This window comes from Pinus tabuliformis, chromosome 8 (genome assembly GCF_031772625.1).
Source record: "Pinus tabuliformis cultivar Carrire ecotype Pingquan chromosome 8, CPIR1, whole genome shotgun sequence".
Lineage (NCBI taxonomy): Eukaryota > Viridiplantae > Streptophyta > Pinopsida > Pinales > Pinaceae > Pinus > Pinus tabuliformis.
Genome location: NC_142294.1, coordinates 2,006,656,468 through 2,006,728,556, shown reverse-complemented (window position 1 = coordinate 2,006,728,556; position 72,089 = coordinate 2,006,656,468). Strand labels below are relative to the sequence as shown.

General features: G+C 40.5%; 1 pseudogene; it reads left to right on the top strand.

The window, feature by feature from the left end:
• The first annotated feature begins 13,918 nt into the window (after positions 1-13,918).
• Positions 13,919-55,603, top strand: LOC149244477 (potassium channel AKT1-like; annotated as a pseudogene).
• The last annotated feature ends 16,486 nt before the right edge of the window (positions 55,604-72,089 follow it).

Here is a 72,089-nt window from a genome sequence, read left to right as displayed (position 1 = left end):
GCATATTTTGTAATTTTGGAGAGATAAGTTAGTTTTTGGAATGAGAAGTTAAAAGTAATTTTTTACATTTTGGAGAGATAAGGACTATTGGTTTGAGTGAGAATCATTATTGTAATCCAAAGTAATTTTTTACTTTGAGAGAGATTGAATCAGTGCAGGCATTTTTTTGAATGCATTTTCTTCCAAAATTTGCAAGCATCAGATTCTCATTGTTTGAGAAAGCTTCAGTGGCAATGTTGTAAAAGATGAAATATTGATGACCTTAATACTCAATAAAAACATATTATTTGTGGTGATTGTGTCCTAGATCCGCCCGAAATTGAATAAGGGGATCTTAGGTACACCATGTGTATTTGTGATGGCGAGTGTTTTTATGGCTTCATGTTGTTGCTTATGATTTGTGTCTAGTTTTGACACATAAATGATCTCATTTAACACACATAAAGTTCAATGCAAGCAAGCACAACACTTGTAACAAAATAGCTTCAAGGAAGGATAATTAAGCTCAACACATGCATTTGCGTCACTACAACAAATAATCAAAGTTTTCAATATCGGCGTTCTACCTCAACAAACAAATTCACTCAATACAATCAAGTTCATGAATCGGCAAACTCCAGTATTTCAAAGCATAGTCTACAATCAAGTTAATGAATCTGTAAACTTCAACGTTTCAGAGCACAATCTACATCAACATTATTGAACTTGTAATCAAACTCAAATTACATTGAATTGTAAGGGTGCATTCTCGGTTGAAACCGACACCCAAGTCGTGAATTGCGTCAAATTGAATTCATTGTAGTAAGTCATTAAAATCATTGTAAGCTTTTTTGGGTGCATTTTCGACAGTGTTCGACACCCTTCCTTTAAGCAGAATCAAGTGAATGCATGATTTTTAACTTTAAAGCAAACAAGCAACAAGTTCACATCTCCTACAAGCGAGCGTGAGTATTCATTCAAGAAATTTGCGTCAAAATAGTACAAAGTTCAAACCTTCAAGCGAGCCAGAGTGAAGTTCATTACAGCAATGATCAAAGCAACCAAGCAAGTTCCACTCTAACACCAATCAAGCAAGTTGAGCTCGACATCAAGTGAGCATGGCTATTCATTCAAGTGAGCGTGAAGTCATCAAGTAAGGCAAGTGATCATTCACACAAATGCGATCGTCATCAAGCAAGAGTGAATTCCAGAGTTAAAGTAAGAAAGTTCTATAAGCAACAAATCAAGCGAGCGTGTCGTTCAAGTCCCATAGCAAGAGAGCCTGTCATTCAAGTAACAAAATCAAGTGAAACAGTTCAAAGCACGACATCTATGACAAGAGAGCCTGACTTCAAGTGAGCAAGTTCAGATGGCGCCACATATTCAGTGGTTAAACATTCTTCACAGTTTGATCATCTCCAGTGATGAAGACATGGTGCACATCAGCAAAGAAACTCTTGTTGATCTTTCACGACATCTACAACAAACACATGAAACCATTGAGTTTCTTCAACTCGAGTCACAACTACAAAGAGATTAGCTGCAAAAAAAGAGTGCTTCTTCCAAGTCATTCAACCATACAGATGAAGATAAAGATGTTGATTCCAAATCACTCATCCAAACAACTTCAAGTGTCGAAGTTGTTCAAGATCAAATTCAAATTTCTTCCAAACCCATCATCAAGCCCTGGGAAGAGATTCAAAATAACAAGAATCGACGAGGCTTAGGATATGTCACTGATGACACCAACTTACATATCCCAGATTATTCCAAGCCAATTAAGTTTGTGATTGCAGGATTTCTTGAGCAACTCACCTCAGTAGGTTCTGAGAAAATTGCAGACAAACAGAATTGCACGCAACCTGAAGTTAATGTCCAACCGAAATGTTCTCATTGTCAAAGAACTAGTCATATGGAAGATCAGTGTTTTGATCTCCATCCTTGTTGCCATTGTGGCAAGCCCAATCATTCCTCAGAAAAATGTAGCAACCAACAAAAATCAGCCAAATTGAAGATACATTATGAATGGATCGATCCTTGGGAATGGTCATCCACAGTCAAACGGTTATCTCAGTTCTACAACCGACTACAATCACACATAGTGCAACCAGCAGTGCACCGATGATGGTACTCTCATGTAGTTGAACGATGGAGTACAACAGTGCAACTCTCCTACACTTGAAGGGGGGGAGTTCAGATATATTTTGGAGAAGATTGTCTCTCCTTTCAGCTCACAAAGGGGGGAAAATGTCAATGAAATTAACTAGTGGTTGTCAGACTGAAAGTCTCGACGACATCAACGAAGCAGCCAGTGGGCATCTTCATCAGTCAGTGGGCATTTGTCATCAGCAGTGAGCATCAGCAAATTCGCCAGTGGGCGATCGACAGCCAAAGCAGCAGTGAGAAGCTTTCTTCATAGCAAAAGCAACATTGAGTTGTTTTTCGACATCTTCAGCCAATGGGTGATCATCATCAGCAAATACGCCAGTAGGCATTCATCAAATTGTGTCAGTGGACAAAGGATGCTGTTTTCAAGCAAAGGATAGTTGGATCCTTTTGCTGCTTGGCACATGATGGAGTTGTCAAGTTTCCTTTTGAGATGAATCACTCACTCTCTTCATATTGCAGTTTCTTCAGCATCCAGATTTGGTGGTTTTTTCAGACAATGTTTTTGAGGATCAACATGAGAACTTGGAAGATGGTTCCTCGTTCTTATTTTGGATTTATCATTGAAGGGGGGAATGTTAGCTTCTCTCACAAAACAATAATAAATCCAAAAAATATATAAATTAATTAAATATTCCAAGTTAGGAATTTGTGCCTAACTCTTGGGTTGTTCCTCTAAGATAGGAGTTAGTTTAGGTAACTCCTATATTGGTGTGTGTCTGGTGAGAAATTATATCAAACAAAGGAGAAATTATCTCAACCAAAAGTGTCTAAGATACTATCTTGAGAACACTATCTCTCATCTATTTATTTGTAACACTATATTCAATTATTTTAATGAATGAAAATGAGAGTGAGAATACCTGAGGAAGCATGAGGCTTCTGTCTTTTCCGCCAATATTTTTTGTCTGGTTTTTTATGTGTGATTTATCTATTTGTCTGAGATAATTTCATTTTCAATACACTTTGGCTCATGCGGGATTACAAATTTGGTTTAGTTGTTGGTTTCATCTAATGTTTAAGATTCCAAACCTAGAGAGCCATTTCATTTGTCTTTTCAACAAAAGATATAGGAGGAAGTGATTGTCGACGAGGAACATGCTTTTTCATCATGTGTCCTGGTGTTTTCAATCTATGGTTTCTTTATTGTCTTAAAGGTCTTTGTTCCATTTGCAGATTCTCCATAAGAAGTTACAGCTAGGACATCCATGCCCTGTTTTTGGTTGATAGGGGTTTTCATTCTCTAATTAAATTATCACCTTAAATATCCTTGTTCGGTTTCTAGGTGTCTTATGAGAACCCAAACAAAGAGTTCCATTTAATCCTTCTTTGCTGGTTGGAACTTGGATTTATGCTTCAAATTCAAACTTTGTGAGGGAGTTTTTATCTGATTTACTGGAGTCTCTGAGGATTGATAATATTGAATATGCACAGATCGAAATTTACTACCTAGTGACTCGCATAGATAGAGACTTGAGAGAGAACTGTTTTAGGCAGATGTGTATCCTGCAGAATTATTAATTAGTAGTTAACAAGTTGGTTTAAATTGGACCTTCATTGAACACAGACCCACAAGACAATTTTCAGCTTTACAGCCACATAGACCACATAGACAGGAATGTGAAATCCTTATCCAAATATCTAAATTTGTCCTTGTTTCAATGCCCCCCCTCAATACTTTTACGCTTGGAGGAGAGTTTTGAACTGTTTCATGACAAATTGAATTGTATGTGCAGGGAAAATATGTGCAAAAACAGGCGATGCTGATATGGAAGTTATTTATGCTTTTGCTGCTTGGGGTTAGTGGAATATTCATGTGCTTTCTTGGTGTTGATCGGAGGATCACTATTGGGAAATCAAGGCAGGGTTCCCCTTTGGAGAACAAGACAAATCACACACAATGCCAGCAACCAAATACTCACAATTTTCCTGTTCATTACCCTCAACCAGGTTCTTAGAATAGGTACTGGAATGGTAATGAGACAACTTCCCTAAATCCCTTAAATTATCCATGGTACATTGGTGAGGTCTGATTGTTGGTTTGCTATTGTTTGTATTCTGGTTGCCAAAGAAGAATGTTCTTGCACTCCTGTACACAATTTTCTAATATTGTCTATGCAAAGATTGAGAAGTGGATGGTTTGAAACCCTCCTTAACAACCATCCAAACGTCAATTCACATGGAGCGCTATTTGCAAATGAGACCAGGAGGGAAAACTTTGCTTCCATCAGACAGATTCTTGATAAAGTATATAATCTTGACTGGAATAGTAGTGCTTCTAAGAATGACTGCACTACGGCCGTTGGATTCAAGTGGATGCTTAATCCGGTAGACTGATTTATTGCTCTAACCAGTTTTTGATAATTTCAAGTTACCTTTTTTAGCATGCTGTCAACTGCTAGCTCAATGGGCATACGATTGAACGTTCATGGTGTCTTTTTATTTCTGAATTGCACCTTGCATCCTTATACTAACCTATTTTTATGATTTTCCTCTGCTTTCTAATGTTGTATTTGAGTAGAATTCAGAAAAAGAGAGATATACTTGAGTAGGGAATCTTTTATCTTCTATGGCATATGTGTGAAAAATAAATAAGAACAAGGATTCCTTTAGTGCTGTCCATTTTGAGTTGGATTGTTGCATCCATTTCTACAGCCTTTTTATAGGATAAATTTGCTGAATCTTTTAGATTTCTATTTGAAATTCATGAGTGATTTCTGTTTTATAAATCTATTAAGAAAATGTTGCTTACACAAGGATCTCATTTCTAGGCGTTGAAACAAGGGCCCTTTGCCAGTCTGTAGGATGTACAGTAAGCTAAATATCAAACTATACATGTTTAGAAGGTTTTTTTTTTTGACAGTATGCAAGGAGCAGACATGTTTAGAAGGGAGTTTTATTGACAGTATGTGAGGAGGACAGAATAGTCCAGCAGGAGCAAAGGAGTCATTCTATGCGAACAACTGGGTCAGCAGAAAATCATGCTATGCTAACAATTGGGCAATTAGAAGTCGTGTATTATCTTAGGGTTCTTCTCTTGGGTATGCTGCACGAATATAATCTATAGCTAGAACTTCTACCTTCCATTAGAATTGCTCTCCATCTATTTGAAGATGAATAATTTCCATAAGATGCTTCTTTCATGTTTGATGGCATAAGAACCTTTTCCCATGACCCATTGTTTAATTTTAAATCCCAGTGTGTTACTATTTTAAATTCACTCCTTTGCTGGTATAAATCTGTGTCTCACCAACCTGTCAACCATACCTCCCTAAGAAGACCTCCTTTAAATCATTAGAGGGAAAAAGGAATGCTGCATCAAATAACTTTTCACAAGGCTGTCACTTGATAACAAGAAAATTGATGCAGATGGTCATTCCATTTAGAGCCATAACTAAGCAGAACAAAGGATCAATTTTCGATACATGTCGAAGATATTACACATGCAGCATGTATAATGGGTGAGATTTGGCATGTAAAACAGTCGTTTGGGTACTGATTTTAGAAAATAAATTATTATTTTAAAATGCATTTGCATGTGATCTACCATGAACGATCTACAATGAACCTGCATGTTTGTCGCGTGGGTGGTGAGGTGTAGAGCCCGACAGTGAACTTTACGCCTTAATCTGGTGATCTGGAGGCGCGGAGTGAGTCTTCCAAAATGTTCTGGTTACCTGGTGAGGTGCAGGGGATGCAGGGTCGAATTGGTAAGGGAGCAGCCCGCGGGTTATTTCCGAATTCAAATTGCATGGTGAATTAACTCCCCGACGGCAAGACGCGATGGAAATCAGAATGTTTGTCAAAATCCTGTCAGTCGTCGACATTAATGCGGAGGGCGGAGGAATCGCTAGTGGCCGGAGCTGGAGGTTTTCCCGGGCGGGGACGCAATTCCTCCGCCTTCCAACTCCAACCCTAGTGTTGGTGGCACGAGTCATGCAATTAAGTGTTCCTGCTAGACAAGCCCTTCACTTCCTAAATGAGTGATGATTCATAGGAATCACCCAATTCACATCAAAGAAAATAAGCAACTGGGGAAAGTGATACTCTTTTCAAATGAAATTCAGGAGCTACTGAAAATTGGGGGTAAGTATTTATTTTATATATGAACTCATGATTTCATGGGTTAAGATTTCATATAATATTAGAAATTAGAGTACTTTAGAAGAACTTCAAATTATCCATTCCCAAAATTGTTGTTCTTGCAGGTGAAAATTTTGGTTATTTGACTGTGAAAGTCGAGTGAAGATTCTGCAGCAATAGATTTATTAACATCATAGTTGAAGAGTTTTAAAGTTCTGTGTTCGTGCTTGTGGCTGCATTCATCAAAGACTGGTGTTATATGTGAGCTGGAGTGTTGGTATATGTTGGGTTATATGGCCATGGTATATGCTGGTGTGTTTTTTAATGTGAATTCGTTGGAATAAAGTCTCCTGTACTCTGCATTGAACTATTTGCATTGAGCTTGGCTTGGTTTTGATCCACTGATTAAATTTGATTATACCCAAGATTGTTTGTTGAAGTTGGAAGGTACGATGGAAGGTTGAGCTATCCTAGCCTCTCTTGAAACTTGTGCATTGGTGTGTTGTTCAAAATCTGTGCATTGGTGCTTTTATTAACTGTCGGTTTCTCTTCTTAGAACCAATCCCCTGTGCATTTGGTTGAACGGCGATATTTTATCTGTGGGTAATTTCTATTATGATATATTGTTAAATTTTGTGTGGTATATGTGGTATGAATGCTGGTCATTTATGTTGGGATTCGAGGGTGAAGTACTGACCTTGTATACTTTCCCGAGCTGCTTTGATTGTTCTCTCTGCTTTGGGCTCTTTGTTAGCATTGGCTGCAACCTGGAAGTCAGCTCGTTGGAATTGTGCATGCGAGAATGACTTTTAAATATGCTGGTGAATGGTTGAAGTGTTGATTCTAGTGCGTTTCTTAGTATTTACGCTAGTCGAAACTCTGGTGTGTTGGTAACTCACGCTGCTTATTGTGAATTAAAAATCTGTGTTCAAGACTGTTGCGTATAGCCGTGCTCTATTTTAGTATGTGCGTTGCTGGAATGAAGACTTTGAATCTTATTTGTGATATGTGCATCCATGTGTGGTGCTCTCCATAAGGTGCATTTTTGAATTGGTGTGTGCATTGGATGCATTGGGCACATATATGTGCATTTTAAGACAATCATTCCATTTATCAAAGTCGATCATTGCTGCACTTTATTACGGAGGTTGTTTTTTTCCTTATATAATAAGTCATTGACTGATGTTGGTTCAAATATGCCTCTGCTTCTGGGCCAAGCCTTCAATATATCTCCATAGATGAGAAGTTTCCAGACATTCCAACCAAAGCCTGTAGGAATTTACAGGGTAAGTTCCTCAGAAAGAACACCAAAAGGACACCGCTCACAACCAGATCTCAAATCAATACACCAGTATTTTTGACGTGGTTAAAACCCTCAAAGTGCAAGGAGGGAAACAGTCCACGGCCTGTCCCAACGTGGGTACTACAGGCAATTTATTAATCAAAGAATGAAAATTTACATAAGCTTCTCTCATGCACGGATTACCCGAACAATGACCCTCCATGCACTTTAAATAGAACTCATGGACCAATCGGGTGTCAAGCCACGGATCAAGTGTCGGTAATACCGAGGTGAGAGTGAACCGTCGGATCACTACATATCGTGACCGTCGGATTGTAAGTTACAAAATGTACAATGGTAAAGAAACACACTTTACCTAACTCTAACCTAACTCTATACTAGACCAAGTTGAACTTAACTATATCCTATGTGTCGGAATATCCTAACATCCCCCCTTAAGAACAACTTGGGATAGGATTGAAGGATTTACAAATATGACACAATAGGAGAAGGAAGGAGGCACTAGAGCCTATCCCCCCTTAGTGACAACTTCCTGAACTCCAAGCATATATCGAAGTTTAGTGAACTTCGCCTCTGTGAGAGCCTTTGTGAAGATGTCTGCAACCTGATCATCTGTTGGACAATATTGCACTTCAAGAACATGGTCATGAATGAGCTTTCTGATGAAGTGCATGTGTAGTTCAATGTGTTTGCTGCGCTGATGCTGGACTGGATCTTTGCATAGCTGAATGGCACTTTGATTATCACACCAAAGTGTGGTTGGATGCTGCTGCTCAAAGCCAAACTCTGATAGGATCTGACGAAGCCACAAGGCTTCCTTACTAGCTTCCACGGCACCACGATACTCTGCTTCTGCTGACGAAAGAGAAATGGCAGCCTGTTTCTTACAAGCCCATGTAATAGGTCCTGAACCAAGAGTGAAGACATAACCGGCAGTAGACTTCCGATCATCAGGGTCACCAGCCCAATCAGAATCAGTGAAACCAACTAACAGAGGAGCTGCTTTGGCACTGTAATGAATCCCAAACTGTACTGTACCTCGAACATAACGAAGTATTCTTTTAGCTGCTTTCCAATGACTTTCACGGGGGTTTTGCATAAAACGAGCAACAAGGCCAACAACAAAGGAAAGATCAGGACGAGTATGGGTTAAATACAAGAGTTTTCCGACAAGTTGACGGTATAAGGTAGCATCAACTTCAGGAGAAGTACAAGAGACTGAAAGTTTGACTCCAGACTGAAAGGGAGAAGGGGCTGGCTTACAGTCTTCCATGTGAAAATGACGAAGAATATCACAAGCATACTTGGACTGGGAAAGGAAAATACCCTCCTGGGATTGCAAGACTTGAAGACCGAGAAAATAGTGTAAGTGTCCTAAGTCTGTCATTTCAAATTTCTTTTTAAGGCTGGACTTCACATGGTTTATAAGGTTGGGATCACTACCAGTAAGAATAAGATCATCAACATAAAGAACAAGGATGATAAGAGAGTTGCCCACTTTCTTGGTGTAGACAGTATTGTCAGAATGACACCTAGAAAAGCCAGATTCTAAAAGAAAGCTATCCATTTTGGCATACCAAGCCCGAGGAGCTTGCTTGAGGCCATAAAGGGATTTCTTAAGTCGACAAACAAGGCTGGAGTCTGTTTGTATGAAGCCAATGGGTTGTTCCATATAGATTTCTTCCTGCAAGTCCCCATGCAAGAAGGCAGATTTAACATCCATCTGATGGACTTCCCATTTTAAAGAGGCAGCAAGGGAAAGAACAAGGCGGATAGAGTTCATTTTGGCAACAAGGGAGAAGGTTTCAGTGTAGTCAATGCCTTCAACCTGTGAAAAGCCCTTAGCAACGAGACGAGCTTTATGTTTATCAACTTTCCCATCTGGTCCATACTTGGTTCTGTAAACCCATTTACATCTAACAAGTTTGCGTCCCTTTGGTAGAGGAACAAGATCCCATGTATCATTTGTCATCAATGAATGATATTCTTCATTCATAGCTGCTTCCCAATGTGGATGGCCTGAAGCTTCTGCAAAAGTGTCAGGATCATGATTTACTGGAGCTTGAGCCAGTAAAGAAGAGGCTCTTTCAAACTGAGAACGTGTACGTCGCTGATCTGTAGGATCACCGGCAAGATCACCTGCTGCATCCCGAGTAGCACGGACCCATCTTGGAAGTTGAGGATCCTGAGAAGGTGGGGGAGGATTATCATCCTCGCTTTCATCATCTGAAGAAGAAATGTTTTCAAAAGTAGAAGAGATAGGAAGAGGTGGCACATCCGCCGGACTAGGCTCGCAGGCCGATTTATTTTCATCAAATTTTACATCTCTTCTAATGATAACATTTTTGGACTTAAATGGAATAAGTCTATAACCTTTTACATCTTCAGAATATCCAACAAAAGTACATTTCTCACTCTTAGGTTCTAAAGCTTTATGCTTTTCATCTGGAATATGGGCCCATGCTTCACTTCCAAACACACGAAAGTGACTTACATCTGGTTTAATGGAACTCCAAGCTTCTTCTGGAGTGATATTCTCTAGAACCTTAGTAGGAGTGCGATTGATTATATAATTTGCACAATTAATTGCTTCGGCCCAAAAACTAAGACTGAGTCCTTTAGATTGCAGCATACAATTAGCCATTTCCTTTAAGGTGCGATTTTTCCTTTCAGCTACACCATTTTGTTGTGGAGTGTATGGAACAGTATGTTGCATTTGAATTCCATTTTCGGTGCAAAAGTTGATGAATGTGTTTTTAACATATTCTCCACCATTATCAGTTCTTAGCTTAAGAATTTGATGTCCAGATTGTTTTTCAACAAAGGCTTTGAAGGCCAAAAAGGTGTTAAATACTTCGCTCTTGAGTTTTAAGAAGTATACCCAAGTGCGTCTGGAGAAATCATCAATGAAAGTTAAGAAGTACTTGCAGCCAGAGAATGAAGCAACAGGAAGAGGACCACATAAATCACTGTGCACAAGCTGTAAAGGGGCTGAGGCGTGCCAAGAGGCACGTTTGTCAAAACTGTCCCGATGATGTTTTCCGAGTACACATCCGGAACAAACACCATCTCTGCAAGATACCATAGGAAGACCTGTCACCATATTTTCTTTACATAGATGCTGAAGGGAGCGATAGTTTAAGTGACCAAATCGCTCATGCCAAAGTTTGCTCACTTCATCATTATGAGCAACAAATACTGAGGGAAGATTTGATGACCCAAAGTTGTGAAACTTATACAACCTTTTGGAATCATCAGCAAGACCAGTAGCTAGAATCTGTTTAGGATCTTTTAGATCCTTGATTACAACATCATGAGGTGAAAATTCAACAATTTTACCTTCACCTGAATGAGTTATCTGATAGACAGATAGAAGGTTGCAGGATAAGGTTGGAACACATAATACATCATTAAACTGACCATTGTCTAGATGAACAGTTCCAGTCCCTACAACATTAAGAGATCTATCATCACCAACATATATATTTTTGGTGTTACAATCATTTAAAGAAGAAAACATGGCTTGGTTTTTGGCCATGTGACAAGAGGCTCCAGAATCAATGAGCCACTCATGAGAATGAGAAGAAGAAGAAGATACATTTAATGCATAACCAGACTGAGATGATTGACAATGACATGCAGAAAGTGCCATTCCGGAAGTTGAAGTTGAAGTAGGCTCCACATGGATGTTATGTTTCTTCATTGCGGCTTCCAAGGCTTCCATCTTCTTAAAGCATTTAGATTCTAAGTGGCCATCTCGATTACAAAAGTTACAATGTCTATCAGTCTTCTTCCATTTGTTTTTATTGGTCTTATCATTTTGCTGAAATGATCTTTCATTTTGAGGCTGAGATGGTTTAGGACCATTCTTTTGAGGATATGACTTCTTAGGATTCTTTGAATTTGGTTGCTGCTGGGCGGCTAACGCTTTCGTGGAAGAGTTTCCAAGATTAAGAAGACCAAGGTGTAAGAGTTTTTCTTGTTCTCTTATTAAGGAATCACAAAAGGAGTCAAAGGAAGGGGCCTTGTAGTCTTTTCCTTGACAAATGAAAGCTTCCCTTGTAGAATGGAAAGTGGAAACAAATACAGAGTAGGCTGGTCCCAACTTAGTAAGGATGGAATAAATAAGGTTACCATCTTCTTTCTTAACTTTAACACCTTCCAAGAGATATCTAAGGGTCTTGAATTTGGACAAGAAATCTTCAATGCAAGAAAAATTATTAGGATCCAAAGTAAGCAGCTCATTTTCAAGTTGATGGGCTCTAATTTCATTTTTAATCCCAAAAACTTTAGCGAGTTTTTCTAATGCTTCATGAGGAGTCTCAAGTTTTGCAATGTGGAATCTAAGATCAGGAGAAATAGACATCCCTATCAAACCACGTGCTTGATCTTGTCTATTTTCCCATTTTGCAGCTTTGTCTTCATCTTTTGGTTTCTTCTCTTGGTCTGTGGCTATTCTGAAGAGACCTTTACTTCTAAGTAAATCTTCCATGTAGGCTACTCATTGGAAGTAGTTAGTGCTGTCAAGAATGACTTGGCATGGACTTTCCATTTTAAAAAAAACTGAAGCTGAAGATGCTGAAAGTAAGTGTTCCAATGGATAGATCTCGAAAAAATAGGCGGTTTTAAAAAAAACGGCTCTGAAAAAGGCTTCCGGATGAAGAAGTTATGGCTTTTTGAAAAAAAATTGTTGACGTTGCCGGCAAAGTGCGCGAATGTGCGGGAATGAAAAAAAATCCGCCCCCACAAAATGGAGACTTGAACCCAAGACCTCTACTCTCTTAAAATAGCTTTGAACCAATTGATCTATACAAAAAATTTGAGAGAGAGAGAGAGAGAGAGAGAGGGGGGGGGGGGCCTTGGTTTGCGTGCTTGCCTTGAGAAAGCTATTTTTCCCTACAAAACACAAAACACAAAACCCAACACGAATATGCAAAGAAAAAATGAACCTTGCGGCTCGAAGTTAGCTTTAGCCAAAAAAAATAGAAATTTTTTTTTAAAAAACCTCAAAGTTAGCTTTAGCCGAAAAACTAAATATTTTTCTCAATGTTTCTGATTTTCCGAGATCACACTAAGGTGCAGGGAAAAGAGCATACGCATGAGAAAAATCCTTCCTTTTTGTTTCTGATTTGCCCAGATCGCACAGAGTCGCAGGGCAAAGAGCATACGCAGAAATGAAAGGTACAGATCCGGTTAAAAAAAAGGCTAAATAAATTGAGACCGAAATAAGCAGAGAGAAAATAATAGTAAACTGCAAAAAAAAAACACTGTATACCTCCCGATCTGAAAAATGACGCAGCTAGGGCTACCGGAAACCTTTTCGCGTGAAACGAAATGGGTTCCTCACTGGAACAGATGCTCCGAACGCAACAGAGCAGTCCTCTCGGCCCGAAAGCAGTCAGAAACAGCAGATCTAGGAAACGACAGCCACATGCAGTTCTACCGGCTTCAGATTTGGATCACCAACGGACGCGGCCCTCAAATAGATCTAATACCATGTAGGAATTTATAGGGTAAGTTCCTCAGAAAGAACACCAAAAGGACACCGCTCACAACCAAATCTCAAATCAATACACCAGTATTTTTGACGTGGTTAAAACCCTCAAAGTGCAAGGAGGGAAACAGTCCACGGCCTGTCCCAACGTGGGTACTACAGGCAATTTATTAATCAAAGAATGAAAATTTACATAAGCTTATCTCATGCACGGATTACCCGAACAATGACCCTCCATGCGCTTTAAATAGAACTCATGGACCAATCGGGTGTCAAGCCACGGATCAAGTGTCGGTAATACCGAGGTGAGAGTGAACCGTCGGATCACTACATATCGTGACCGTCGGATTGTAAGTTACAAAATGTACAACGGTAAAGAAACACACTTTACCTAACTCTAACCTAACTCTATACTAGACCAAGTTGAACTTAACTATATCATATGTGTCGGAATATCCTAACAAAGCCTTGGCTAAATAGAAGCTTGTATTTTATAGAGAGATGACATTTTAAAGTGAAGTGCTTTTTATTAAAATAAGTTTAGTTTTTAATGAAATGTAAATTTTATAAATTAGTGAATTCGGTGGATCTTGATTGTTGATAGGGTCTTAATCTCAAATGTCTTTGAAATTTCTTGCATGCTAAATGGCTAGTTGATTTTTCAGTTTTCAAAACCATGGAGTAGATGATTAGTGTCATTCTTTCATTGAATATGCTTGAAACCTACAATAAATAGAAATTTAACTCTCCATAAAGAATTATCTCATCATCTTCCTTGGTGACAAAGGTATATTTGCACATGGTTCATACTTGACGTCTGTTCAACAACACCCTTTCAGGCAGCTAGTCTAATATTCAGAGGGAAACTAGGGTTAGGGTTCAGTGCTCTTAATATGATGCTTCTCTAGCGTTTAAGGCAGGTCAGTGCTCTGTCCACATGACTAGAGAAGAATATCTGACTCAACTATTTATGGATACAATGTTCTAAGCTTGTTTGTGTAAGTTAACACCAACAATATCATTTTTTCTTGAATTTAGTGGAAGGCAATCTTTAATTGCAAATAATATTCACTCGCATAATGAATCTGAAACCATATTTGCTCAACTATGCAGGGAACACTTTTTGCAGTTCACTGTGCTGGATGCCTTTCATATCTACTCACTGCTAGATATCATGATCCAACTAGGACATGGATTCGTGCTGCATTTCCACATTTTATGAAACAAACCCTTTGGATTCGCTATATTATTGCAATCTATTTTTTCATTACAACTTTGACGACTATTGGATGTGGAGACCAGCATGTTGAAAATATGAGATAAATGACATTTGATATCATCTACATGTTATTTAATCTAGGTTTGACTACATACTTCATAGGAAACATGACAAATTTAATTGTACATGGCACAAGTCAGAGCATGAAATTTGTAAGGAATATATTTTTAATAAATTTGTGTATCGGAAAGTTATACTTACATATTCTCTCTTTTCAGTGCAAAAATACCACATCATATGAGGATTTGACTTTCATTTTGATTGAAGACGGACACAATTTAGGAAGCTTCAAGATTTTCTTTTAGGAATCAGTTGCCACTGCAATTTCAAGATCAAATGTTGGCACATATACACTTGATATTCAGGACAAGAGGGATTGCAGCAAGAAGAAACATTAAATGATCTTCCGAAGGCCATCCACACAAGCATTGCAAACGTCTTGGTTTTTCCTATTTTTAATAAACCTTATGTTTTCCAAGGAGTGTCACATGATTTTGTTTTCCACCTTGTAAGTACTGCCTAATTATGGTAAGGATACCCTATTTTGTTTCCTTGCTAGTGGGCTTTAGTACAACAACTTTTAGGAAAAAATAACCTAATAGTCATCGTGTGCTTGGAAGGTTTAAGAGATGGAGGCAAAGTACTTTCCCCCAAAGAAAGATGTCATTTTAATGAATGAATAGCCCAAAATAATTATGTGTCAGTGTCTTTTGTTGTGGTAGGTATCTTTCTGATAACAGAGTCTAAAATTTCAGAACTTTTAGCTGGTTCACTTTATTTCTTTTGCCAAATGTGTGTCTTCAAATAGAGAACTGAAACAAAGTGTTGTAAATGTTGATGTGGAGCTAAAATAACATTTAAATTTTGTTTCATTTTGCAGGACAAGCTAGTAGACAAAGACAAGGGTAAAAGAGAGTAGGCAAGCTAATTTTTATTAAATGAAAGTGATTATTCATGCTCTTAGTATCTTCTTGGTAGGAGAGTCATTACATAATAAGCATGAGTATTAGAATGTTTGCATCTCATCTACAAATAAATTTGGAACAACCGTTTGTTTCACTTTATGTTTTAGTCCCATTGGAAAATTTGAAGTACAAAAATGACATATCTCATTCCAAATTACTTGTTTGTTTTACCCCGGGGATTAGTAGCACATATATTGTTTTGAGATCACAAAACTAAGTTAGCTGGTTTCTTTATTGTAAATTCATCTCCTACTGCATTCAAGATTCTTGGGGAGTCCCAGTTCAGAGATGTTTTTAGAGACATTGGAGTGCTTTGCTATAGACCACAACCATACACAATATGTACAAAGAGGCTTTCTCAAATTTTGTGACTCAACCGCAATTCATTCATGAATATTGTACAATTTAATAATGCAGATGGAACGCACATCATGAAAAACCTTCTTAAGGTTTGCAAGCAATAATTATGAAAAATATGTTGAGTGAAAATACCATAATATGTTTTTCTAGGAATAGGATCAGTTAAATGTTATAATGTAATGTCTTGGTTAGTATTGCAGGAAAACTTAACTTTGTGTTTATATGACTCTAACAATTGAAGCGATTGAAGGACCCAATTTTTGGACAACTTTGAAAAGAGATAGATTAGTTGCTAGCAATAGGAAGAATGGATGTACTTGTTCGTCTCTGTTTTGTTGCTTCAATAGGGGATGCCCTTATAATGGAGAAATTATTGAAAAGAGGGATGGATCCTAATGAATCAGGAATGGCCACACACCCTGTCATGTTCCTTCTCAAATGAATTAGTCACAGGGTGCAACAACATAATTTTGGCATCAATTTTTGCTTAGGAGGAGGACCCCACACACAAAACTTAGGAACTATAGAGAATTTGATTTATTTCTAGCAGCTAGTGGAATGTGGGGGCCACCACATGCATACTTTGAACTTAGCCAAGGAATGCATTGGTGAGAATTAGAACTAGTGGAAGGAGGGGCCGACTAGAGGCTAAGGGGGTCGAAAGTGATAAAAGAGGATGGAGCTCTCATTTTTCAGTGTTCTGATTATTTGACAAACAAACTTACTGTTGCACGCTATGCTTCTTAGTGAGTCTACTGGTTGTTTAGCCATGAGTCTTCTGTAGGGAAGATTCAACCTCTACTTCAAGGGATTATCTGTGCCCTCCCTAGAGAGGTTGTTTCAGATAGGTTGCATGAGTTGAAACATCGATTCACAGTTCATCCACTCACATAGAGGAAGGGACTGTGAACTTTCTAGGTAGCCATATATACCCATAGGAGGATTTAGCCAGCCAGGAGGATCCTAACTTGCTCGAAGTTTTGGGAGAAAGGAAGGTAGAGGGATGAGGGTATTTGTTGAAAATAGCAACAAGAAATGATAAAAATATAATCCATAAATTCCAATTTTAATTTGTCCTTGAATTAAAATTATGGATTACAATTCGAATTTAGTCTCACTAGCTGCTTGAAAATAATTAATTTATTCATTATGGATTAATTAGTTGGATAAATTCAAGTTAGAAGTCTTTCTGCAGTCATGCAATAGTTATCCCTTAAATTAATGAGATAAGATTGAGTTATATTTGAGTTGTAATTAGTTAGCTCAGTTTACTGAGTTAATTCTAGTTAAATTAGTTCCAAATTGTTTGAGGAACTAATTGTGAGTTATCAGTTAGTTGATGTATGCATGCACTCCACCGGTGTACTCTAGATAACTGAAGATTCCCTCATTAGAAACTCATGCATGTCTATTATGAGAAAGACCCAGTTGAGCTAAATGTCAAGGATAGGTTACTATCAGTTGCATGTGTTTTCCTATAAAGGAAACTCATCCATGCAGTCAAGAGAAAGTTCCCTGAGGATTGCGTAGTTCTGATAGTGTGTTAGAGTAGTGTTACACTGGGTGAAGGAGAGCATCCGAGAGGTAACTGCACAAGGAAATAGGAGCTTGGAGGGAAGAGAAGAAGGCTTGTGAGAAGCAAGGTTTTCCTGTGAGAATCCAGGAGGATTGTACTGAGCATTGGCTAGTTGTGAGAGCTAAGGCTTTGTATAATTCTGATGTATTTCCACCTTGTATGATAATACAGATAGTGGAGTTTTTAGCTGAGGCTTTCCCCTGAGCATTTTTTGTGTTTCATGTGCATTGATTCTTCTTCTTATGTTTATATGTGTTCAACTATGATTCAACTCAATCTTTAAGATGCCGCAAGTTTGATAGTAGAAGTAGATTATAGTATTTTGCTTTGGTATATTGCATTATCAAGTTAACCTACAGTAGATTCTTTACAAGATGTGTAGAGAGCATAATTTATACTAGGTATTAGAGCAAGGTTTTGTAGAAAAACTTCTACATGGTATCAAAGAAAAGTTTATTAGAGTTGTGAACAGTTTACTGAGAAGAATTCTAAGTTTGAAGTTTGGGGTTGAAGGTGCGAACCGAATTCACAAGATGGGACATTATGGAACTAATTTCCCATTGAAGAAGTCCAAGAAGGGATCTTTGGAAGGATCGAAAGGTGAGGTAGTAGCCTCATAGTTCGAAATGGACATTATCCTCATTCCATGCATGGTGTCATCGATGATGGGTTGTGTCCAGTATCTTGATAGTCGAGCCTCATTCCACATGACTGATGATAAATCTTTATTTAGTGCCTTGGACGAGAAAGACGTTAAGATGCGCATCGAGATGGGTGACGATGGAATGTATAGTGTTTGAGGAGTGGGCATGGTTGCTTTTAAGAGGGAGCATGGATCTCCTATCACCTTCACAGATGTGAAGTATGTGCCTAGACTGAAGAAGAAGTTGGTATCTATCGTGATGTTGGAGGAGAAAGGCTACGATGTTGTCTTCAGTAAAGGAAAGGTGTTCCTTAGACACATCACCATGAGACAGGTGAAGCAGATCTATTCACGAGCTAAGAACTTGTACACTCTTCAGGTTCAAGATGCATGCAAAGCCTTGAGAAGCAAGAAAAATGTTAGAGACTTGGTGGTTGAGAGGGAGCATAAATTACCTCTCAACATGCAATCCTAGAAGAAGTCTTAAACAATTGTGTAGGAGCCACAATTAGAGGCAGCATAGGGATCACATGTAGCCATACGTCTGTTAGAAAATTATATATTACAGACCAAGGGAACACATAGAATATTGCATAAATATAAACACAGAAAACGCATAAAACTAGAGAGACACAAATATACATGGTTCACCCAGTTTGGGCTACGTCCACCCTGAAAAACCAGTCCTTCCTTTCTATTATCCAACAAAATGAAGAGACACAACCTCCAGCTGATTTTTATAATATCCTCTTTTTTCTCTCACAGTCTCACCTCTTTGTTTCTCTCTCGAAGAATACACATCTATTACACAGTCTCAATACAATGCCCTCATACAAAGAGAGGGGTTTCCTTCTAGGGAAAAAACCTCTGAACTAAACATAAGTTCTACCGTCAGATCATCCACCTAATGAATGACCTAGATTGACTAGAAATTACTATACTTTTACAAGGCAATTTTACATCTATTTTTAACTGCGGGGGTGCTGCCCCCGAAACCCCCGCTGGGGGACCGCTGGCCCCTGAACCCCCCAGCTGGGGGGGATCGGCCCCCCCACGAACCCCTATGGGCGGGAAAAGTCCCCCCCACATCCTCCCGGGTGGAGGAGTGTACAAACTTCCTGGGGTATACATCCCGCTGAAACAAAGGCCTCTAAATAATCATTCTCGACACCCAACAACGTCCAGGTGTGAGGTGAGGCGATGTGAAGTGATACTCCCAAGAAGGCTGCAATTGGACAAGGTCCATTGAGAGGTTTTATCTCATGGATCATACCTTGCTATAAGAGCCCAAAGTACATAATGGAGGGAGGAATCAGTGGGATTGATGCAGTCAAAGATAAAAAAGACAGAGGCTATAACCGTTAGATACTGAAGAGTGTAAAGAAGGATTGAAAATAGTGCAAAAAGGCTGAGTCAACAAAATCACAAAGTTTTCAGTTGATAGAGGCAATAGCAGTCAAAGACTTTGATGACAAATGCATTATACTAATTTAGGTTGGAAGTTTTTTTTTTTCTCTGAAGTTGTTGGAGCAATAAAACTAGAGAGAAGTGTTGGATGCAGAACATTCCAAAAGGTTCAGGATTGGGATCGAGTTGAATTCCTTTCTTGTTGAGGGGGAATGTTGAAAATAGCAACAAGAAACGATAAAAATAGAATCCAGAAATTCCGATTTTAATTTGTCCTTGAATTAAAATTGTGAATTAAAATTCGAATTTAGTCTCACCATCTACTTGGAAATAATTAATTAATTCATTATGGATTAATTAGTTGGAAAAACTCAAGCTAGAAATCTTTTAAATTAGTTCCAAACTGTTTGTGGAACTAATTGTGAGTTATCAGTCAGTTGATACATACATGCACTCAACTAGTGTACTCCAAATAACTGAATATTTCCTCATCGGAAACTCATACATGTCTATTCTGAGAAATACCAAGTTGAGCTAAAGGTCAAGGATAGGTTACTATTAGTTGCATGTGTTTTCCAATAAAGGATACTCATCCATGCAGTCAAGGGAAGGTTCCTTGAGGATTGCGTAGTTCTGATAGTATGTTAAAGTAGTGTGTGAGAGCAGTGTTACACTGGGTGAAGGAGATCATCCTAGAGGTAACTGCACAAGGAAATAGGAGCTTGGAGGGAATAGAAGAAGGAAGCGAGGTTTTCCTGTGAGCATCCAAGAAGATTGTACTAAGAGCTGGCTAGCTGTGAGAGCTAAGGCTTTTTATAATTCTGATGCACTTCCACCTTGTATGATAATACAAATAGTGGGGTTTTTAGCTGAGGCTTTCCCTTGAGTAATTCTATGTGTTTCATGTTATTATAGACATATTTGGGCATTGCAACTCCAATCACATATGTCGATAAACCAAGGGCTCTCAAACCCCTAAAAGTGTTGTTTCAAATCCTAAAGGATGAAGGTCAACTGATTACATCACTTCCCAGAAGTTCTCCCTGAAAAACTACTTAGAACTGGTCAAAACTAGACCATACAGACTGCTCCATGCTGAGGGTGCAATGCATCTCACCTGTTACACATAAAGGGTGTGATGCATACTGAAAATCCCTTCTGTAGGGTACAATGGGTGAGAGCAGACAAATGGCAGAGGCAGTTTGCTAGGTGGAAACTTATAGAATCTTCTAGAAACTACTTATATGACACTTGCCTCTCTGAATTCGCCCAGGGATGAGTAAGAGATCATGAAATATCAAAGTGGAACCAAGAACCATGAGCGAAATGACAGTAATCAGAAACACAGAAGCTAACTCACCTCTCTACAAATATCTATAAATGGATCCCTCATCCTAGAGATCCAGAGGCTAGAATTTTGTATTTTGTAAGGAAGTGTTGTTGGTTTCTCTGTGAGACATTGTATTGTTGGGTGATCTAGCTTTTCATGAGGTGAAGAGGGCTTTCATGTTAGGAGGATGGTGCTGGATCAGACAACTGGGTTGTAATCCTCTCTTCTACTTCTATCGATAAAGCTATTTGAGCTTTCCTCCATATGCTTGCTTATTTCTGAATCTTGTATTTGTGTATGCATTTGTATGGTTAATGTACATCTAATTCTACATTGTTTATGGTATCATAAATCTCTATGCTTTGATGGTATTTTGCTGCTTTGACTCTACAGGTGCTCTTTGATGCGGGACAAGTGAGAAAGGAGTGGCGAAGCTCTATCAAAGGAAAGAGGAAACAAGCAAGGCTCCAAGCGAAAGACTAAGGTTGGTGCTCTCTGGTTCTCTCTCTTCTATCTCCCATAAAGGAAAACACAAGTTACTTTTAATTTCTTCTTTTTAAGAGAGCTACCCATCTTAGTGGGACTAATAGATCTGAATAAACGCTAGTTTTCCCAGAAACAAATTGGCGACTCCACTGGGGATCGAATAGTTTGTTTGTTTGTTACTGTTGTTTTCTTTATAAACTAAAAACAGAGCTTGAAGTTAAGCAAGCTAGCCTTCGAACTACTTTTTCTATGCAACTGCAAAGTCGATCAATGCTGCTTTAGTTAATCTCTGGGTTGGTTTATGAACTGAACATCTGACTTACAAACATCCTAAGTGCCCTTGTGGTAGCTCAATAACCTCATTAGATCATACCTCTATACTTTGTATTTACTGTCTATCATAAGCTTGGCCTAAATCCCTGAACTTAGCTGCAAACTGTGGGTGAAAACCTAGCTCGGTCTCATCCCTAGACCATCGCACTATCTCTCATTGGTAGTTTGGATGCATCGCACCTCCTGTGTGTTGCAAGTGAGATGCATCCCTGTTTCCCTTAAGGATAGGTGCGATGATTGAATGAGACTGTTTCTCTCTCCAGATTTTGGTTTTTCTTCATTGTTTTCAGCTCTATTTAGTAGTTTTGCAGCCTATGATTAGTATATCACTGTTAAAGCCTTCTTCCTTTACATTATTCAGCCTCCATTGGTAAGGAATTATGAATGTTTTTTATGTATTTTTCGTCATTTTCAGTCCTCCTTTGCAAAAGGTAGCTTAATCGAGCTGTCGTCTTTTGATTCGAAAGTGTTGCAACTGTCATTTTCAGTCAAGAAAAGAATGTAGCCAAGTCTTCCTCTTTTAGATATTCAATTGTACTTTTTCCATTGTATTTGATTTGAATTTTCAATTCTTTGAAGTGTCGAAAGTAGTTTTCCATTCGAAATTGAAAGTGTCGTCTTAGTCTTCCTTTTGTTTTGAAAAGAAATTGCTAAAGTGTTATTTTGAAGAAAGTAGTTCAGATCTGTACTTAGTTTCCTTTTTGGCATTCACACATTAAGGAAGCATAAAAACAAATACATGCATGTGCATTTGCATTTAGACTGCATGCGGAAATTGATTTAGGAAAAGTGCATTTAGTGTGTGCTCTCTACTCTCTATTGAAAGAATCTTACTCTTCATTCCTTAGTAGCTAGGATTTTCATTGCTAAAATAAAATAAACGACTGTTTATCATTTTAGATTGCATATTTAGCAATTGTACATCTACATCATGTGGTGAACCTTGAAAGGCAAAGTGAACATAAAAACGCTTTGGAACCTAATGCACAACATCTAGAAGTCTAGGCTAGAGATGTATTCCAGTGTCGTAAAGCCTGGTAACTATCATTTTCATTGTAGGTTGGGTGATTCCTCCTCTTTGATACGACAAGTGTCAGTATGGACTTCTGCTCCCATGTACCACGAGTATATATTGGGAGACCACAATAGGCTGATATCCTTTATCCTTAGGAAGCCATGTCTACCGCCCTATCGATCGCAATGCACTGAACACAGCATTCGAGAAGACTACCATGCATAAAGTCCTCCGTAATTTCTTTTTAATTTACCATCGAGGTGTATATTGTAGTTTTGCAATTGGTTTGGTAATCCCTCTGTCTAAATTCCAAAGTAGTCACTTTCATTTCTTTTCAACTCCTTAAAAGAAAAGGTCCATCTGAGCACTTGTCACTTCAGGCTCATTAAAAATTGAAGGCAACTAGAGGCACCTTTAGCTTTTCTCAACTCTTAAAAATTGAAAAAGAAAGTTGTGTCAAAGCATCATAAAATTTATTTAATTCGGAATAACATTTTCCCATTTCAATTTTGAGTTGATCAAGTAATCCACAATCATGGAAGAAAGTTAATCAGAACCTCGTCATTTGCGGAGACTAACGAGTTAACCGTCCTTGACTCCAGAAACGAAACCATTCCGGGCCAAACGGTCTCATTTAACTGGGTCAAAATCTCTTGATTTATTTGAAACTTGTGTTTCAACATCATTGGAGACTCTAGTTATTCTAATTATTTCTGGTACCCCTGCCTCTACAGAAGAAGTTCCGTAGTTACAAGAGGACATTAGAACTGATCCTAGTATAATGACAAACATTTCTATTCGTGAACCAGCTCCATCTAGGGCTGATTCGGAAGGTGTCACCCCTCCAACATCTGTCGCTATAGAGTCTATACCTTCTTCAGCACCAAAAATATTTTATGGACCTGATGGTCTACCTCTTCCACCTGGATTGATTGCTATAGAAGAGATTGTGCAGGATCTTCCATCCAATACCCCATTGCATTTTGGAACTAGGATCCACCTATATCCTTCTACCACAGAAGTTAGTTCTTTTGATCATCCTTCATCGTGAGTTCCTGTCGAATTGCTAGGAAATCTTTTGGATAGACTCAATATGTCTGAACAACCATCGACATCTAGGACTGTGTCATCTGATACAGTAGTAGTAAAACCTCTTGCTACTACTCCAACAATGTTTGCTGGTATACCATCTATCCCAACTAGTTCTCAACTGCTAGATGGAGTCCACCCAGGGACTGTTTCGACAACATGGTTTGTTCCTATTTGTTCATCCAAAATCTTGTTTGGAATTTCTTATGTTGAGACTCAACAAATTGATCCTTCACATCAGTATCAATTTGGGCAGTCTAGTCTCCAAAGACCAATTTGCCCTTTGAACACTGGATTTCTTCCATATGGGGGGTAGTATGCCTTTTCATTTTTCCTTCCGGGAGAGCAACCATATGAGAGTTCACAAAAAAATGTGGGTCAAGCTGGAATTGCATCCAATGGTTGGGTACCAATACTACCTCAACAGCTAAGAGTTGTATACTCAATGCAACCAAATCAATGTATGTCGAACATTCCCACTACACTGGCTATTGTGACGATGTCGCAGGTACAATTGTTGCCTGTTGTATGTAAACCTCAAATCTCTTAGGTCGTAATAAAACAACCTCTTGTCTCCACTATTGAATCACAACTGCAGATTAGTGGCTCCTTAACTGAAACGACTCAAGCTCAAACGGGTACTATCACCCCTCATCTTCGTCAAATATCTAGTGTTGGACAACAGCAAATGGTCCAACAACCATGGCGGGTACAATATCAACAACCAGAATTCCAGCAAGCTTACCGAGGACCTAAGCAACAAAGCTTTGTGGGTAATGGGCAGTCGTATATTAAAAACAGTTACCAACAATCATACTCTAATGGTTATGTCCATCAACCTTATCAAAGTTATCAGCATCAAATACATTATGCTGGTATGCAAGGACCCACTGCTCAGGCAATCCCATCTTATCTTGGGTATGCTTCGCCAAACCTGAATCAACAGTTTCCTTTCATAGCAACTTTAGAATTACCAGATCTGAATCAGCTAACAAATGATCCAATTTCTTATGCCCCTTAGTGGCCATCGATTCCCCATAAACTTTCGTCAGATATTCCTAAATTCAATGGAAATCCGGGTGAAGATCCATGGAATCACATAATGACCTTTCATTTATGGTGTTTGTCCAACACCCTCAATGATGATTCGATTAGGCTTCGCCTTTTTCAGCGAACATTAATTGGTCTAGTGGAGAAATGGTACATCGAATTGCTTAGAGCTTCATTTGATAACTTCAGCGCCCTTGCCACTACCTTTTTAACCCACTTTAAATTACACATAGGGTACGAAACAGGAACAGAATTCCTTACCAATTTTAAACAGACAACAACCACTCACATATCTAATCATATTCATAAGTGGCGACGTCATCGTCAAATGGTAAAGAACTATGTTCTTGATCAGCTTCTAGTTGAGTGGTTTATTAAGTCATTATTACCTTCTATTATAGAAGATCTGGCGAAAGGAGGAGTTGTCACTGAGGAGCAAGTCATTGCTCGTGCACAATATTTAGACTTGATTTATACTTAGTCTTGCACGCTTTATGACAAAATCCTTGACGTTCCTAGGCCGGAATTTTCCATTCCTTCCCCTCCTAAATCAAATAGGGACTCTCATGCCAGCGATGGCATGATTGGAACCTTAAGTACGCAAACTGCAAAGGCTCAAACTGGTAAAGCCCTTGCAGTTTCTAGCAAAAAATAAAATGAAAAACTTCTTGCCTCAGAGGTTAATGTCATGTCATTCGACAAAGGAAAAGAACCGAAGCAACTAGGGGGCAAGAAGAAAGAGAAAAATGAAAAGAAGAAACAGGAAGACTCACCTCCCAAAAAATCTTCTAAAAACCCTGCTGGGAAGAAGAAACCTAATCAACCATGTTTCATATGCAATGAGGACCATTATACAAGAGATTGTCCGCATCGAGCTGAGATCAAGAAATTTTTAAAAACTTTAAGCACCTCAGCAGTATTGACAGATCTATTTCCAAACCCAGAAACTAATCTAGTTACTATCGATAATGCTTCCCCATCCTAAGTGCTTATGTTATCCGTATCGAAACAGCAAAATGATGCCTCGATATCAATGAGGAATAAAGATTACAGGAACCCACAGATGTCGAACAATAAGGCTACAGATCAACCCAGTAGTTTGATGACAACTTCGTCATAAGTTGTGCCACCCATCATTCCTGATGTTAGCTTCCTGCTGCAGCAGGTTAATCATCTTTCATGATCGACATTTTTACATGCCAAATATGTCATACTTTGCTTGCTGCAATGCTCCATATTTGTTACAGATGGCCAGAGAAGTATTCGTGAAAGTGAGCCAATCTAAATGCCACTGCTTTGTTCCAGTTTTGATGAGTAATCCATTTTTGATCAGTTTTCAAGTATGGGAAGGCCAAACAGCTTAATCTTGGCTTCCCTAGGTTTCAATTTCATGTTGTAGAATATAGAGAATGAACATCTGTCCAAACAGCTTAATCTTGGCAGATTTGTAGTTAGGTAGAGAAGCAAGGGTGCTCAACAGCTTAATCTGAGCCCCTGGTTGAAATAAGTGTAGAAGTAGATAGGAGCACAGCAAGAAGAAAAGAGTGAAAAGCTGGGTATGCTAGTTCAAGTGCACCCAAACCAAAAAGAAGAGAAAATGCTAGGTGAGTAGGTTGGGTAGGTAGCTTTGTGGTTGCAGAATCATGGCTTGTGATCCATTTCATATTGTCAAGTGTTATATGTATCATATCACAAGTTGAAGGTAGTTTTTCAGTTGGAGGACTTCAAGTGAGGCATGTCTAACTTCCCCTTCTTCCTCTTTACCCAAATTACTCACTAACTTCCCTAAAAGATGTCAAGATCTGCTTGATACCTCTTAGTTCCATCATTCCCCATATCATTTGCCTTGGTGAAGATCTACTTCACTCAAGGAATGTTCACACTTCTTATATCTGTCATTTTCCCCCATTGATAGCCTAAGACATCATTCTTAGCGCTTTTTCTCATCGTTATCATATTAACTACTAACTTTATTATGTAACTCCCTATTTCTTTACACTTCCCCTACTAAAACTATGTATATAACTCCCCTATATATTTATCCCGCCCCCTGGTTGAAAAATAACCATATATATCCTTGGGAATTGCTAAGTTTATGAGAAACTCAGCAAGAACCCTCATTGCCCCCTCAAACCATCTTCTCATGCATTTTGGACCCTTTCCAAATGCATAGAACCCTTAATCACCCCCCTAACTATCTTCCAAGTGCATAAGGACTCATTCCTATGCATAATTTCCCTTCATATGTATATAAAATCCACCTTTGGCCTTGTTTCACCTTTCTAAGGCATAAAACCCCTTTTGACCACTAAACCCCTCTCAAAACCACATAAATTTCCTCCTAAGTGCCTTTGGACTCCTTCCAAGGCAAAAGACTGCCCAAACCATGCAAAAACCATGTTAAACCTTCAAAAAATTGAAAAAATCCTCTTTTTGTGCCATCGGACCCCTTCCGATGCCCTAGGAATCCATTTTAAAGCACCTTAATCACCCCTCCAAACTCATTTGCCTTCACTTTTTCATAAAAAGCATGCTCTGATGAGATAAGGATCTATTTGATCCCCCTCCGATGCGATATCGCTATCGAGAGGGGGCAGTGGCATATTACAAGCAAAAATGGCTAAGTCTCAAGGCATGTGCCCTCCCTCCTGTTAACACCCAGGTTGTTCCCTTTGACTCCAAGGGAATACGGCCGGGGTAACCACTAACCAATCTTTGGATTACAGCTTCTAGCCAGGCTGTAATTAGAGAGGGCTCTCTCTTTAATATTTATCTCTGTTTTGTGCTGATTTTAGGCTAGCTATAAGGTCAGGTTTGCTTAAGGTTTTGGTTGGATGATAATTTCAGTCAAGGTGCTTATGCATTCTCCAAAGTGTTCTAGTCCATTGGGCTATGGAGTCAGGGGTCCTTTAGTTATTTTGAGGTGCTGAGTGATTTGCTGTAGTGATGCTGCAGAGCAAGGTTAGTGTCTGAGAAATAAACTTTCATAAAGTGATTGGGTGGGTTGTGTCTAGTTTATGCAAGGCAATTAAGAATCTTACAGTAAACTGTTGGAGTAAGACAGTGAGAATATTGACCCAGGAGCATTTAAGAATTTCTAGGTGATATTCGTACATATAGAATTAACAACTACATGAGCAATTAAGAATTCATGTGCATAGTAATCCTGAAGACAAACATTTACATTAGTAAAAATTGAGTAGAAGGTGTAGTGAAACAAGTCCTGCACTATTCTTTCTTTTTACTGCTAGCTTAGTATAAGATGAGTATGATTTGATAAACATAAGAAAGACAAGAACAACGATTAAGGAAAAAACTTGTTATTTAATAAGACAGCACAGGGATTCTGCGTCAGCACATGGAGCATCATCCAGACATCAAATATTTCAAGAAATCACCGAGCTCATCCAGCCCTTTGTATTAGATAATTCTGAAAGTGTATAATACCTTTGTCTCATAGAGAAAATTACCAACCCCTTATGAGTTACTCAGGGGAGTATATATACAAAATTTACAAAAAATATCAGCGAATGAGTTAATATCTCATTTATGATATGCTAATCTCTGGACTGCAGTAGCTGAAGGAGTGGATGCTGCAGTAATTCCTTAATGCCTCAGCTGTCAAAATAGTCAGAAGATATTTGGACTTTATGGCTGTTAGAGTCGGCCGGAGATGTACTGTCTGAAACTTGGATAGTTGTCATTGTCTATGTGATGAGTCACTTTTTTAACTGCTTTAACTGCTGACATTTGTCATGTTATTTGTCTTGTAGTGACCTGGAGCTGGCAGTGGCCGAATGACTGAAGCTACCGTGGCAAAATCTGAAGCATAAATTGCCACCAATCCTCTTTAGGCATTTGATGTCTGCGCATCTTTATCAATGTTTCCTCGGCCTCTGTATGTCTATAAATATTGGGAGGGGTTTCAAACAGGTGACTCACTTCATTCTCAATGAAGAATAGGCCTTCAAGTTTGTCATATAAGCTCTGCCCTGTGGGAGGCCCTGCTTGTTCAAATGAACTGCCAGATGCAATAATCTGATTTTCAATAGTGGTTGCCATTCTGTTGGCCATTTGATCTGGAGAGATCAGTTTTCCTGCACCACTTAGTAAGCTGGGCAGGCCTTTTGCTTGCAGCACTCCCATTTTAACTTTGTATTCTTCCACATCTGCTTGCATCTCATAGTACTTCCTCTCCACTGTTTGTATATAGTTCCTGAGAGTTAGTACCTTCTTGGCAGAGAGGACAGCCTCTGTTCTGTTGGGAATGCCTATAGCAGCCAATTCCTCCCTTTCTTGCCTGTTCAGGAAGTCTATCATTCTGTTTGCCTGCTCTGCTCTGTTCCCTAGCACTGTCTTGGCCTTCTGAATTTCTGCTTGAGCTTGACCCATCAAATCCATCTGCTCATGCATTATTTTTATTGACCTCCATTGCTGTTTGATGGATTGGACAATTTTGGCCCATAGGATTCTCTTTATGTCGGCCATAGCAGTCTCCAGATTCAGCTCTTTCTCTAAGGCCTTTATCTTTTCTTTTTGGGCCTTTATTTCTCTGCCCTGTTCTGCTACAGTCACTTTGGACTTGTCATACTTGGCATCCAGTTCTGCCAACTTCTCCTTGGCCTTCTTTATTTCATCTGCCTGGAGCTCCATTGCTTTGATGGCCTTGGTCAATTCCTCTATACTTGGGCTAGCATCTCGAGCTGCTGCTGTTCCTGCTGCTTCTGTTGTGGGGGCCACTGCTGCCCCTGAAGTTGCTGCTGTTGTTGAAGTAGTTGGAGGAGCTTGGGAAGTGGATTCTGCCTGTTTATCTTGTAGTGCTACTTCCAGCTCTTTCTCCAATTCCCTGATCCTCTGGTCTTGCTGCATTAGGAGGTCTAGTTGGTCCTCAGCCTGTTTTTGCTTTTGAAGTTCTGCTGTTTGAGGGTGCTCTGTGGGCTGCAGCTTCAACCTTTTCTTCAATGCATTGAGGTCATCATCTTTCTTCTTCATGAGGGCCTTCACACCCGTTGGATCACTAGGATCATGTCCTAGATCAATGATGATCTCCTCAAGAGACTTTATTCTATTGTCTTTGGCCTGAGAGGACATTCTCTCAAAATCCAACTGGGTGTTGGTGTTTTTTAGGGACTCTTTCAACTCATGGGCCATGGTGGCCTTCTCTACCAAGGTTGCATAGACCATCTCCCCATCTTGCTTATGGAGTTCAATCTGGTCCATGGGATGTATATCTCTGGCTAGGACCTCCACCCTTGTCTTTACAAAATCTGCAGCTGTCTTAGGCTGCGGCCCTTTGGGCTTAAAGTGGCTGAAGATTATCTTTTCCTGCTGAATGTCATATACCGACATTAGCCTTTCTTGCTGGGCTGGTGTTGCATCTATGAATTGCTTGTAGACCTCAGCCCTCAGCAGCTCATTCTGAGCTTTTATTTGTTTGAAAGAAGCCTTGGTGCTCTTGGGCTTCTTGCTTTGTTGGGAAGAAGAGGACACCTCCAAACCGAGCTGTAAAGTTTGCTCCTGCTGAAAGGAGCTTGTACCTGTATGCTGACTGCCCTCCCTGTCTTTTCTTGCACTGTCCAAGACATCTTCAGTAATGTATTCTACCTCTGGGGAGTCTGCTCTTTGACTTTTGGCTTCTGGCTGGTGGGAGGATCCACTGAGGGGAGTGGACTCTTCTCTATCTCTTTTTGTCCCCCTTTCCTCATGTGCTGGGGTCTACAAAATTGGGGCAGTCAATGGCTCAGTTTGAGGTGGTGGTGTTTGCATTATTGGAGCTGCTGGCAGCCCAGTTTGTGGTAGGACAGTTTTCCCTTACTGCTGTTCTGGCTGCTGCTCTGTTTGCTGCCCTATTTGCTGCCCTGTTTGCTGCTCTGTTATAGGGGCAGACTTTTCCTTCACTGCTTCCTCCTCTGCGCCCATTATGCCTTTGCCTTTGTCTGTCACCGGTGCTGATGTAGAGGGTGCCTGTGGTGCAGTCCTTGTGGCCAAGGTCCCTTCTCCCACTGAATAAGGGGGTCTGAAAGGTACCTGCTGCACATAGTCTAGGTCAATAGTTTTTTCAAGCTCCCTCCTATTCTTTAGCATTGTCTCTTCCTCAGTTAAATTTTCAACTAGAGTATCCATCTGCCATTCTTGCAGGTTGGCATATTTTTCAATGTGTGGGTACTGGCAATGCTTAATGCCTATAAGCCTATACTTGTTTCTCCTAGCAGTGATGAATCCTTCAGGGTCATAATGGACCCACCGAAAACTATAGGACAGCTTGTATTTATCCTTAAGGATTAGGTCTGCATCTTCCCACCCTTCTTTCTTGTTCATGATGAAGGGGCCCAACTGGTGTTTAAACTTGAGGTGGGCCTTCTTTTTGGCGCTGTGGAAATGGGTGAGGTCGGACTGAATCAACTGCCTGTAATACTCCAAGGCAAATAACCTCATAGGTACATATTTTGGGAGCCTGTATGGACAGAGCTCACAGCCGTAGATCCTAATGACAATATGGTTCTCATATAGGTACCAGTCACCTATTTTATATTTTTTGGAAAGCTGCAGAGCTTTCTTTATCTCATTTGATATTCTGGGAGGAGGGGACCTCATCAACAGGCAAGAGACTGGGTATACAAATTGGTCAACAAATTCACAGTAGGTATAGGGTGAATTTGTGACTTTGTGATAGACAGAGGTCCAGAAGATGACAGATCTTCTTTCCCCTCTGTGATCCAGCTTTCTGATGTAGCATGGGAAGGCTTCAGAATGATAGTACATGAACAGGTGGTAAATATAGGCCGAGTACTTGAAGACCCCCTGTCTGTCCACTCTGCTCAACTGATCATGAATCTTGTTAGCTATGAACTTAGCAAAGTTATATTTGCGGGCAGGGGGTTGGCGTGGGCTGTAAGCAGATAGCAATACCAGCATTGTTTTATCCACATGCTCACTGTTTTTATATCCCAACACATAGGCAATCATGTCCAGTAAAAGCCTGCCTACATCATTGAAATGGACATGCAGGTAGGGAGGTGGCCCTGTAGGCTGGCACTCAGGTTTCATGAAATTCCTGGTAACCTTTTGAATCTCCTCACTGGTCATCATGGCACCAGTGTCCAGCAAATAGTTCATGGAAAATGGGATTAGCAAATCTGTCTGATCAAAATGTAACATTTTGTTGATGGACTCAGCATTAATGTAGAAAAGGATCCTCCCAGATGGAGTGCTAATAGCTCTGTGCTGCACATCATAGTTTTCAGCACATAGGTGAATGATTTCAGGGAAGACATTTACAGCTGGGAGACAATAGTATGGCAGGTTTGACTCCCATATCCCATGTGTACCATGACCATCCTTATAGTCCTCTCTTAATTGGCAGAAGGTCTGCAAGAAGTCCCTGTCACCCTCAAAGTCTTCAATAAGATAGTCCTTGTCAGCAAATGCCAAGGCCTCCAGCTCTTTATTTGGTGGATTTAATGGAGCCACACTGAGGGATGAGGATGCAGAAGCAGCCATTATATGATTTGATTTTGAGTAAAAATGAGTTAAATGGCTTGCAAAGTTTTAAGAGCTCAAAATGCCAGGTCAATTGTAGTCAATGTCTGAACTGTGTCTTATAATGAAAAACACACAGTCTTGTTTCTGCAGTTTTTTAGCAAGTTCACAGGGATTGTGAACTGCTCAAGGCAATTTGCAGAGGGTATGAGGAATTATTTAGGTGAAAGGTTGCAGCTGGTGTGTACACCCGGAAAAAGGGAACAATGCCGGGCGCTTCAAAGGTAATTTCACAGTTTTTACCCGGCAATTGACTGTTTCTATGTCGAATTACAGAGCTGGGGCAATGCAGATTGCCTTGGCTTACTTTAGGTAATAGGTGTAGAGCTTATATGAATTTCCACAGGTATTCTAATGGCAATTTACAGAGAATTGGTAAGCATGGGCCAGACAGAGGAATTACGGTGAATACCTGGACAAAACGCTTAGACAGCTTGCGGGCCAAACTCTGAAGGTTGAAGTGATGAATCTGAGCGGTTGCAATTTGAATTTGGAGGTCTGGAGTCACTTTGGCAGCTGCAACGGCTTTCTCCTTCTTCACGCGAAAATGACATTGAAAATGCCTCAAAACATGACTTTAACGATAAAATTCGGAAAAATAGGGTAATTGGCGCCTTTCTGCTGATGACGTCAGCATGACGTCATGACAGGCCCGGGTACGGAGGTGACGTGGCTGCTGAGGTGTAGGCCAGGGTGGTAGGACACGGTGGCGGGTGGATAGGGTGGCAGGGTTACGTGGAGGGCCACACGGCGAGGGGGCGGGGAAGGGCGCTACGTCAGGATGACGCAAGGGGGAGGCTGTAATGGGATGGTGGTAAGCGGGTTCCCCGCACCACCTTTGGGCAAAGGCAGTATCGGGGAGGGGGGCTCCGAACAACCCCACCGCCTGCCACGCGTCCCTTGTACGGGGTAGAAAACCGCTTTCCCCGGACGCTAAAGGTCGGCAGGTCGGGGAGTGAAAATGACCGCCCACCATAGATCTGGGCGGTAGAGATCGGACGGCTGGCGGGTCCTCCGACGGATCGTGCAGGTTGGGGGGTCCCGCTGGTTTATTTAAATATTCAATTAAATACTTTTGGCGGAAAACTTTAGGATTGAGGGTTTTCGTGAGTTTTTTGGGGTTTTTGGGTTAATTTGTGAAAAAAGGGTTTATGGAGGGTTTTAGCAGAGGTGAGGTTAGGGCTTATGGAGAGGTTATTACTCCTAACCAGGGGTTAGAGTAATTCCTTGACAGGGTTGAGCATAGTCCCAGGTGGACTAAATTCTCCCTTAGACAAACCTATTTAGCTATAATGCTAAAAGGAGGATATTTATAGAATGCTTGGGGGTTTATACACCATGGTGTTATAATAATAGGGAAAGGGTAACATAGGGGAATTATACAATAGAGTTAGGGGTTAATATGGATAGAAGAGGAGTGGATGAGGGGAGATACCACTAAGTTTGTTTGAAAATAACTTAGCTTAGGGAGTAGAGCAAAATGAAAAGAGTTTTAGACAAGAAATGTGGCTTTTAAATGAATAAGAACCACCATGAAACCTCAGATCTTTTCATCAATCTCCATGGATGAAGGGATGTTAGTAATAAGAGTGGAAGGGGAAATTTGGGAAGTTAGACATGCTTCCTTTCTTTGCTGCAACCTGATGGAGAAAAGGAGCTTCTCAACCATTGATTTTCCTTTGTGGACATTTCAGCACACATATATTTGCAAGGAATGATATTTCTGCAACCCCAGCTGCCTACCCATCTACTTGCCTAGCATTTTTATTTCTTCTTGGAGGGTGCACTTAGGCTTGCAGACCCTTACTTGCCTTTTCTTTTCTCTGGCTTTTTCTTTTGTTTTTCTATCTACTTCTACCCTTATTTCTTCCAAGGTCCCAGATTAAGCAGTTGGGAGCCTTTCTTCTCTACCTAAACTACTTGTCTGCCAAGATTAAACAGTTTGGACAGACTTCTTTCTCTATTCTACAACTGGAAATTCAAAACTTGGCATGATCCAGATTAGGCTGTTGGACCATCCATCAAAATTTAGACAACATCAAGCTATATACACAGATTGTTTTCTTTTGGAAATATGTGATCTTTGCATGACCAAAGCAGAACATATTTGGATCTCTTCATTATCAATCATGAAATATGAAACCTATTGGTATAGGTAGCTAACAGTGGCTCCACATGGGGATGGTTTTTCATTTGAAAGACCAAGAACAGCAGGTCAGAATGCCTTGGCCCTTGACTGCTTTTACCAAACTTGAAGTATGCTGCTTTGAAATGCCCAAAATTGTGCACTTTCCTTCTTGGTAGATCTCTGAATCTATTTATCTTTTGCTGATAGTTAATAAAGCTTGAGAAACTGCATTTTTACATTTTCACAGAAAGTAATATATACACTTGAGTATGTACAATGGAAACTCAGGCTGCACTTATGGGTGATAGTCAAAATAGTGCTTCAGCATCCTGCCATTCACAGGACCTTCATCCAAATCAGTTTCATTAAGACTCTTAAGGAAATAAGTGTTGTTTCCTTGTACTGCTTGGACAGCAAATGGTCCTCTCCAAAGGGAATCAAATTTCCCATGTTTTCCCTTATCCTCTCTTCTTGAATCCCACTTGAGGACTTTGTCCCCAATATTGAAATCTTCTGCTTTAGTTCTTCTGTCAAAGGCCTTCTTTAATTTTTCTTGTAGAACTTGAACTCTGCTGAAAACTTGGTCTCTAGTTTGCTGTAAGCATATGATTTGATTGATCCTTCTTTGCATATCATTTGGTTCAGCTTGGCTTTCTTGAAGAAGCTTCATGACAGGCACTCCTAGTGATGAGGGAAATTTGGCTTCCAATCCGTAAACCAACTCATATGGGCTGGTCCCAATTGATCTTTTGGTTGTTAGTCTATCTGCCCATAGAGCATTCACAAGCTTCTTATGCCAATTCTTTTTGTTCTCTTCTAGCACTTTCTTTATAATGTTTACCAAGCTCTTATTTGATGACTCAGCAAGGCCATTACCTTGGGGATAGTATGCAGTAGAATGGCCTAAGGTAATGTGAAATTTGTGGCAGAAATTCACCATTTTCTTGGATCTGAAAGCAGCAGCATTGTCTGTTATTATTTTGTCAGGGCAGCCAAATCTAGCCAATATGTTGTTCTCCAAGAACTGAATGATAGTGGAATCATTTGCTTGTCTGCATGGAACAGCTTCAATCCACTTGGTGAAGTAGTCTGTGGCTGTTAAGATCCATCTATGTTGGCCTGAAGATGAGGGATGAATTTCCCCAATGAAATCCAAGCCCCATTGTTGAAAAGGTCTCTCTGTTGCAATAGGCCTCAAGGGAAGTGGCAGCCACTGTCTCTTTCCCTCAAACACTTGACATTTATGACATGAGGTGGTAAATTTCTTGACATCAGAGAACATGGTGGGCCAGTAGTAACCAGCCCTTAGTATTTTATCCACAGTGGACTTCCAGTACAAGTGTCCACCACAGTCACCTGCATGAAATTCTTTTATGATATTGTCAGTTTCATTCTCAATTAGGCAGTTTAGCAATATCCCTTCATGGTTTTTCCAAAATAAATTTCCATCCATAACACAGAATTTAGAAGCTTTCATTTTTAAGAACCTACATTTAGTTCTGGACAATCCTGGGGGAGCACACAGGTTTTGCAATACATGACATATATCAGAGTACCAAGGGGATTGTTCAAAGGCTACATTGATCTTTGGAGTCGCCAGCTCCGGTTTACTGTCTAGCTGGTTGATGTCTAAGGCTTGGAAGTTTGCTTCTGTCATTAGTTTGGCCAAACCTTGCCCTTTTATTAGTTTTGTAGGTTTTATCTCAATATCAAATTCCAAGATGTTGGCAATCCATTTTCCTCTTCTGCCCTCTAGGTTTTCTTGGGTGAGAATGTCTTTGACAATAGGACTTGGTACATAAGCTATAACATGTGAATAAAGGATGTAAATCCTAAAGTCCTTAATGGCTTTAACCAAAGCATAAGCTTGTTTTTCCATGATTTGATATTTTAAAGGTGCATCTCTAAGAGCTCTGCTAAAGAAAGCAATTGGCTTCTCATTTCCTTGGTCATCTTTCTGTAACAAAACAGCAGCAATAGTATGCTGGGAGGCAAAAGAAAAAATGATAAATTCTCTGTCAAATTGAGGATTGGTCAAAACTGGGGTTTGGGTAAGGGCCAACTTTATACCTTCAAAGGCTTGATTGGCTTCAACAATCCATTTTACTTTTGAATCTTTCTTTAGCATGTTATTTAGCAATCTGATCAATTCTGCTAAGTTTGGGATAAACCTTCTCAAGAAATTGATTTTTCCCAAAAATCCCTGCAATTCTTTGATATTTCGTGGGTGGGGCATTTGTAGGATAGCTTGTATCCTATCCGGATCAATTCTTATGCCATCCTTTGAAATGATATGTCCTAACAGCTTACCTTCTTCCAAACCAAATAGAGACTTCTTGGGATTCAAGGAAATTCCATATTTCCTGCATGTTAGGAAGATCTGTCTCAAATGTTTCAAATGTTCTTGATCTGATTTTGAGAAAGGTGTAAGGTCATCTAAGTAAATGACAAGAAAGTCATGAATCTCCTTGGAAAAAGCAATATCCATTGCTCTTTGAAAAGTTGCCCCTGCGTTTTTCAATCCAAAAGGCATTTTTACATATTTGAAAGTTCCCCCCGGGGTTGTGAATGCAGTTTTGTCTTGATCATCAGGGTGTACTAAGATTTGATTGAAACCCGAGAATCCATCAAGTAATGAGATCCTTGAGGCCCCTACCACTCTTTGGAGAATGTGATCCATCTTGGGTAAGGGATAATTGTCTTTGAGGGATACTTGATTCAAGTTCCTAAGATCCACACATAGCCTTATTTCACCAGTTTTCTTTCTTGTAGGGACCAAGTTTGAAATCCACTCAGAGAATCTGATTGGTGCTATGATGCCTGCCTTGAACATTTTCTGTACCTCTTGTTCCATTGCTGGGAGAAGCATAGGATTGATTCTCCTCAATTTTTGTTTAAAGGGTTTTTGATCAGGCTTGAGAGGGATAGTATGCTGGATAACAGAGGTATCATAGGACTTTAGGTCCTCATAACTCCATGCAAAAACATCCTGGAACTCTTTAAAGAGGTCAATGTGTTTAGGCTTTTGATCAGGAGGTAGAGATGCAGACAATCTTATTATTTTGGGTTTGTCAATGGTACCAATGTTGCATTCTTCAATGGCTGCATTTAAGGGATGCATCTTTGGTTTTCTGGGAATATCATTTGAATCAAAGATGTCCTCTAGTGGAGTTAGGCCTGTTGGCAGAAAATTGTCTTTCAGCTCTATGATTTCAGTTTCAGCATTGGCCACTTCTTCACAACTGATTGGTTGAATTTGCTGAATGTTTTCCTTGTTGAAGATAGTTGGATTCAGCATTTGTTTTGCTGTTCTAGGTGATATTGGGTGAATAACCTGTTTAAACTGTATTTGTGATTGACTTGCTCTTTCAAGTATTTGTGATTGACTTGCTCTGTCAGTGTCAATATTTAATCCTGCAAATTCTTGTTGCAGCGTTAAAAAATTGTTTATTTGCATATCATCCTCAAATACTTGCCAATATTTGACATTGTTTGGAATGGAGGGTCTGTGTTTTATCTCAGCTGTGAAACAATTGTTAGGCTCCAATGGTAATTTGCAAGTACTAGCAAATGTGGCCAGACTATGAGCATGCAGATTGTGGGTTCTAGGAATTTTAGTGATTTGGAATTCAGAGAAAAAGTTTAGTACTTCAGCTACAGCAGACCTATAAGACCTTAGTCTTTTGTCATTTGTGACAAAATTTCCCTTCACTTGTTGGATAACTAAATCTGAATCTCCCATGATTGAAACCCTGGCAGCTTGTAAGAACTTTACTAACTTGAGGCCTAGCAAAAGAGCTTCATATTCTGCCATGTTATTAGTATATCTGAAGTTTAATCTATAGGCTCTGCCTTCTGCATGAGTGTTTTCTTTATTGTGTACCCAAACTCCAGCTCCTGCCCCTAATTTGTTGACTGAGCCATCAAATTCAAGGAACCATAGAATATCTTGTTGTGAAGGAGTTTTAACAATCTGTTCATGGGCTGGCAAAGTAAGTTGAAGTTCTGGTTTTTCATCTGGCCTGTCTTCTAGAACAGTCTCATCATTTGATTGAATATGTCTTACAACTAGAGCAGCAGCAGTGTCTAGTGATTGATTGACTGTTGTTTCATGGGTGGTAATTCTTTCATTAGGGTCTTCCTCTTGTATGAGTATCTCAGTTTCAACATCATTTTTTGAGAGGGTTGTGCTGTCATTGAAGAGAATGTATGAGTCTATGTCTGAATGGACAACATATATGGGAAAGTTTTGAGGCTTTTCTTCACTGCTGACCATGTATTTCATGAGTGTTTCTCTGTATAATCTTTTTGGTTGCCCAAAAACAGAGATGGTGGCATATGACATATCTAATTGTAGGGAGCCTTGGAGCTTAGCTCCCCATGATCTTGATAACAACATCCCATACTTAGGTGGGATATCAGCAACTACAACATCCATTAGAATTGTTTTGTTTGGGTATTGAACCAGAGACACACATAAATCTTTTATAAGACCTAAACACTTGACTTGGCTGGAGTCAAAGGAAAACAAGTCCTTGTATGGTCTTGTTATATCTAGATTCAATCTCTCCATGACTGCTTTTGGCATGAGATTGTGAGAGGCACCTGAGTCAAACATTGCATTATGTAATATCTTATCATGAATATGTAAGCTGACATAAAAAGGTAATACCCCTGTGACTACTGTTTTTCCATCCACTTCTGGGCCAAATAGTAATTCTGGGGTATCATCCAACACATTAACATCATCTTTGTTGCCAGTGAGTTGAAGGGACTTCTTGATCTGTTGTTTATAGATGTCATGCTTGGCTAGTTCTGAGAGAGGAATTGCTATCTTTAGTTTGCCTATTTCAGTTTCTAGGTCAAAAGGTTTTTCAGATTGGGTCTTAGGGTTATGGATAACAGTCCTTTCCTTGTTCACTAACTCTTCTTCTTGATTCTTATCTTGATTTTGGGACTCGTCTTTTTTACCCATGTCTTGAGGAGTAATATTTAAATTAGGGTGAGAGGATGAAGTGGCCATAGGCTGCTGTTTTAAAGACAATGGTTCAGTAATCTCTTCAATAATTACTTCTTCTGCATGTGAATTTGTTTTGTCATTAGGCTCTGTGACTATGGCTCTTTTAGGCTGCTGATTATCCTTTACCTTTTCAGGCTGATTTACATTCACAGTTCTGCTCCTTAGCTTGTATTGTTTATGGACCTCATAAACAGCAGTGTCATAGCCTTGTTTAAAGTCAAAGGATTCACCTGATTTAGTTTGGAACAGTTTGATTTCATCATCCTCATGATCTTCTTGTGTTAAGAAAACTTGAATTTCGCCATCTAGACCCATTAAATTAATCTGAGGATCTTCATTGGGTTCCGTTGATGTGGAAGTTTCAGCATAGTTTTCTTGGAAAGGGGGTCTTATGTCTTGGTCAGCAGTGGCCTTGCCAACATTTGGGTTTTGAGTTCTCCTAAAATTTGGATTCCTAGGAGGGTTGTTTTGTGGTGCTTCCCATGATGATTTTCTCTCAACTGATTCCACTCTATCACCCAATCTTTTCATTCCATTGAGTATTGCATCCAGCTTTTGGTCAAAAGCAGAGGGTTCCTCCTTGAAGACAGTCCTCTTTTCCAACCTTGCTCTGTTTCTTTTGGCAATCAGGTTGGCTTCCACTGTGATAGCAACCCTTTGGGCCTCTGCAAGGGTTTGAGGGTCTCTTTCCTTCAACTGATAGGCCATATCAGGGTCAAAACCATCCGGGAATTTGTACAAAGCTAAATCAGGAGGGGGTCTTAAATTTTGTGGGATTGCGTTATATACATTGTTGAATCTTGCACAATACTCCAAAATAGTCTCTTGGGGACCTCTTTTGATAGTGTCATATTCACCAAGTATGTGCAGAGGATCCTTCTTCTTCTCCCATCTGCTAGTAAAGGCTTGATACAGTTCGTCAGGAGTCGTGATGGAATTTGCATTCAGGGATCTAAACCAAGTTCTTACATCCCCAGTTAGGCTTTGAACAAACATCCTCATTCTGACACTGTCATCGTCTATTTCATAGGTCTCAAAATGGTCTTGCATCCTTTTGGCATGCTGAATAGTTGTCAGAGGGCCATTGGAGTCAAAATATGAGATTTTGGTTTGGTAATCTTGGGGTAGAGCTGCAGCATTAGCTGGTATTTGCAAGGGTGCATATCTGTTAGCCATATTTACAGGGTTTAAAGGATTAACAGGGGCAGCTGGGATAATAGGAACAGTGGGTACCACGGTGGTAATAGGTAAGGGTGAACCTAGAGTGTTGGTCAAGGGGATATGTGCAGTGGATGAAGATGTGAGAGGAGGACTTTGAGATGTGGATGGTGAACTAGGGGAACTAGGGGTAGACCGGAAAAGGACCTTGCATGGAGTAGAGATAAGGCTGGGATGATCTGAATCTGAGGTTAAATCAGCAGGCTGCTCCTGCCTTTGCTGCCTCCTAATGTTTCTAGGGATAGTATTTGGATTATCAACAATGATGGGTGGATTAGGGTCAGGATTTGCCCTAGTATGCCGTGGATTTTTCTTGGGAGCCAGCTTCTAACTGTTTTTTAGGATTTTATAGGAAGTTTTTATATCTGCAAGGACTGGATAAAGATTTTGGAATGGCTATATATATTTCAAAGCTGAGATGAAGATTCACTGAAAAAGCTCTTCCCTAAAGCTGTCAATGTGACACAGAAACAGCTTTGAAGGCCTCCTGACTGATTTCAGGCTTGATCTGTAGCTTTGAGAGATGTATAGAAATTGGAAAATCCTAAGAAGTCCCCAGTGGAGTCGCCATTTATGTTAACACCCAGGTTGTTCCCTTTGACTCCAAGGGAATACGGCCGGGGTAACCACTAACCAATCTTTGGATTACAGCTTCTAGCCAGGCTGTAATCAGAGAGGGCTCTCTCTTTAATATTTATCTCTGTTTTGCACTGATTTTAGGCTAGCTATAAGGTCAGGTTTGTTTAAGGTTTTGGTTGGATGATAATTTCAGTCAAGGTGCTTATGCATTCTCCAAAGTGTTCTAGTCCATTGGGCTATGGAGTCAGGGGTCCTTTAGTTATTTTGAGGTGTTGAGTGATTTGTTGTAGTGATGCTGCAGAGCAAGGTTAGTGTCTGAGAAATAAACTTTCATAATGTGATTGGGTGGGTTGTGTCCAGTTTATGCAAGGCAATTAAGAATCTTACAGTAAACTGTTGGAGTAAGACAGTGAGAATATTGACCGAGGAGCATTTAAGAATTTCTAGGTGATATTCGTACATATAGAATTAACAGCTACATGAGCAATTAAGAATTCATGTGCATAGTAATCCTGAAGACAAACATTTACATTAGTAAAAATTGAGTACAAGGTGTAGTGAAACAAGTCCTGCACTATTCTTTCTTTTTACTGCTACCTTAGTATAAGATGAGTATGATTTGATAAACATAAGAAAGACAAGAACAACGATTAAGGAAAAAACTTGTTATTTAATCAGACAGCACAGGGATTCTGCGTCAGCACATGGAGCATCATCTAGACACCAAATATTTCAAGAAATCACCGAGCTCATCCAGCCCTTTGTATTAGATAATTCTGAAAGTGTATAATACCTTTGTCTCATAGAGAAAATTACCAACCCCTTATGAGTTACTCAGGGGAGTATATATACAAAATTTACAAAAAATATCAGCGAATGAGTTAATCTCTCATTTATGATATGCTAATCTCTGGAATGCAGTAGCTGAAGGAGTGGATGCTGCAGTAATTCCTTAATGCCTCAGCTGTCAAAATAGTCAGAAGATATTTGGACTTTATGGTTGTTAGAGTCGGCCGGAGATGTGCTGTTTGAAACTTGGATAGCTGTCATTGTCTATGTGATGAGTCACTTTTTTAACTGCTTTAACTGCTGACATTTGTCATGTTATTTGTCTTGTAGTGACCTGGAGCTGGCAGTGGCCGAATGACTGAAGCTACAGTGGAAAAATCTGAAGCATAAATTGCCACCAATCCTCTTTAGGCATTTGATGTCTGCGCATCTTTATCAATGTTTCCTCGGCCTCTGTATGTCTATAAAGATTGGGAGGGGTTTCAAACAGGTGATTCACTTCATTCTCAATGAAGAAGAGGCCTTCAAGTTTGTCATATAAGCTTTGTCCTGTGGGAGGCCCTGCTTGTTCAGATGACCTGCCAGATGCAATAATCTGATTTTCAATAGTGGTTGCCATTCTGTTGGCCATTTGATCTGGAGAGATCAGTTTTCCTGCACCACTTAGTAAGATGGGCAGGCCTTTTGCTTGCAGCACTCCCATTTTAACTTTGTATTCCTCCACATCTACTTGCATCTCATAGTACTTCCTCTCCACTGTTTGTATATAGTTCCTGAGAGTTAGTACCTTCTTGGCAGAGAGGATAGCCTCTGTTCTGTTGGGAATGCCTATAGCAGCCAATTCCTCCCTTTCTTGCCTGTTCAAGAAGTCTATCATTCTGTTTGCCTGCTCTGCTCTATTCCCTAGCACTGTCTTGGCCTTCTAAATTTCTGCTTGAGCTTGACCCATCAAATCCATCTGCTCATGCATTATTTTTATTGACCTCCATTGCTGTTTGATGGATTGGCCAATTTTGGCCCATAGGATTCTCTTTATGTCGGCCATAGCAGTCTCCAGATTCAGCTCTTTCTCTAAGGCCTTTATCTTTTCTTTTTGGGCCTTTATTTCTCTGCCCTGTTCTGCTACAGTCACTTTGGACTTGTCATACTTGGCATCCAGTTCTGCCAACTTCTCCTTGGCCTTCTTTATTTCATCTGCCTGGAGCTCCATTGCTTTGACGGCCTTGGTCAATTCCTCTATACTTGGGCTGGCATCTCGAGCTACTGCTGTTCCTGCTGCTTCTGTTGTGGGGGCTGCTGTTGTTGAAGTAGTTGGAGGAGCTTGGGAAGTGGATTCTGCCTGTTTATCTTGTAGTGCTACTTCCAGCTCTTTCTCCAATTCCCTGATCCTCTGGTCTTGCTGCATTAGGAGGTCTAGTTGGTCCTCAGCCTGTTTTTGCTTTTGAAGTTCTGTTGTTTGAGGGTGCTCTGTGGGCTGCAGCTTCAACCTTTTCTTCAATGCATTGAGGTCATCATCTTTCTTCTTCATGAGGGCCTTCACACCCGTTGGATCACTAGGATCATGTCCTAGATCAATGATGATCTCCTCAAGAGACTTTATTCTATTGTCTTTGGCCTGAGAGGACATTCTCTCAAAATCCAACTGGGTGTTGGTGTTTTTTAGGGACTCTTTCAGCTCATGGGCCATGGTGGCCTTCTCTACCAAGGTTGCATAGACCATCTCCCCAGCTTGCTTATGGAGTTCAATCTGGTCCATGGGATGTATATCTCTGGCTAGGACCTCCACCCTTGTCTTTACAAAATCTGCAGCTGTCTTAGGCTGCGGCCCTTTGGGCTTAAAGTGGCTGAAGATTATCTTTTCCTGCTAAATGTCATATACCGACATTAGCCTTTCTTGCTGGGCTGGTGTTGCATCTATGAATTGCTTGTAGACCTCAGCCCTCAGCAGCTCATTCTGAGCTTTTATTTGTTTGAAAGAAGCCTTGGTGCTCTTGGGCTTCTTGCTTTGTTGGGAAGAAGAGGACACCTCCAAACCGAGCTATAAAGTTTGCTCCTGCTGAAAGGAGCTTGTACCTGTATGCTGACTGCCCTCCCTATCTTTTCTTACACTGTCCAAGACATCTTCAGTAATGTCTTCTACCTCTGGGGAGCCTGCTCTTTGCCTTTTGGCTTCTGGCTGGTGGGAGGATCCACTGAGGGGAGTGGACTCTTCTCTATCTCTTTTTGTCCCCCTTTCCTCATGTGCTGGGGTCTGCAAAATTGGGGCAGTCAATGGCTCAGTTTGAGGTGGTGGTGTTTGCATTATTGGAGCTGCTGGCAGCCCAGTTTGTGGTAGGACAGTTTGCCCTTGCTGCTGTTCTGGCTGCTGTTCTGGCTGCTGCTCTGTTTGCTGCCCTGTTTGCTACTCTGTTACAGGGGCAGACTTTTCCTTCACTGCTTCCTCCTCTTTGCCCATTATGCCTTTGCCTTTGTCTGTCACCGGTGCTGATGTAGAGGGTGCCTGTGGTGTAGTCCTTGTGGCCAAGGTCCCTTCTCCCACTGAATAAGGCGGTCTGAAAGGTACCTGCTGCACATAGTCTAGGTCAATAGTTTTTTCAAGCTCCCTCCTATTCTTTAGCATTGTCTCTTCCTCAGTTAAATTTTCAACTAGAGTATCCATCTGCCATTCTTGCAGGTTGGCATATTTTTCAATGTGTGGGTATGTTACACTAAAAAATGTCACCTTGACTACTTACAGTTAGTATGGCTCAAATCAACAGTCATGCTACCCTCTTAGGCAAGTCTATGCCTCAGTTATCCATCTCAAACTCAAAATAGAGAGAAAGTCTTGTAAAAACTATGTTTATCTCCGGGGTCGCAGGTTCTCTCTAGCCTTACCTGCAGGGACGCTGGCCATGTTCACAAAATCTGCGTCCATGGACGCTCTGTATGTTAAGGGACAGGTGCGTCCCTCTGTAAAAGGCAAAATGCGCGAGTTTTATCTTGAAAACGTTACTTGTGGTTACTTCTAGAACATTCTAGAGGTCGGTTTGATGAAATGGATGCGCCTCCAGTTGGTTCATGTATCTCTATTAAGGGGAGTCTTATCCCATCAATAAGGGAGCTATCCCACCCAAAGAGGGGGATGATCCCATTGATGGTGGACCAGAATAACCTCTTTACAGCACTATAAATAAAGGCATTGAGCCAGGAGGAAAGGGGGTTGGAGCTATACATTTTCTTTGGGTAAATGCTGCAGGATTTAGGTCTTCCATTAGAGCCTTTGTGAGGAGAGATTGTCTTCACTTGATTCTACTTGGGAGAGGGTGAGCTTTGTCAAAGTAGAGGAAAACCCTTGATGGACCCTGGGAGGAACTTGCACAACACCAAGGCCAGGTTGTAAGAGTTTCTTTGTTTCGTTATTCATACAAACTGGTTTATTTTTCTCAATAGCTTATGTTAATGAGTTATTTCATGTGTTCCTTGGTCTGCATGTTGAATACATGTTTTATTATATGAAATGCAAGTGCTTGGTAATTGTTTGATTGTTTGTGGTTGCAGGAATTGACTTGAAGGAGGAGCTCATCCGGATCGTCAAGAACGGACTTCAACAACAGCGTTTTGGAATAAGGTAAACCTAAACACTTGTAGTTTTCATGTTATAAAAGGTGTATTTAGAGAAAGATCACTCCTTTTTGTCTTGTTTGTCATTAGAATGTCTTAGACTTCTAGGAAGGTCAGTCGTGTCCGCACCCTTGACAGTTTCCGTGTGACAAATTGGCGACTCCGCTGGGGATAGATTCCATTGATGAGAAAAGTCTTTTCCTTTATGTGAACTTTGCTTTGAGAAAATTGGTTTATTTTTCTGGTTTTGGCTCTGTGATTCTGTCTCTGGGTGGGTTAGCTTAGGATTAGTTCCATTTTGGTTTTTCTTGAGTTTTTCAGACGGACGCACCCTCTGAGTACTGCACAGTGCGTCTTTGGACGCGCTGTTGCCGTTTGCACAGAGCGGGCCCGCGCCTGTTCTAACGGGTCGCCTGCGTCTTCCTGTAAAAATTTAGGAAAACTCCATTTTTGCTTTAATTTCTTTTAAATTTTGTTTTTTCTTAGTTTTTTCTACCCAGATTCATTAGTCCCTTGTCTAGAATCTTCACCTAAGCTTGTTCCTGCTCTTAGCTTTCATCAATTGGGTGTTTTGAGTCTCTTTTTTGAGAAATTCTTGATTTATTTTCCTTTGGTCATTACTTGGAGGTTTTTCTCAGTCCTTTCACAATTTTGCATCTTTTTGCTTCTGTTTTTGCAAAAAAATTTCCCCCTCATTCGCCGGGGGGGGCTAAATTGCGTATGAGTGTTAATCGCCTTTGAGTGTTTTTATATTTTGATCTTTGGAACTCTCACCCAATTTTCTCGACTTGCACTTGATTGGTTCTTAGATCACATTAGAATCGTCTTGTGTTTGAGAATTCTTTTGCATAGATCACATTTGCACAATTAGAATTCTCATTTTCAGAATATTATTGAAGAATGTGCATAGATTACATTTGCATACTTTTCGAGTGAATTGTGCTTAGATTACAATTGCATAGTTTACATTCTGAAAAATCAATCGTAGATTTAGATCAGCTTTCTTTGATTTGAATTTACACAAAAATAAAAATAAAAAAATGGTTTGGAATTGATTTGCATTAGTTTTCTTGATGAAATTAGTGCATTAGAGAAATTGTTATATTTTTCTCTTAATGATCAATTTTTTGCATTGTTGGAAGTGAATGGAAACTCTCTCCTTACTTTAGTTAGGATTCATCGAATTGGAAAGATTACATTATCATATTCGATTGCATTCAGTTGAGTCGGGTCATAACACCATTGGTTTCATCTCCATTTACCCCTTTGAGTAATAACAGCCTTAATAACACAGCGCTTAATTAAAATTCATCTAGTAATTTTTACATTTCTAGGGCTCTGAAACACCAACATAGCTTAGGCTAGGGTCTTGGAGTAGGTGAGTACTTAACTCTCCAAGACTACAAAACCAAACAGATAGTCTATCTTGAGTAGAACAAATCCAATTGTTTCAATTACATTCTGGGAAAGCTCCTCTTAAAGGAGAAGCACGAGCTCGTGTCCGAACCAGTGAGGGGATCATTCCTCCCTCGTTGGGAACGACGCCAGACAGTACGTATTACAAACGGTAAACCTCGGATTAACCATTGTCGAGGAGCCAGGGGTCACTTATCGGTAAACCTTGGATTATTGTCAAGGAGCCGGTAAGGGGATTGGAGCTTGCTACTCTGCCCTTGCGTGCTGTCGGAGTTTAGACTGTTCCCCCAGGTGTATTTGTTACTGTTGGTGACCTTAGTGACCATAATATTTAGGGTTCTACCAAGGTGACGGTGGAGGGAAGGTCCCACTGTACCTGGAGCAGACGTCGGTTATACTCACTTGGATTTTCCGGGGGGTTCACTTCACTTCGAGACGGTTAAAGTGGAGGAACTTGTGCCGGTCTATTCATTAAGCAGGTTGCCGGGGTAACTGTTCCACCCACCACTTCTGTACTGAATTCGGCGATGTTGGACTTCATCACCAACTAGTGTTTTCGGTCCGGAAGGCTACTGTTTGTGTATGGTTTGACTCCTAGATTTGATAGCGCGTGTTAATTTGTTTGTTTTTATTTTTAGAGACCATAGGTGTGAATTGTGAATTTTAGTTGTTAAGTGTGAATTGTTAATTTTAGTTTTAAATTGTTAATAAAATTCACTGAAGTTGAATATAATGGCAAATGTTCCGGAATTTATCAACCTAGGAACCCCTCCTAATGAGAATCCTAGTACTTTTCCTTATTTTGGAAATGTTGGTCCTCCTTATATGGCTACTTTGTCATTACCTGGATTTACAATAGGATTACCAATATGGTTATTTTCAACTTCGTTGGCCCAAAGTACTCCAATTGTTCCACCTCAACCGGATGCTTCACCTCAACAGAGTTCACCATCTCAACATCACCAAGCTTCTGTTGACCCTTTACCTTCTTCGCCTAATTTTTCTTCCTCCATTTCTTCCTCTTCGCCTGGTAAAAGCCTTGATGCTAGTAACCAGGAGGTTAAGAAGAAGAAGAAAGGGAAGAAGAAGAAGAAGAAGAAGAAGCAAGATAAGAAAGAAGTCAACCAACCAACCATGGCTGTAAGTGTTAGTTGTGTTGAGGAAAATTCCGACATGCACCGTAAACCCAAATACCCTTGCAAGCTTTGTAAGGGTGACCACTTCCTTGTCAATTGTCCTGGTATTCCAAAGGTCTTGGAAGTATGGTCAGAAAAATCTCATCAACTTTCTGTTGATCCATCAACCAGTGATAGTCAGGTTCCTGGGAAAAGGGTAAAGTTAGGTTTCCTTGTAAGTTATGCAAAGGGAGTCATCAAACTCACATTTTCCCTCACATGGATGAAGCCTCAACATTGTTTGAAAAACTTACTGTTCCACAGCAAGAATTTCCAACTGGTTACCGTAAACTTTCTCCCAACCTACCGTCAACTGACGGAGTGATTGATCTAAATTCAAGTACAGTCAATCACACTCTGCCATTGGAGAGTGAAACTCATGTCACTCAGGTTGATGATCCATTAGTTGATCAAGTGGTCGATTCAATTTCACATTCGGTCGATCCCACTTTCCATTTAGAGAGTGAACTTCATACCGCTCAGGTTCTTCTTGTTACATCAGATTCTTCTATGCCAGGGGGCATTTCACCTGTTTCTACAGAACCCCCTCCAAGTACTGAGGTCTTTTCCTTTGACTGGAATAGACTGACAGAACCTCGTCTTCCTTCCTCCATCCCTTTCCAAATCATTGTCAAGGCTGGTGGTAGGGACATCCATCGTACTCAGGTAGATGAAGGTGCTTCTGTTAGTATTTTATCCTCAGCTGTTTGGAAAGCTTTGGGTTCCCCTCAGCTTGCGCCTATTACGCAGAATCTGAAAGCTTTTAACAGAACCATTAGTGAACCTTTAGGGATCCTTCCTAAGTTTTCTATTACCTTGGAAGGTAAAACTGTTTGTGTTGATCTTATGGTAGTTCGAGGTCCCTTGGATTTCAATTTACTCCTTGGGCGAGACTATGTTTATGCAATGAAAGCTGTCGTATCGACACTCTTTCGCGTGGTGTCTTTCCCTCACAATGGCAGTATTGTGACTGTAGACCAGCTTTCGTTCCCTAGTCTTTTTTCAACTACCAATAATATGACACCCCTAAATGTTCCTGATTCTACCCTGGTATCTACCCTGCCACGGGTTAATTATGTGGCAACCGGTCCCATGATTTCAGTTACCGATGTAAGTGAGCCTCTCACTGTTTGCTCATCTTCCTTTGATTTAGCTCCGGTAATTGACATGGAAAACTCTATGGGATTACTTGAACACGATGTTCTTCTCCCTTTTGAGTCCCTTGACATGTGTTCCTTCCCAAGAAGTATTCTTCCTTCGGATGAAGACCTCTTGGAAGCCATGATCAAGGTGTGCCCATTGACATGTCTTTCCTCCAGTTGGAAACCATGATCAATGGTACGAGGAGAGTTTTTCCTGTATCAACCTCGTTAAAAAATGAAATAGGCCGTTACGAGGATAGTTTTTTCCTGTATCAACCTCGTTAAAAAATGAAACAGGCTAGTACGAGGAGAGTTTTTCCTGTATCAACCTCGTTAAAAAATGAAATAGGCTGTTACGAGGATAGTTTTTTCCTGTATCAACCTCGTTAAAAAATGAAACAGGCTAGTACGAGGAGAGTTTTTCCTGTATCAACCTCGTTAAAAAATGAAATAGGCTGTTACGAGGATAGTTTTTTCCTGTATCAACCTCGTTAAAAAATGAAACAGGCTAGTATGAGGATAGTTCTTTTACTGAGTCAACCTCATTAAAAAATGAATCAGCTAGATTTTAGGATCTGTAGGTAGATTGTAGAAACTAGGGTTTTGAGGATAGTTCCTGTTACTGAGTCGACCTCGTTAAAAAATGAATCAGGTTTGAGGATAGTTCCTGTTACTGAGTCGACCTCGTTAAAAAATGAATCAGGTTTGAGGATAGTTCTTTTCTTGTGTCAACCTCCTTAAAAATGAAACAACTCCCTTTTCAAGTTAAATATTGAAAGTAAACCTTCATTTCATCCAGCCGGTTGAATGCAATGAAGCCTGGGGGGCATGTACCTCGCTTTGCATCATTATGCTGGGGGCATGCGAACTTTTTGAGCATAGTTCCTTGTCTTGTGTCAAGCTCGTTAAAAAATGAAACAAGGGTAGGTTAAGTAGGTAAATTGTAGATAGTGATCATGAGCATAGTTCCTTGTCTTGTGTCAAGCTCATTAAAAAATGAATCAAGGATTTTAGAGCACAGTTCCTTGTCTTGTGTCAAGCTCGTTAAAAAATGAATCAAGGTTTTTACAGTAGAGTTTTTGTTAGGTAGATCGTAGAGAGTAGTTATGAGCATGGTTCTTTGTCTTGTGTCAAGCTCGTTAAAAAATGAAACGACTCCCTTTTCAAGTCTTTACAAGATCTTGAAAGTAAAGCTCCATTCCATCCAGCTGGTTGAATGAAATGAAGCTTGGGGGGCATGTACCTCGTTTTGCATCATTATGTTGGGGGCATGCGAACTTATAACAAGCATAGTTTTTGTTTCAAGCTTGCGTAAACATGAAACCGAATCCGAGCATAGTTCTTTTCCTGTGTCAAGCTCGTTAAAAAATGAAACAAATCCTCCTCTACTTAAGTTGAGAGATTGACGAGATCTTATAAATGTTAAGTTTTTAGGTTAGTTATTTCAGTTTTTGCATAATTTTGTTATAGTTTTAGGTCGAGTTTTTCAAATGATCTCGTACTTGAACCTTCATTTCATCCAACCAATTGAATGAAATGAAGCTGGGGGGCATGCGCTCTAACAGTTATGCTTAGGGGGCATCAAGCACAGTTTTATCTCTGTTTCAAGCTTGTGTAAAAATGAAACTAATTTGAAGCATAGTTTTTATCTGTTTCAAGCTTTTGTAAAAATGAAACCTATCTCGAGTCAATTTCAGTTATTTTCAAGACTCGTTAAACTCATGAAAATCCCGAGATTATTTTGCTATTTTTCATTCTCGTAAAACAAATGAAAATGCCGAGTTCTTTCCGTCTTTTCCTACTCGTAAATTAAATTGAAAGTCGGCCATATGAGTACATTTTTATCATTTTTTCGAACTCATTAAAAATTACGAAAAAGTGAAAACCATGAGTACATTTTTATCCCTTTTTCGAACTCGTTAAAATTTACGAAAAAGTGACACCTTAGAGTCATCTTTTAAGCCCTTTTCTGACTCCTAAAACATGAAAAGATTGCCGAGCGTTTCTTTTACACTCGTTAAAACGGAATTAAAAGACGGTCCCCTTTTAGCTCTTTTCTGACCGTAAAATCAGGAAAAGATTGCCGGGTTTTTGTCGTTTCAAACTCGATATGGAAATAAAACGACGTGTCCTTGATCGCTTTTTACTTTTTCAGGTCAGTGGCACTATTATGAAAGTACTCCTTGGTCGCAAGATCAAGCGGTTCCCCCAGGTATTATTTTATACTTTTTCAGGCTTGAGGGACACAAATTTACGAAAAAGTTCAACGTGGAGTTTCCTTAAGTTTTTCAGACTCTCTAAAATTGAAAAACGCCGAGATTCTCCTATACTGGGCTCGTTAAACTTTTACAGTAAAGGACCTGTTCAATTACAAACAGGAACGAACCACTCCTTCCTAGGGTTTGAATTTAAACTAGGTTGGACTCGTCCGAAGGATGAGCTTATAATCAAGCATATGTTATCCTCCTCAAGCTTGTTAAAAATAAAGAGGTACTTGCCAGAAATGGTGGGGGAAAAGAGAAAAGAACGAACCTGTTTGTCACCTTTTATCTTAAAAGAAACTTTATTACCACTCTTGAACACGACACTTTTCATTCACCTGGGTTGGGAAATCTTTTACCTCACAGTTGACCAAACCACTTTGAAAGTCTTTAACCGGGTTCCGGGGATTAACTTTGAGTTATTCGTCACCAAGCCATCTGTCGTGTCGTTATGTGTTCAAGAGGTCTGCAAGCAAAAACTTTCATCTGCAAAATACTTGTCATCCATTTGACCGTCCCTGAGTCAGTCCTTACAGCAACATTTCTTCAACTTGAACAATGATTTCGTCTTGCGGGCTTGCCTGCAACGGGTCGCTTTCTATCGACATCGACACATTATCTAGAAAGATGACTTAGGAATCGACAGCACCTTGAAGTCTGCATGCATCAATGGCAGGTTTCTCGCCTTTGACGTCAGTTTACATCATTGACTTTCGATCAAAGGATTCCGTGAAGTGTTCGACATCAAAACATCTATTCACATTTCATGGGTTGTGCTTGGCACTTTGAGAACCATTGACATTACTGGTGGTTTCTCTCACGCTTGTTAACAGTTTGCATCATCGACTGGTAATCAAGTGGTTTCTAACATGTTCGACATCGAATCATTTAATCACATGGCTAGAATCGTACCAATTCGGGAAGTAGAAGTGAAGACCCTGGATCTAGTTTCTACCATCCAAGCTGTGAGGAGTTTTGTATTCATTATCTATGTAGACTAATCATAAACAGATGGCTGCATCCATACTGTGTCTACAAAAGTCTATAAAAAATGATGTACTGCAAGATCATTCCTGTATCAGAGTAGTTAGTCCATTAGTTAAAGTTTTGAATCTGAGTATGGGAATGCCTACCTCAGTGATGATATAATCTTATACATGTATTTTGTGTTGAAAATTGCAGGTTCCAACCAGGTCATCCACAAGACAATCCTTGAAATGATAAAGCGCTTCACCCTTCCTAGAATTACAAAACCCTACTCTATTCCAGGCTTCGCACTTTAGGGGGCAATCTGTTACACTAAAAAATGTCACCTTGACTACTTACAGTTAGTATGGCTCAAATCAACAGTCATGCTACCCTCTTAGGCAAGTCTATGCCTCAGTTATCCATCTCAAACTCAAAATAGAGAGAAAGTCTTGTAAAAACTATGTTTATCTCCGGGGTCGCAGGTTCTCTCTAGCCTTACCTGCGGGGACGCTGGCCATGTTCACAAAATCTGTGTCCATGGACGCTCTGTATGTTAAGGGACAGGTGCGTCCCTCTGTAAAAGGCAAAATGCGCGAGTTTTATCTTGAAAACGTTACTTGTGGTTACTTCTAGAACATTCTAGAGGTCGGTTTGATGAAATGGATGCGCCTCCAGTTGGTTCATGTATCTCTATTAAGGGGAGTCTTATCCCATCAATAAGGGAGCTATCCCACCCAAAGAGGGGGATGATCCCATTGATGGTGGACCAGAATAACCTCTTTACAGCACTATAAATAAAGGCATTGAGCCAGGAGGAAAGGGGGTTGGAGCTATACATTTTCTTTGGGTAAATGCTGCAGGATTTAGGTCTTCCATTAGAGCCTTTGTGAGGAGAGATTGTCTTCACTTGATTCTACTTGGGAGAGGGTGAGCTTTGTCAAAGTAGAGGAAAACACTTGATGGACCCTGGGAGGAACTTGCACAACACCAAGGCCAGGTTGTAAGAGTTTCTTTGTTTCGTTATTCATACAAACTGGTTTATTTTTCTCAATAGCTTATGTTAATGAGTTATTTCATGTGTTCCTTGGTCTGCATGTTGAATACATGTTTTATTATATGAAATGCAAGTGCTTGGTAATTGTTTGATTGTTTGTGGTTGCAGGAATTGACTTGAAGGAGGAGCTCATCCGGATCGTCAAGAACGGACTTCAACAACAGCGTTTTGGAATAAGGTAAACCTAAACACTTGTAGTTTTCATGTTATAAAAGGTGTATTTAGAGAAAGATCACTCCTTTTTGTCTTGTTTGTCATTAGAATGTCTTAGACTTCTAGGAAGGTCAGTCGTGTCCGCACCCTTGACAGTTTCCGTGTGACAGGGTACTGCAATGCTTAATGCCTATAAGCCTATACTTGTTTCTCCTAGCAGTGATGAATCCTTCAGGGTCATAATGGACCCACCGAAAACTATAGGACAGCTTGTATTTATCCTTAAGGATTAGGTCTGCATCTTCCCACCCTTCTTTCTTGTTCATGATGAAGGGGCCCAACTGGTGTTTAAACTTGAGGTGGGCCTTCTTTTTGGCGCTGTGGAAATGGGTGAGGTCAGACTGAATCAACTGCCTGTAATACTCCAAGGCAAATAACCTCATAGGTACATATTTTGGGAGCCTGTATGGACAGAGCTCACAGCCGTAGATCCTAATGACAGTATGGTTCTCATATAGGTACCAGTCACCTATTTTATATTTTTTGGAAAGCTGCAGAGCTTTCTTTATCTCATTTGATATTCTGGGAGGAGGGGACCTCATCAACAGGCAAGAGACTGGGTATACAAATTGGTCAACAAATTCACAGTAGGTATAGGGTGAATTTGTGACTTTTTGATAGACAGAGGTCCAGAAGATGACATATCTTCTTTCCCCTCTATGATCCAGCTTTCTGATGTAGCATGGGAAGGCTTTAGAATGATAGTACATGAACAGGTGGTAAATATAGGCCGAGTACTTGAAGACCCCCTGTCTGTCCACTCTGCTCAACTGATCATGAATCTTGTTAGCTATGAACTTAGCAAAGTTATATTTGCGGGCAGGGGGTTGGCGTGGGCTGTAAGCAGATAGCAATACCAGCATTGTTTTATCCACATGCTCACTGTTTTTATATCCCAACACATAGGCAATCATGTCCAGTAAAAGCCTGCCTACATCATTGAAATGGACATGCAGGTAGGGAGGTGGCCCTGTAGGCTGGCACTCAGGTTTCATGAAATTCCTGGTAACCTTTTGAATCTCCTCACTGGTCATCTTGGCACCAGTGTCCAGCAAATATTTCATGGAAAATGGGATTAGCAACTCTGTCTGATCAAAATGTAACATTTTGTTGATGGACTCAGCATTAATGTAGAAAAGGATCCTCCCAGATGGAGTGCTAATAGCTCTGTGCTGCACATCATAGTTTTCAGCACATAGGTGAATGATTTCAGGGAAGACATTTACAGCTGGGAGACAATAGTATGGCAGGGTTGACTCCCATATCCCATGTGTACCATGACCATCCTTATAGTCCTCTCTTAATTGGCAGAAGGTCTGCAAGAAGTCCCTGTCACCCTCAAAGTCTTCAATAAGATAGTCCTTATCAGCAAATGACATGGCCTCCAGCTCTTTATTTGGTGGATTTAATGGAGCCACACTGAGGGATGAGGATGCAGAAGCAGCCATTATATGATTTGATTTTGAGTAAAAAGGAGTTAAATGGCTTGCAAAGTTTTAGGAGCTCAAAATGCCAGGTCAATTGTAGTCAATGTTTGAACTGTGTCTTATAATGAAAAACACACAGTCTTGTTTTTGCAGTTTTTTAGCAAGTTCACAGGGATTGTGAACTGCTCAGGGCAATTTGCAGAGGGTATGAGGAATTATTTAGGTGAAAGGCTGCAGCTGGTGTGTACACCCGGCAAAAGGGAACAATGCCGGGCGCTTCAAAGGTAATTTCACAGTTTTTACCCGCCAATTTACTGTTTCTATGTCAAATTACAGAGCTGGGGCAATGCAGATTGCCTTGGCTTACTTTAGGTAATAGGTGTAGAGCTTATATGAATTTCCACAGGTATTCTAATGGCAATTTACAGAGAATTGGTAAGCATGGGCCAAACAAAGGAATTACGGTGAATACCTGGACAGAACGCTTAGACAGCTTGCGGGCCGAACTCTGAAGGTTGAAGTGATGAATCTGAGCGGTTGCAATTTGAATTTGGAGGTCTGGAGTCACTTTGGCAGCTGCAACGACTATCTCCTTCTTCACGCGAAAATGACATTGAAAATGCCTCAAAACATGACTTTAACGATAAAATTCGGAAAAATAGAGTAATTGGCGCCTTTCCGCCGATGACATCAGCATGACGTCATGGCGGGCCCGGGTACGGAGGTGACGTGGCTGCTGAGGTGTAGGCCAGGGTGGCAGGACACGGTGGCGGGTGGATAGGGTGGCAGGGTTACGTGGAGGGACACACGGCGCGGGGGCGGGGAAGGGCACTACGTCAGGATGACGCAAGCATGACACAAGGGGGAGGCAGTAATGGGATGGTGGTAAGCGGGTTCCCCGCACCACCTTTGGGCAAAGGCGGTATCGGGGAGGGGGGCTCCGAACAACCCCACCGCCTGTCAGGCGTCCCTTGTACGGGGTAGAAAACTGCTTTCCCCGGACGCTAAAGGTCGGCAGGTCGGGGAGTGAAAATGACCGCCCACCGTTAGATCTGGGCGGCAGAGATCGGACGGCTGGCGGGTCCTCCGATGGATCGTGCAGGTTGGGGGGTCCCGCTGGTTTATTTAAATATTCAATTAAATACTTTTTGCGGAAAACTTTAGGATTGAGGGTTTTCGTGAGTTTTTTGGGGTTTTTGGGTTAATTTGTGAAAAAAGGGTTTATGGAGGGTTTTAGCAGAGGTGAGGTTAGGGCTTATGGAGAGGTTATTACTCCTAACCAGGGGTTAGAGTAATCCCTTGACAGGGTTGAGCATAGTCCCAGGTGGACTAAAGTCTCCCTTAGACAAACCTATTTAGCTATAATGCTAAAAGGAGGATATTTATAGAATGCTTAGGGGTTTATACACCATGGTGTTATAATAATAGGGAAAGGGTAACATAGGGGAATTATACAATAGAGTTAGGGGTTAATATGGATAGAAGAGGAGTGGATGAGGGGAGATACCACTAAGTTTGTTTGAAAATAACTTAGCTTAGGGAGTAGAGCAAAATGAAAAGAGTTTTAGACAAGAAATGTGGCTTTTAAATGAATAAGAACCACCATGAAACCTCAGATCTTTTCATCAATCTCCATGGGTGAAGGGATGTTAGTAATAAGAGTGGAAGGGGAAATTTGGGAAGTTAGACATGCTTCCTTTCTTTGCTGCAACCTGATGGGAAAAAGGAGCTTCTCAACCATTGATTTTCCTTTGTGGACATTTCAGCACACATATATTTGCAAGGAATGATATTTCTGCAACCCCAGCTACCTACCCATCTACTTGCCTAGCATTTTTATTTCTTCTTGGAGGGTGCACTTAGGCTTGCAGACCCTTACTTGCCTTTTCTTTTCTCTGGCTTTTTCTTTTGTTTTTCTATCTACTTCTACCCTTATTTCTTCCAAGGTCCCAGATTAAGCAGTTGGGAGCCTTTCTTCTCTACCTAAACTACTTGTCTGCCAAGATTAAACAGTTTGGACAAACTTCTTTCTCTATTCTACAACTGGAAATTCAAAACTTGGCATGATCCAGATTAGGCTGTTGGACCATCCATCAAAATTTAGACAACATCAAGCTATATACACAGATTGTTTTCTTTTGGAAATATGTGATCTTTGCATGACCAAAGCAGAACATATTTGGATCTCTTCATTATCAATCATGAAATATGAAACCTATTGGTATAGGTAGCTAACACCTCCGATGCGATATCGTTGTCGAAGGTCGGGCGATAAAATGTGTTACTCTATGGTGCATTGCCGAAATCTCGGACCCGATTTCATATAATAAAGGGCCTCTAAAGCATTTCGGGTCCGATGGTGTTTCGGCGATTTTATGTGGCAACCCATGTTTCCGCCGATAGCGAAACGCCGATTGAATCACAGCGATCCATTTTGGGCCCCAGATCAACAGCCCATGTTTGATTGGCGATCACCCCTTATGTTTGGCTCCGACCAGCAGAGCCAAAATATTATCAGGGTGGGTCTTATAAAGCATTTCGGGTCCGTAAGGTCCTCTCGCGCAGCAAAATGGGAAGGCTCCGATATGGCGGAGCTGAAATAAAATAAAGTGGCACATAAAAGATTTCGGGTCTGAAAAGGGGTAGTACTGTACGCTCCCTTCTTGACCCGAAAAGCTATAAGAAACAGTTTTGAAGGCATTTCGGGTCCGTTGGACCCGTTTCATTGTAAATCCGCCGATATATGGGTTCCGATGGTTCGTACCCGAAAAACAATATTGTGGGCTTCTAAAGCATTTCAGGTCCGCGAGCTTTTCAGCGATCACACAAATGTTTCCCCCGGTACCTCCGACTGCCGATATTGCGACTTAGTGCCAGCCATCGGATCAGGCACCAGATCAACGACCCTGATTTAATCGCTGCATTCCCCATGTATCGCCCTAATACGGCGGAGCCGAAATAACATAAAGCGCAGCGCATAAAGGATTTCGGGTCCAATTATTCATTTTGTTAAAGTCCGCCGATTGGGTTTCTCCGATGAGCCGGACCCGGTCTCAAATAAAGAGAGCCCTAATGCGATTTTGGGTCCGCGGGCTTTTCGGAGGCACTATGATATGGGACCAATGGTCCGCCCCAACGCGATTTAGCGCCGACCGTTGGATCGGCCCGCGCCGGATCCAATGGCCAGGATTTAGTGATGGCTACAGTGTCCACTTATGTGAGCTGTAATGGCTCACCAACTTGCAGATTTTGCCATTTAAGGAAGCAGGACCACTTGAAGACACAGATAAAGGATTTCAAAGCATATCTATTGCAAAGACAATGTGTGAAACCGCATTTTGGGGCGGCGCTGCTCAGCCCATGCACAATTATGGCCATGAGGCCAGCACACGGCTCGAGGCCATTGTTCACCCATTTTTGAGGCTACTGCCTCATGCGCAGCCCTTGTTTACATGACTTGAGAAGTCTGCTGCCTCATGTGCAGCTGTTTAATATGTTTTATGCATTTATTTCCAGCATAGATTAGGATCAATGACAATGACTACACAGATCTCTTTTGATCTGTTTTTACTAGATATTTTTCAGACATTTTCCCCTTGACAGCTGTTCAAGGGCCAGTTTTGGTTGTTTTTCTATTTAAACAACCCTATGAACCATTGTAAAGGGTTGGTTGGCTGTATGACTCCTCTAGAGACTCTCTCTGTATCTGATATGATTTCTTTAATCAAAGACTGCTAAAGGTTGGAGGATGGACTGTTTGATGTGTTGTTAATGGTTAAAGAGTGAATGATGGAATTCATGTGCTGCTATATGAATCAATAAGTGTTTCTCACCTCTGTTATTTCATTTTCATATATGTTCAAGTCACTGAACAAAAGATTGGTTTAGAATTTGCTTAGCTGCACTCTATGCTCAGTTTCTGTGGCTTCTTAATGATTTCCTCTTGATTTAGACATAAATATGAATTCCTTTATGGCTCATGTTTGATCTATTTCACATATGAATGACTGTTATTTTGGAATTCTTAGCTGCTCCTAGATAGAGCTCATTCACCTTCCCTCTGCTAACCTGATTGAGAGATTCTTTGTTGCCTTTCATTCCTTAGCCTCCAATACATCTCCATTTAGCTTGAGTATTGTTTCATGAGCAACTACCTTGCTCCTCATTCCTCTTGTGACCAGGAAAATGCTCTAGCAGTCTTACTCCATGACTCCATGCCCAATGGTTTGAAACTTATAATACTATACATTTCCTCTCTATTTGAAAGCATCCTCCTTCCCACCAAACATAAAAAAAACCCCCATGAACTCAATAACTAGCCTAATATCATCTTCAGCAAAGCTAAATCATAAAGAGAGAGCCCTCTCCGATTGCAGGTAGGCTAGGACCTGCAGTCCAAAGATTGGTTTGTGGTTACCTCGGCCGTATCCCTTTAAGGAGCTTTAGGGACAACTTGAGTGATAACATAATGGCGACTCCGCTGGGGACCCCTCCTCAGAAATTTCACAAATCGATTGGCAAAGCTCCACTGGAATAAAATCAGACCTGCAAAGGTTTCATTTAGCCCAAATTTGCTTGAGAAAATTCCCCTGAAATATTATTAGAACTGGCTCCGAAGACAAAGAAACGTTATACAAGGTCAAATCCAGACCCATATCCCTCAGCTGCTCTTGAAAATCTGAATTTGATCCAAAGAAGCCTCAGGAAATTAGAGCTAAAGGAGGATTTTGCTAATTCTACTCCTGCAATAGTTCAGCCAAACTGTGGCCCTACCCCTGTCAAAGTTTTATTTCGTTCAACCCTTATTTCCCCTTGTTCTTCATCCACTTCTTCCACACCTCCATTCACTGCACATACTACCACTACTACTCCTATTATCCTAGTTGTTCTTGTTATCCCTCTTATCCCTGTGAATATGGCTAACAGATATGCACCTTTGCAATTACCTGCTAATCCTGGGGCCATGCCTCAGGATTACCAAACTAAAATCACATATTTTGATGGCACAAGTGCCTGCACAACCCTTCAGCATACAAAGAAAATGCAGGATTACTTTGAAAGCTATGAGATTGACGATGATGGTGTGAGAATGAAAATTTTTGTCCAAAGTTTGACAGGCGATGTCAGGACTTGGTTTAGAGCACTCGCAACTAATTCCATAGCAGACCCATAAGCCCTATACCAGTCATTTATCAACAGATGGGAGAAAAAGAAAGACCCTTTACACATACTAGGCGAATATGACACAATCAAAAGAGGTCCACAAGAAACAGTCTTGGACTATTGTGCAAGGTTCAATAGCATTTACAATGCTATCCCACAAAATTTAAGGCCCCCACCTGACCTTGCCTTATATAAATTCCCTGATGGATTCGACCCAGATATGGCTTACCAGTTAAAGGAGAGAGCCCCTAACAGCCTTGCTGAAATGCAAAATGTGGCTGTTACTGTGGAGGCAAATTTAATTGCCAAGAGAAACAGAGCCAGAACAGAGAGGAAAACAACCTTTAAGGAAGAAACCTCAACCATAGACCAAAAGCTTGATGCCCTTATTAATGGCATGCATAGTCTGGAAGATAGAGTAGTCAACGTTGAGAGAAAATCATCATGGGATGGGCAGTAAAACAACGCTATTAGAAACCCAAACTTTAGAAGGAATCAAAACCCAAACGCTGCAAGAACGAGCCCGGACCATGAAATAAGACCTCCTTTCCAAGAAAATTACACAGAGTCATCCACTTCCAATGATCCTTTGGAAGACCCTCACATAAATCTTATGGGATTAAAGAATGATCAGCTTGTCTTCTTATCCTAGGAAGACCAAGACAGTGATGATTTTCATCAAATGCAATTCCGAACGCAAGAGTCTTTCGATTCTCAACAAGCCTATGACCCAGCTGTCTATGAGCTAAACAAGCAATATAAACTCAGAAACAGAACAGTTGATGTGCCCGTGCCCATCAAACCAAAAGAAAAACAACAACCCAACAAACTCAAAGGCAAGGCTGTTATAACAGAGCATGCCGATAAAGTTGTCCCAAATACGCAGCAAACAGCCATAGATGACATAACAGAAAGGCAGCCTTCTATTGACCAGCCTGTGGTGCTCTTTCCTTCAAAGAAAAATGCGCACAGTATTCCAAAAAGCCTGCCCATCACTGAGAAAACGCAAGCAATCACTCTCCCTAAGGATGGCAAAGAAGAGCAAAATCCTGAAATTTCAATTGAAAAAGAGAAATCTGCCATTTTTAACGCAAAGACTCCATTGGATAAGCCATTCAATTTAGAGGCAGAAATAGGAAAATTAAAGGTATCCATCCCCCTCTCTGAACTTGCAAAGCATGATGTTTATAGGCAGCAAATTCAAAAATCGCTGCAAATACCAGAGGGTAAGGATGATGTTAATATTCTAGATGATACCCCGGAACTGCTGTTTGGTCCAGAAGTTAATGAAAAATCAACATATGGATCTGTTCTACCATTTTATGTCAGCCTGCATATACATGACAAGATCTTGCATAATGCAATGTTTGGTTCAGGTGCCTCGCACAACCTTATGCCTAAAGTTGTAATGGAAAGACTAGACCTTGATGTCACTAGGCCATATAAAGATCTATTCTCCTTTGACTCAAGTCAAGTCAAGTGTTTAGGTCTCATCAAAGATTTGTGTGTCTCCTTAGTCCAATATCCCAACAAGACCATCCTCATGGATGTCGTAGTTGCTGACATCCCTCCAAAATATGGGATGCTCCTATTAAGATCTTGGGGAGCAAAACCCCAAGGATCCCTTCAATTAGACCTTTCTTACGCCACTATATCAGTCTTTGGGCAACCAAAAAGACTATATAGAGAAACTCTCATGAAATACATTGTAAGTAGTGAGGACAAGCCCCAAAATTTCCCCATCTACTCAGTCCATACCGATATGGATTCTTTTATTTTGTTTAATGATAATAGCTGCCTTCTAACTGATAACAAGCCTTCGGCTTTAGAACCACAAGCACATGTCAATCAAGAATCGGTTGCACATACTCAACAAATCGTCACAACAGCCAATGCAACCAGCATACAAGAAGAACCTCCCCAAACAGAACTTTCAAATCTGCCCAATCCTAAAATGACTCAAACTCTTAAGACTAGCCACAAGCAAGAAATCACATGGTATTTAGAGTTTGATGGATCTGTTAACAAGTTAGGAGCAGGGGCAGGTGTATGGATTCATAATTCTCATAACAATCATGTGCAGGGTCATGCATATAGGCTGAACTTTAGATGTACCAACAACATGGCAGAGTATGAGGCTCTGCTTTTAGGCCTTAAATTGCTGAAAACTCTAGGTGCTGCAAAAATATCTATCCTAGGTGACTCTTATTTAATAATTCAGCAGATGAAAGGTAATTTTGTTACCAATGACAACAGAATGAGAATGTATAGGATTGCAGCTACTAGTATACTCAATGCATTCACAGAATTTAACCTTGCCAAGATTTCAAGAAGTCACAATATTCATGCACACAACCTTGCCACCTTCGCTAGCACGTGTAAGCTTCCTTTTGGACCAAACCATCACTTCACAGCTGAAATAAAGCACAGACCCGCTGTCCCTAATAACGTTAAGGACTGGCAAGTATTTGAAAATGATGCCCAAATTAATAGTTTCCTCACCCTTGAGCATGAATTTTCAGGTATTAACATCGACACGGATGCTGTGACAGATTCAGAACAGCAGACAAGTGAAAATCAGCAAGCTGTAACAATTGCCACAGCCAAGCAAATCCTGAAACCAACTGTTTTTGACAAAGAAAACATAGAACAGCTGAAACAAATACACTTGGAAGAAGTAGACAAAACAGAGGTAGAGGTCATTGAGCTGAAAGATAACTTTCTGCCTGCTGGTCTGACCCCTTTGGAAGACATGTTCGATGCCAATGATGTCCCCAGAAAACCAAAATTGCAACCCATAAACACTGAGATTGAAGAACACAACATTGGGACAGCAGAAAGACCGAAAATGATCAAACTGTCCAAAAAGTTACCACCAGATCAAAAGCCCAAGTACATTGACTTATTCAAAGAATTCCAAGATGTATTCGCTTGGAGCTATGAGGATTTGAAATCCTATGATACCTCTGTAATACAACACACAATTCCTTTGAAGCCCAATCAGAAACCATTCAAACAGAAACTTAGAAGAATCAACCCTGTCCTTCTCCCACTGATTGAGAAGGAAGTAAAAAGAATGTTTGAAGCAGGCATAATAGCACCCATCAGATTCTCTGAATGGGTTTCCAATTTGGTTCCCACTAGAAAAAAGACAGGTGAGATCAGACTTTGTGTGGATCTCAGAAATTTAAATCAAGTTTCTTTAAAAGACCACTACCCTTTGCCCAAAATGGACCACATCTTACAAAGGGTGGTGGGGTCATCTAGAATCTCTCTGCTAGATGGCTTTTCAGGTTTTAACCAGATACTTGTTCACCCAGACGACCAAGATAAAACTGCCTTTACCACACCGTGGGGAACATTTAAGTATGTAAAAATGCCATTCGGTCTTAAAAACGCTGGTGCTACCTTTCAACGAGCAATGGATATTGCATTTGCTAAAGAAATACATGATTTCCTAGTTGTTTATCTTGATGATTTGACCCCATTTTCCAAATCCGATGAAGAACACCTAAAGCATCTTAGGCAAATTTTCATGACATGCAGGAAATATGGCATTTCCTTGAATCCCAAAAAGTCTCTCTTTGGCCTTGAAGAAGGCAAATTACTTGGAAACATCATCTCAAAGGATGGTATTAGAATTGATCCGGAAAGGATCCAAGCCATATTGCAAATCCCATATCCTAGAAATATAAAAGAATTACAAGCATTCCTTGGGAAAATCAATTTCCTAAGGAGATTTATCCCAAACTTAGCTGAGCTAATAAGAATGCTAAACAACATGCTTAAGAAAGATGCCAAGGTAAAGTGGTCTCTAGAGGCCAAGCAAGCATTTGAGGGCATTAAATCAGCCTTAACTCAAGCCCCAGTCCTCACAAGTCCAAAATTTGATAGTGACTTTATCATATTTTCTTTTGCATCTGATAATACTATAGCTGCTGTCCTTTTGCAAAAGGATGATCAAGGAGCTGAAAAGCCAATTGCATTTTTCAGCCGAGCCTTAAGAGATGCACCCCTGAAATACCCAATCATGGAGAAGGAAGCCTATGCCCTTGTGAAAGCAATCAAAGACTTCCGAATTTATATTTTATATTCACATGTGATTGCTTATGTGCCAAATGCTATTGTAAAAGACATATTAACCCAAGAGGGGTTAGAAGGCAAAAGAGGCAAGTGGATTGCTAACATTCTTGAGTATGACATAGAGATAAAACCAACCAAGCTGATAAAGGGACAAGGTTTAGCCAAACTGATGTCCGAAACAAACTTTGAAGCCTTAGACATCAACCAACTAGACAATGAACAGGAGCTGGCGACTCCACAGATCAGTGACACCTTTTTTCAATCCCCATGGTATGCTGATATTTGCTTTGTATTGTTAAACCTGTGTGCTCCCCCAGGATTGTCCAGGACCAAGAAGAGATTTTTAAGAATGAAGGCTTTGAAATTTTGTGTCTTAGATGGTGCATTATTTTGGAAAAATCATGAAGGCATATTGCTTAATTTCTTGACCAAGAATGAAACTAGCAATGTCATGAAAGAATTCCATGCAGGGGACTGTGGAGGACATCTATATTGGAAGTCCACTGCTGATAAAATTTTAAGGGCTGGTTTCTATTGGCCCACTTTGTTTGCAGATGTAAAGAAGTTTGCCACCTCATGCCACAATTGCCAAATCTTTGAAGGCAAGAGAAAGCTGCTCCCTTTGCCTCTGAAACCCATCTCAACCGAGAAGCCTTTTCAACAATGGGGTCTTGACTTCATTGGAGAAATCCATCCCTCTTACTCAGGCCAGCATAGGTGGATTTTAACAGCCACCGATTATTTCACCAAGTGGATTGAGGCCATCCCATGTAGGCAAGCCAATGACACCATCATTATCCAATTCCTTGAGTGCAATATCCTTTCTAGATTTGGCTGCCCTGAGAAGATCATCATTGATAATGCCGCCGCTTTCAAATCCAAAAAGAAGATCAATTTTTGCCATAAATTCCCTATCACTTTAGGCCATTCCACAGCCTATTACCCTCAAGGTAATGGCTTAGCCGAGTCATCTAACAAGAGCCTGATCAGTATCATTAAGAAGACCTTGGAAGAAAACAAGAAGAACTGGCATAAAAAGCTCACCAATGCCCTTTGGGCAGACAGACTTTCAACAAAAAAATCAATTGGGATGAGCCCTTATGAGCTTGTCTACGGTATGGAAGCCAGGTTCCCATCTTCTTTGGGCATTTCCATTATGAAGCTGTTGCAGGAGGTTCAAGCTGAACCAAATGATATTCAACGAAGGATCAATCAGACCATTCACCTTCAGCAGACCAGAGAACAAGTTTATGACAGAGCTCAAATGTTACAAGAAAGGCTAAAGAAGGCATTTGACAAGAGGGCTAAAGCTGAGGATTTCTTTATTGGCGACAAGGTTCTAAAGTGGGATTCGCGAAGAGAAGACAAGGGAAAACATGCAAAGTTTGATTTTCTGTGGAAAGGCCCTTTTATCATCAGCGTTGTGCAAGGCAATAATACTTATTTCCTCAAATCTGAAGATGCCTCCGCACTTGAAGAGGGCCCTGTGAATGGCCGCATGCTGAAGCATTACCTTGATCCAGTGATCTAAGGGATACAGGGTTCTGGTGTATATATTTGTATATTAGTGCGTGCACATATAAGCGCTTTCTTTTTATGTTTGTATAAGCAATCCGATTGCTTGGAACCAAGCAGCGAAGTTATGGAGACAGAGCAGCGCAAGCCCTCCATTTTAACAGTCTACCATAAGCATTGACTACGGCAGAGCAACTCAGCAAAGCTTGAAGGGGCAGCCCACGCAAATCCCCCATTTCAAAGCTTTGTCTTTGCATTGATTTTGAGAAAAGGGGCATCCCACGCAAATCCCCCATTTCAAAGCTCTGTCTTTGCATTGATTTGGAGAAAAGGGCGCAGTCCCGAAGAAAAGATGCCTAAAGAGCGCAACATTCGAAGCCTCTGTTCTTTTGAAGTGAAGTTCAATGAGAAGCACATCAATTTTGCCCCCGGTCATAATCTTACCTCAAAGGGTGCACAAGGCAGGTTTTGATATAATTTAAAATGTTCTCAATGGTAAAGGGCAGCACTGTTATTTATAACAGCAAGTTCTATTAAAAATGCTGCATTCAGGCTTACAGCTCATTCAGTCAATAATATCAAAATTGAGGAGCAAGTTTCATTATATCAGCAACACTGTTCAAAGACACATTTAAGAGAAAAGGCTCCAGTTTTGTTCTCATTTTTGTGGTTATTTTAAAAGGCAGTGATCAGGCAACATTGTATGTAATATCAAGCACGCAGAAGAAAGCAGGCAGTGCTTTACATTCACAGTGATTCAGTTGAGGGAAAGTGTTGTTCTTATTCCAAAAGTTTCGATTATCTAACAGTCAGCACAAAGAAGTTTTCAGTGTTGCAGCAACAACAGAGGATCAAGGCAGTCTGACCTGCTATTCTTGGCTTTTCACAAGGAAAAGCCATCCCCAAGTGGAGCCACTGTTAGCTTCCTGCTGCAGCAGGTTAATCATCTTTCATGATCGACATTTTTACATGCCAAATATGTCATACTTTGCTTGCTGCAATGCTCCATATTTGTTACAGATGGCCAGAGAAGTATTCGTGAAAGTGAGCCAATCTAAATGCCACTGCTTTGTTCCAGTTTTGATGAGTAATCCATTTTTGATCAGTTTTCAAGTATGGGAAGGCCAAACAGCTTAATCTTGGCTTCCTTAGGTTTCAATTTCATGTTGTAGAATATAGAGAATGAACATCTGTCCAAACAGCTTAATCTTGGCAGATTCGTAGTTAGGTAGAGAAGCAAGGGTGCTCAACAGCTTAATCTGAGCCCCTGGTTGAAATAAGTGTACAAGTAGATAGGAGCACAACAAGAAGGAAAGAGTGAAAAGCTGGGTATGCTAGTTCAAGTGCACCCAAACCAAAAAGAAGAGAAAATGCTAGGTGAGTAGGTCGGGTAGGTAGCTTTGTGGTTGCAGAATCATGGCTTGTGATCCATTTCATATTGTCAAGTGTTATATCTATCATATCACAAGTTGAAGGTAGTTTTTCAGTTGGATAACTTCAAGTGAGGCATGCCTAACTTCCCCTTCTTCCTCTTTCCCCAAATCACTCACTAAATTCCCTAAAAGAGGTCAAGATATGCTTGATACCTCTTAATTCCATCATTCTCCATATCATTTACTTTGGTGAAGATCTGCTTCACTCAAGGCATGTTCACACTTCTTCTATCTGTCATTTTCCCCCATTCATAGCCTAAGAGATCATTCTTAGCACTTTTTCTCATCGTTATCATATTAACTACTAACTTTATTATGTAACTCCCTATTTCTTTACCCTTCCCCTACTAAAACTATGTATATAACTCCCCTATATATTTATCCCGCCCCCTGGTTGAAAAATAACCATATATATCCTTGGGAATTGCTAAGTTTATCAGAAACTCAGCAAGAACCCTCATTACCCCCTCAAACCATCTTCTCATGCATCTTGGACCCTTTCCAAGTGCATAGAACCTTTAATCACCCCCTAACTATCTTCCAAGTGCATAAGGACTCATTCCTATGCATAATTTCCCTTCATATGTATATAAAATCCACCTTTGGTCTTGTTTCACCTTTCTAAGGCATAAAACCCCTTTTGACCACTAAACCCCTCTCAAAACCACATCACTTTCCTCCTAAGTGCCTTTGGACTCCTTCCAAGGCAAAAGACTGCCCAAACCATGCAAAAACCATGTTAAACCTTCAAAAAATTGAAAAAATCCTCTTTTCGGGCCATCGGACCCCTTCCGATGCCCTAGGAATCCATTTTAAAGCACCTTAATCACCCCTCCGAATTCATTTGCCTTGCCTTTTTCATAAAAAGCATGCTCCGATGAGATAAGGATCTATTTGATCCCCCTCCGATGCGATATCGCTATCGGGAGGGGGCAGTGGCATATTACAAGCAAAAATGGCTAAGTCTCAAGGCATGTGCCCTCCCTCCGACGCGATATCGCTGTCGGAGGTCGGGCGATAAAATGTGTTACTCTATGGTGCATTGCCGAAAGCCCGGACCCGATTTCATATAATAAAGGGCCTGTAAAGAATTTCGGGTCCGATGGTGTTTCGGCAATTTTATGTGGCAACCCATGTTTCCGCCGATAGCGAAACGCCGATTGAATCACAACCATCCATTTTGGGCCCTAGATCAACGGCCCATGTTGGATCGGCGATCACCCCTTATGTTTGGCTCCGACTAGCGGAGCCGAAATATTATCAGGGCGGGTCTTATAAATCATTTCGGGTCTGTAAGGTCCTCGTGCGCAGCGAAATGGGAGGGCTCCGATATGGCAGAGCTGAAATAGAATAAAGTGGCACATAAAAGATTTCGGGTCCAAAAAGGGGTAGTACTGTACACTCCCTTCTTGACCCGAAAAGTTATAAGAAACAGTTTTGAAGGCATTTCGGGTCCGTTGGACCCATTTCATTGTAAATCCGCCGATATATGGGTTCTAATGGTTCGGACCCAAAAAACAATATTGTGGGCTTCCAAAGCATTTAAGGTCCGCGAGCTTTTCGACGATCGCACAAATGTTTCCCCCGGTACCTCTGACTGCCGATATTGCGACTTAGCGCCAGCCGTCGGATCGGGCACCAGATCAACGGCCCTGATTTAATCGCTGCATTCCCCATGTATCGCCCCGATATCGCGGAGCCGAAATAACATAAAGCGCAGCGCATAAAGTATATCGGGTCCGATTATTCATTTTGTTAATGTCCGCCGATTGGGTTTCGCCGATGAGCCAGACCCGATCTCAAATAAAGAGAGCCTTAATGCGATTTCGGGTCCGCGGGCTTTTCGGAGGCACTATGATATGGGACCAATGGTCCGCCCCGATGCGATTTAGCGCCAACCGTTGGATCGGCCCGCGCCGGATCCAACGGCCAGGATTTAATGATGGCTACAGTGTCCACTTATGCGCCCGATTTTCATAATTTTGCAGTGTTGTGAAGATTTTCTTTTGTATTATGATAAAAGGGGTATTTGTTTAGATTTTGTACAACGCTCTCGCCCACCACAACTGTTAATGGAAATCATGCATACTTAAGTCATTTAGGATTGCTCCAAGCCCTGTTTTGCTCCAGGGGGCCAGTCTTGGCCTCGGCTCAATCAACAACACGTATTCCTCCTTTTTGCACCATTTCTCAGAGGTTAAGGCTATTTTTGACTGGCCAGAGCGCTGATAGCATTCCAAAGGCCACGGGAACCTTTGCAGCAGTGATTTGTGCATTAATAGGCAGAAGGGGGCAATGGGACAGTTTAGAAAATATCAGCAGTAAAGAAAGGCCCAGATTCGGTGTCAAAGTGTATCAGGAAGCAGCGGGAGGTATCAGTATTGCATTTCAAAGTAGATGAAGGCAGAAGGGGCCCCAGTAGATTTAGCAAGGCATCATTGAGCTATAATGGCTCACTAACTTGCAGATTTTGCCATTTAAGGTAGCAGGACCACTTGAAGACACATATAAAGGATTTCAAAGTATATCTATTGCAAAGACAATGTGTGAAACCGCATTTTGGGGTGGCGCTGCTCAGCCCATGCACAGTTATGGCCATGAGGCCAGCACACGGCTCGAGGCCATTGTTCACCCATTTTTGAGGCTATTGCCTCATGCGCAGCCCTTGTTTACATGACTTGAGAAGTCTGCTGCCTCATGTGCAGCTGTTTAATATGTTTTATGCATTTATTTCCAGCATAGATTAGGATCAATGACAATGACTGCACATATCTCTTTTGATCTGTTTTTACTAGATATTTTTCAGACATTTTCCCCTTGACAGTTGTTCAAGGGCCAGTTTTGGTTGTTTTTCTATTTAAACAACCCTATGAACCATTGTAAAGGGTTGGTTGGTTGTATGACTCCTCTAGAGACTTGCTCTGTATCTAATATGATTTCTTTAATCAAAGACTACTAAAGCTTGGAGGATGGACTGTTTGATGTGTTATTAATGGTTGAAGAGTGAATGATGGAATTCATGTGATGCTATATGGATCAATAAGTGTTTCTCACCTCTGTTATTTCATTTTCATATATGTTCAAGTCACTGAACAAAAGATTGGTTTAGAATTTGCTTAGCTGCACTCTATGCTCAGTTTCTGTGGCTTCTTAATGTTTTCCTCTTGATTTAGACATAAATATGAATTCCTTTATGGCTCATGTTTGATCTATTTCACATATGAATGACTGTTATCTTGGAATTCTTAGCTACTCCTAGATAGAGCTCATTCACCTTCCCTCTGCTAACCTGATTGAGAGATTCTTTGTTGCCTTTCATTCCTTAGCCTCCAATCCATCTCCATTTAGCTTGAGTATTGTTTCATGAGCAGCTACCTTGCTCCTCATTCCTCTTGTGACTAGCAAAACGCTCTAACAATCTTACTCCATGACTCCATGCCCAATGGTTTGAAACTTATAATACTATACATTGCCTCTCTATTTGAAAGCATCCTCCTTCCCACCAAACATAAACAAAACCCCCATGAACTCAATAAATAGCCTAATATCATCTTCAGCAAAGCTAAATCATAAAGAGAGAGCCCTCTCTGACTGCAGGTAGGCTAGGACCTGTAGTCCAAAGATTGGTTTGTGGTTACCTCGGCCGTATCCCTTTAAGGAGCTTTAGGGACAACCTGAGTGATAACACCTGAAATAAAAATAAAGCCGCCAAAGAGAGTAGTACAAAAATTGACATTTAATCCTCATGCTCGAGCAACACAGAATTATAATATAGTAGAGGAACTGGCTCAATCACCATCTGCTATGTCGACACTTGAAGTACTGCAGAATTTCCCCTCCCAAAAGCAAGCTTTATTATCAGCGATAGGTGGGATTGACCCAACCAATTCCAATCTTGTGGCCTTTAACCACAAAGGATATGAACCTTTGTTACTGGCCCAACTCGCTTTTCTTATATAGGTAAAAGCCCTCAACAAAATTGTTCATCGAATGATCATTGACGAGGGACCCTCCACCCGTATAATGTCAATGAGTTGCTAGAAAAATTTAGGCTCACCACCCTTGTTGAGATCATCAAAGACATTAAAAGAATTTGATGGAAGAACATACACACCGTATGGGATATTAACTAACTTACAAGTCGAATTGGGGGGGAAAATAGTAGAAATTGAAGTCGAAATTATCGATGGAAACCTCGATTAAAATATCCTACTTGGAAGGCCCTGGATTTATGCTATGGCTACTATTGTGTCAACTTATTTTAGAAAGATTGCATTTCCCTTCCAAGGTGGAATTACAATCATTGACCAACTAACCTTTCTCCCCAACAGCTCACAAGTTACGGGAAGCAATCCAATGATCCATGAAAGCTCTCAATCGCTTCAAAATGTTGGAGTAGGCCTCCTAAAAGACCCTACCTTAATTGGTACTTTTTCCCTCCCGCTTTCGAGTAATCTGGAAGAAGTGGCCACAGTGGAAACCTGTCATATGATATCTTCTACATCATTAAAAAATAAGAGGAATTCTAAACATTTTGATAATAAGGATCATCGCCAAGTGTTACCCTCAAGCCCCATAGAAATTTTGTAGAAATCAATTTTCTAGGCCAGGGTGGCAAACCCAAAGCAACACTCATCGAGTGTTTGGATGGATAGGTCTCTAGAGTATGGTACCTCTTCCGATCCTTGGTCTCATATACATTCTATAGACGAAGGAATCATTCAGTCGATCTTGATAGGAGAGGCCCCATGGGAAGATTACCACCATCATTCCCATCTTCAAGATAACAACGAAGATTATTCCA